At 38.8% G+C, this 72089-nt stretch overlaps 1 protein-coding gene across 1 annotated transcript; it reads right to left on the reverse strand.

The window, feature by feature from the left end:
* Positions 1–5821: 5821 nt before the first annotated feature.
* LOC148301267 (neogenin-like) lies at positions 5822–59006 on the reverse strand. Its single transcript, XM_088273535.1, has 32 exons — positions 58991–59006; positions 57937–58108; positions 55893–56026; positions 54559–54725; positions 52649–52800; positions 51152–51258; positions 50982–51069; positions 50192–50333; positions 48547–48710; positions 46400–46515; positions 44597–45200; positions 43409–43535; positions 42672–42836; positions 42187–42414; positions 41455–41628; positions 37881–38001; positions 36306–36467; positions 35493–35776; positions 34695–34842; positions 34111–34269; positions 31830–32024; positions 29481–29522; positions 27795–27942; positions 26703–26809; positions 24704–24853; positions 23642–23812; positions 21534–21670; positions 20378–20498; positions 19446–19578; positions 14542–14663; positions 11191–11310; positions 5822–10746 (listed from the first exon to the last, which is right to left on the reverse strand). Exons 1-32 carry the CDS (start codon positions 59004–59006, stop codon positions 10604–10606), a joined length of 5019 nt encoding a protein of 1672 aa, XP_088129661.1. The 3' UTR covers positions 5822–10603.
* Positions 59007–72089: the final 13083 nt, after the last annotated feature.

Genomic DNA, 72089 nt, shown 5'->3' on the forward strand with positions numbered 1-72089 from the left:
AACGAAGTTTTTAATAAAGAGCAGGAGCAGGAGCTTGCAAAATACTTGCTACTAAAAAAAACAGAGAAAGAAGAGATAAGAAAGGAGCATGAAACAAGGTTGAAACGGATGAAAACTTAGTAAGTCAAGAAAATATTGGATGGAGGAAAAAGTAGAAGGATCGTTAAAGGAAAAAATAATCATAATACGCAACAGGAATCATCATCAGAAGAGGACGAGTGCTATTGTCTTGTTTGTCTGTCACTGTATTCAGAGAGCAGATCCGGTGAAAAGTGGATACAGTGCACCACTTGTAAACTGTGGACTCAAGAAGACTGCACAAAAGGTGGTCTTAGCTATTTTTGCCACAATTGAGACTCGGAATGATCCCAAAGCTAGATTTTCGCTTGATTTATGACTAATCAAAATGAAAGAAGTGTTTCCTTTTAGTTTATTCACAGATAATTTTCGTTCGATTTGTTTTTTTTTAAATGCCAATGTTTTTAGTCGTTTTTGTTCATTACATATCTGTAGACTGATTAATATTGTCATGCGGTGCCATAATTATTTATAAAACAAAAATAAATAATGAATAAAACGACTTACAATATTAAATACTGATTTATTTGCATGTGTTTCAACTGACCCCAATCACTGTTTCAACTGCCCCTGGTATGGGGACGGTTGAAACAAATCGGATATACTTTTTAAATTTGATCTCCCACTAAAAATAACACACCAGGTACTGAAATAATACTTCCCATTAGTAGACAGAAACACGCTCTTGTATTTAATGCATCTTCATCATCGCTTGACTTGTAAAGAGCAATACTATGGACAAAATAAGCAAAATTGTTTCAACCGTACCCAGTCTACCCTACCTTAAAATAATGTACAATCGCTTAGTCAAATAAATTAACATTTAAAATACATTTTTTTAATTTATTATTATTGTAAATAACTACTTTTCATACCGGCATATTCAAAAGTAATGTATGATACAAATTATTCAATGCGTCATCGCTAACGTGGACAGAATCTGTACGTACAATGTCAAATGTCAAAAATTAAATTATAATATTTTTACAGTCCAACAATATCTTTTGCTGCATATTTATAAAACAAAAAATATTCAAATTATATCAATTATTTTTTAAAAAATTCAGACACTAGATAATTCACCCTACGAATGATACAGGATGACACAAAATTAATCACAATATCGGAAGATGTTGTAATTTATACAAATGGCGTCGTACGCCAATCATATTTGACATATCGCTCACTCCTTTCAACAACGTCATATATCAAAAATTGTCAATTTTCAATTGTGCGTGTTTTCGGAATGCCCAGAAAATGTACTATATCCCAGCAAAAGCGGCATATTTTTAACTTAATATTTACCCGCTACAGGGCAGAAAGTGTTTTTTTTTTGCATTTTGAAGAAAAGGTATTGTTTAATTATTTTTTTAAATATACTAAATATTTTTCAAATGGGGAAAAACATTCAGGTTTTACCTAAAAAGATCTGTTGCACAGTAAAAAGTTCAAAAAGTGGCTTGATATTTATTTCAAATACATTATATTATGGTAATAAATGTAACCCTGAAGAGGGCAACAGGTTGTTGCCGAAACTAGTTGGTTAAATAAAAATGTGAGTGGATCAGAACACAAAGTATTTTTATTTCTCGAAATAATACATTATATTATATTCTTTAACTTTAAAAATGATCTCCTAAAAAATCAAGTGTTTTGATTTATGACGTTGTTGAAAGGACTGAGCGATATTATTCTGACAATCAATTAGATAAATTTGAATTTGTTGACTTTTCGTACTTCAAAGACAATATGTATGTTAAAAATAATAAAAATAATCACTAAATACTTTATATTCACCGATGGTTTCAATTCACTTTTGTGTATTTAAAAAAAAATAAAAAAAAAAAATAGTAAAAATAGTGCTAGGTTTAGTTTCTTATTTTAAATGCGAGGAGAAAACAAATTACACACAAATTAAATATGGCGCGTAGGGCACTCCGTTGGATTGCTGTAGTGCAAAATCGGGGACGTGAAAAATAACAATTTAGAGAAATATTCTTCTTCTAACCCTTTTCTGCACCCGATGGTGCATAGGGCACTGCATCGTATATAAGCAGTGTTTTCTTGATTGTTAAATACACAAAGGATTATTAATCTTTGAGTCGGCTTGTGGTCCCGTGGTTAGTGTCGCGGACTCTTAAGTCAGAGTTTCTCGGTTGGAACCCACTCTACCACAATTTGATACCTATTTCTAATAATGAGCCGCTTAGGTTCACAGAAATAGTAAATTAAAATATTTATGTAAATAATAAAAACACAAATATTTCTCTTTAATTAAAAACAAAGAGTCTGAGTGATGTCGCTGTATTATTTCATAATGATCTTATCATAAGAACGAAGTCTTGTCAATAAGTTTACAATATTTTAATGTAATCCGAGTTATAGCGTTTCAAATGTGTCTCCCGAAATGTAGCCGTTTGTCACTCACACTCTTTGACTGCCAACAGTCCATATGGGGAGTATGTTAAATCTGTCCGAGTGATGTCGCTATATCATTAGAATCCTAACTGTCCATCAAACCTCCTCCCTCTACCTCCTTCCCTAAACTCCCTTTTTCCTTTGCCCTCCTTATTATCATCTATTTTAATTTATGTTTTATATTCAAGCACTATCTACCTTCTGATTGCAAACAGCTATATATGGTACCAAACGTTTTGACAATATCACTAGTCTGTTTTTGGTTGGTTGGAATATATTGCTTCTGAGCAATTATCCCGCCAATGTGCATATTTCTTTTCTGCACATGAAATTTAAATTATTTTATAATAACTATATAGAATGAAGTCTTGTCAATAAGTCAATGTATAATACGCTCACTCCTTTCAACAACGTCATATATCAAAAATCGTCAATTTTCAGTTGTGCACGTTTTCAGAATGCCCAGAAAATGTACTATATCCCAGCAAAAGCGGCATATTTTTAACTTAATATTTACCCGCTACAGGGTAGAAAGTGTTGTTTTTGCATTTTGAAGAAAAGGAATTGTTTAATTATTTTTTAAAATATACTAAATATTTTTCAAATGGAGAAAAAACCTTCAGGTTTTACCTAAAAAGATCTGTTACTCAGTAAAAAGATCAATAAGTGGCTTGATATTTATTTTTAATACATTGTATTATATTTTTAAACTTTAAAAACGTTCTCCTGAAAATCTAGTTTTTTGATATATGACGTTGTTGAAAGGAGTGAGCGATATGTTAATGTACCCGACTACCTGGGTGAGTTATAGCGATTCGAATGTGTCTCTCGAAATGTAGCCGTTTGTAACTCACACTCTTGACTGCCAATAGTCCATATGGGGAGTATGTTAAATCCATTTGAGTGATGTAATACCCTTTTCCAGCCTTTGACTGCCAACAGTCCATATGGAGAGTATGTTGAACCCGTTTGAATGATGTAATACCTTTGTCCGCCTGCATAGTGCACGGTCAGTACGCTCGGCTACCGTTCTGGAGGTCCCGGGTTCGATTCCCAAGGTGGGTCAAATAAATTTAAATGATTTTTTCACTCTTATATTTATTTAATACTACCCTGGACTGGTATCTGAAGCGGTGAGCCGATCACCTTTCCTTCATGTTAACGATTAAGATAACACTGCGTTTATATGATGCAGTGCCCTATGCACCATTGGGGTGCGGATAAGGGTTTTATTATTATTATTTTATTTATTATATGATGCAGAGCCCTATGCACCATTGGGGTGCAGATAAGGGTTTGAATTAAATACCCTTTTAGACGGATGAAATTGTGTGTAATCAATTTTCTCATTCGCAAGTCGTTGATAATGGCAGTAAACGTTTCGATTATAATTAATTTTTTATGGTTGCATATAAAATCTAGGCCGTTAGATCAATTTTATAAAAAGGTGCACGACAATCCGTTAACAGTGAAAACACCAAAATACAAAGTGAGGAGACATTTTTGCTCAGTGCCGTCGATAATACACTGGGACATCAATATATACAGTGGAACCTCTCATAAAGAGAATAATTCGTTATCGGAATCTTACTCGTTAAAGGAAATATTTTTGGTTTAGATTTACGCGGAAGTCTCGGCTCACAAGTGAATGTCGTAAAAAGGGGGCTCGAATGTCGCTTGTTGCTACTTTATCACCTTTTTTTATTATTTTTTAACATCTCATCAAAGATGAAGAAGAATATGGAGGTCTGGGCATTAACGGGGCTGACGACCGTCCTATGACGGTTTAAGCCTATGCTGGTTTAAGTGATCACTTTACACACGTGTAACATTCACCAATTCTACCCATTATTGACAACCACACTACTCAAGTTCTGTATATATGAACCAATTTAGAAACCTTGTTCTTGAATCACTAAAACTTCACTAGTGTCATCTATTGGTGAGATGTAAATATGAAAATAACTCCTGTAATTGGAGATAATCCAGATTTTGTGAACAAGTATTTGGATACACTCAAAATGTTGTACCTTTTTTTTTCGTTATGCGAATTATTTGTTTTAAAAAGTTCTCGTTATAAGAGGTTCCACTGTAAATACAATATATACATATAATTTTGTACATACAATTGAAAATGTGTAAATTTTTGTTTTTTACAAAATATGGCAAGTTTCGTAATTGCCATAGTATAAGTTTTACAATACACAAATAATGTGAAAGGATTATTTACAATTCCGCATAAGATAAAATGAAAACTTACGATATTTAGAGCTTGTCGGAATTTTTGTTTACGAATTCCGGATTCACTTCGGATTTTTCTATTGCTCGTTGAATGGGAATTATGAAGTCCGAGTATTTGCGGGGCTTACGGCCCGTAAAAATGCAATCTCTCTCAAAAACCTCGACTTAGGAATTGGCTACAGTGTATCCAAGGTTCAATTCCTGACTCAGTCAACAAATAAAAAAATCTGTATTGACTGATAATAAGTCATTTTTTAAAATTCGTCATTAGAGAAATTAAAGCACATACATATATTACTAGCAAAAAGCATCAAGTCAAAAAAAATTATAAAAATATTTTATTTACATATATTGTATGTATCCCAACCGAGACATAGCATCTAATCATTTTTATACGAAGGAAGATGGAAGTCTGGCCGTACCAGGGCTTAAGACCTGCCACTTGTGTAACGCTCACCATTCTGCCAGCTATTGATCATCTGTATTGCATTTATTTTTTAACCTTGTATATTTGCAATGGTCTTAGATACCTTTCACATGTGGGTAGTAATTCAATAGATTTGAAAGTACCCATACTACCTATTGTTGAATATCCGTATTGTACAATTTTTTTAAACTTGTTTATACGCAATGGTCTTGGATCCCTTTCACATGTCGCTCACTCCTTTCAAGAACGTCATAAATCAAAAATCGTCAATTTTCATTTGTGCATGTTTTCGGAATGCCCAGAAAATGTACTATATCCCAGCGAAAGCGGCATATTTTTAACTTAATATTTACCCGCTACAGGGCAGAAAGTGTTGTTTTTGCATTTTGAAGAAAAGGTATTGTTTAATTATTTTTTTAAATATACTAAATATTTTTCAAATGGAGAAAAAACAATCAGGTTTTACCTAAAAACATCTGTTGCACAGTAAAAAGTTCAATAAATGACTTGATATTTATTTTTAATGCATTGTATTATATTTTTAAACTTTAAAAACGTTCTCCTGAAAAATCAAGTTTTTTGATTTATGACGTTCTTGAAAGGAGTGAGCGATGTGGGTAGTAATTCAATAGAATTTGAAGGTAAGCATCCTATTGAACATCCATATTGCGTTAATTTTTTAATCTTGTATGTATGTAATGATCTTGGATCCCTTTCACATGTCGGTAGTAATTCAATAGAATTGAAAGCATGGACGATTGTGGCGCCATCAGTCAAAAAAATTGTAAAACATATATATATAGCTTACTCTTCATTTTATTTTCAAAAATGTATATATGCATTGGTTATTGGATTTCTTTCATATGTCAGTTGCAATTTTGATAGATGCAGAATTACGGCTGATGGTGGCGTCCTCAGTCGAGGAATTAGTGAAGTATAAAGCTTAAATTAAACATTTTATTTGATTTTTGATCTTGCCTTTGAATCTTTCGGACTTATTTTTATCACCTTGCCTTTGTGCAATCAATGGCCAAGATAACAGTGCGTCAATACGAAGTAGTGCTCTACGCACCTATAATGTCTCGGGTACAGTTAACTTTGACGTGCTTTTAAAAGACATTTTTTTATTTAAGTACTTTATTTATTACCAGATAAATATTCGCGTAGGTGTTGCAAAAAGTTCATAGAAATGACATCTGTGAGGCGTTCCAGAAAGTTAATTGTGGTCTTACTTTGGTATTACCCAAGGCTCTCACACAAGCTAGCACGAGTGCAGGTATGCAACCCCAAGTCCCCTAGCCATTGGTTCATTTCTACTTTTTTTCTAACTAACTGACCGGGCAAAGAGAATAGACTGTCACGCCACACAACTATAGACAGCTATGCGGACAACCTTCGCCTCTTCCACATTCGAGCATCTCTTTGTAACATACCCGCCGATTGACTCCTGACTTAACTATTTGAAATACTCGATCATGCCAATTTTTCATCGGCCTTTCTCTGCTCCTATTTCTGACAAATTTGTTTTAATAATTTTTCTATTTTTACGCTTTAAAATTTTATTCTCAACATTTTGAACATCGTGAATAAGTATTTGGACACACTCAAAATGTTGTGAGTCACAATTAACTCCGAAATACCGTCACAGATGTCACTTTTTTAAAACATCTTAATAATAATAATAATAAAAATTAAATGCCTTAAGTAAATTTAAATACCCAAGTATAATAAACATAATTAAAAGCTATCAGTCTTATAAAATGTATGGAAAATAATTCGTTTTAAAAATAAATGAGGCCGGGAAGATGCAAATGGTGTTTTAAAATGTGCCGAAAAAAAAAAAATTTTTCACTTATGGAGCCCAAAGATGACCAAAAAACTAAACGTCCTATATAATATTTTAAGAATAATATAGCTATTGAAACACATTTTATAGTTTTAAACATGTCAATTTTTGTGCCCAAAAATGCCCAAATCATAAACGTCACTAAATGTCCAAAGAATAATACGGTTGTTGTAACACATGTGTTAGTACTATAAAGTGTCAATTTTAGTTGTGCCCAAAAATGCTCAAATCATAAACGTCACTAAATGTCCAAAGAATAATACGGTTGTTGTAACACATGTGTTAGTACTATAAAGTGTCAATTTTAGTTGTGCCCAAAAATGCTCAAATCCTAAACGTCATTAAATGTCCAAAGAATAATACGGTTGTTGTAACACATGTGTTTGTGCTATAAAGTGTCAATTTCAGTTGTGCCCAAAAATGCCCAAATTTTAAACGTCCTAAAATATCCAATGAATAATACGGTTGTGTGTAATACATGTGTTTGTGCCATAAACTGTCAATTTTAGTTGTTCCCAAAAATGCCCAAATTCAAAACATCATTAAATGTCCAAAGAATAATATACGGTTGTTGTAACGTGTTTGTGCTATAAAGTGTCAATTTTAGTTGTGCCCAAAAATGCTCAAATCCTAAACGTCATTAAATGTCCAAAGAATAATATGGTTGTTGTAACACACATCAGTGCTACATAAACAGTGTAAATTATTGTGCCCAAAAAAGCCCAAATCCTAAAACGTATCAAAATGCCCAAAGAATAGTATGGCTGTGGTGACACACGTTAGTGCTTTGAACAGTATCAATTTTCTTTGTGCCCAAAAATGCCCAAATCCTAAACTTCTAAAATGACCAAAGAATTAGCATTTATTGTAACATAAATTAAAGCTGTAAACAGTTAAAAAAAATCTGTGCCCAAAAATGCCCAAATCCTAAAACGTCCTAAAATTCCCGTAGAATAATATGGTTGATTCAACGCATGTGAGTGCTTTATAAACAATGTAATTTTTAGTTGTGCCCAAAAATGCCCAAAACCTAAACGTTCCAAATTCCGTCACAAACACACTCACCCTTTGAAACATCCCGGCGTCATATATTATTTAAAGAAACCGGTGGAGAAATTAATATTCAAATTCATGTAAAGAAAAGTTGCTGTAATGACGAGCAACGATGCCACAATTTACTAAATTATCATTTCGATGGCATTCACTTTATACAATATGTGATAAACATGATGCAATACAAATTAAATTAAATTAATACATACTTAAAATTATAAATCGCTTAAACTAATAAAATAAATAATATAGTTGCCTGATATGTTGGTGCGATACGGTGATATTCCGTTCCGTCAATGTTACAAAAATGCTCAAAAGCCAAAGAACCCAAAGAATAATACTGCTGTAGACACACTTTTTATGTGCCCAAAAAGTGCCCAAAACCCTGAACGCTTTAAAGAGCACAAATAATTATATGGCTGTTTTCACACAATTGAGTGTTAAAGATAATAATCAAAAATTGTGCCCAAAAAAGAAATATTTTGGGCACAATTAAATAAAATTTGAAACTGTTTAAATTTTAAAGTTTTAAAATGCCCAAAGAATAATACGGCTGTAAACACACTTCAGAGATTTTACACTCTTTTTAGTGTCAATTTTTTGCGGCGAAAAATACCTGAAACCTTATGTTCCTATAATGCCCAAAGAATAATGCGGCTGTAAACACACTTACGTGCTAAACAGTGTATTTTTGTGCCCAAAAAGAAAAACGTCCTAAAACGCCCAAAGAATAACACGGTCGTTGTAAACACACTGTAGTGTCAAACAGTGTCCATTAAATAGTGTAATTTTTTGTGCCCAAAAAAGCCCAAAACGTCCCTAGACGTCCTAAAAAATGCCCAAATAATTTATTTTCAATTGTCAATATACTTCAGCGGTCGTCAAATATGTCAACTCTTTTAGGCCGAAAATGCCCAAAAAATGTCCAAAATCTGTATATGTATACACAATAAACAAACTTACTTGCTAGATGTACAAAAATGTAAAAAAAAAAATCACAAATGAGGTACATTCATTACACATTAAGATTTTTCAAAAAACGCTGAAATTTCATAAATATTACAAAAAATTTCAAAAATTCGTAAATCGCATTAATTACATACACATTATTGATGATAACAATAAAAAAAATTATCATATTTCATTTTACAAAGATGAAAAAAAATTCGTAAAATTTATCCTAAACGTTGCTATATAATACATTTAGTTTAATTTGCGTACATTCCCGTGTATATATTATCACCAAATTATCGTCAATTTGCACGTACATTTAATATTAATCAATAATAATATATTTATTTACATTTTTAAATAATAATATCAACCGTGAGAACGTTACATCGAATTCGTAAACTACGTATAAATCAGTTATTTTACATTTTTCTTACGATGAAATATCCGCATCGTAACTTAAGTATAATAAATTTTTGACTACTCCACGTGCCGCACTAGGCGCTTTCGGGGTAACCGACATCTGACCTTCAAAGATATACTGTTTGCTTTGAACGTAGATAGCCCCTGTGCGCTTAGCACGGCAGAAATGGGTTTCATCCGTTGGATAACGTGATGAAATCATAATACATATAACTTGCTGCACAAATTTGCATATAATATCAGTACATGGGATATCAAAAAAGCCTAGCATTTCTATCGTAAATTAGGTGCGAATGATTATACTTCATCGGGTGGAGACTTAGTGGTCTAATTGGTCAGCCGGTGATACCGCGATGACGTGAAGTGGTGGAGGCCAAGCACTCAAATCGGTGATGAAGTGGTATGTGGCGATGAAAGCTAATCACTCAGTTTGGTTGGCAGTGATGTAGGCTAATTACTCACTTTTGATGCCAGTGATAAAAGGCTCTCGCGTACTGATGAAGGCCAATTACTCAGTTTGGTCAGCAATGATGTTCTCTTGCAGTCATGGAGGTTGATCAAGTGATTGATAAACTCTACTGAGTAGTTTTTCGTGCAGTGATGAAGGCTAATCACTCAGTTTAGATGCCAGTGATGAAGGCTAATCACTCTGTTTGGGTGCCAGTGATGAAGTCAGCTAATCACTCTGTTTGGGTGCCAGTGATGAAGTCAATCACTCAGTTTGGTTGGCAGTGATGAACTGTTCCCTTGCAGTAATAAAGGCCAATTGCTCAGTTTGTTTGGCAGTGATGAAGTGTCCTCGTGCAGTGATAAAGGCCAATCACTCAATTTGGTTGGCTATGATAAAGTATTTTCGTGCAGAGATGAAGGCCAATCACTCAGTTTGTTTAGCAGTGATGAAGTGTCATCGTGCATTGATGAAGTGTCATCGTGCATTGATGAAGTGTCATCGTGCATTGATGAAGGCCAATCACTCAGTTTAAGTAGCAGTGATGATGTGTTCTCGTACAGTGATGAAGGCCAATCACTTAGTTTGGTTGGCAGTGATGAACTGTTCTTGTGCAGGTAAGAAGGCCAATCACTCGAATTGTTTGGCAGTGATGAGTTCTCATGCAGAGATAATGGCCAATCACTCAGTTTGGTTGGCAGTGAGCAGTGATGGAGGCCTAGCACTCAAACTGGTTAGCGGTGATGGCATTCAAGTCCTTCATCAGCCCCTCGAGGTTGGCCATCTCCTGATGGAGCCTCTCCGTAGAGCATGACGACGCCAGCGGCTCCAGCTCGTCCCCGGTATGTGGCACCGACAAGCCTGGAACCAAAATGCGCCGTTAAATTGTCATTCATACTGCGACTCGCAACGTTAGGTGAGTGAGACTTCTTAGGAGGCAATTCGACAATCGGTAATTGGAATAAGATAGTGTCGAGCACCCATCTCTCCCTCTCTTCCTCATTCTCATCCTTCTCTCTCCCTCACCCTCTCTCCATCTCTCTCCCTCTCCCTCACTCACCCTTCGATCTCCCTCACTCTCTCTCCATCTCTCTCCCTTTCTCTCTCTCCCTCTCTTCCTCCTTCTCTTCCTCCCTCTCTCTCTTCCTCTCTCTCTCACTATCCCCCTCCCTCTACCTAACCAGAGGGTGAGCCCTCTCTCTTACTTTTCATTTCATAAGAAGTTTTTTATTACGTTACAAATGAGTACTTGTCACTCTTGCAGAATTGCACTATTGCAGTGCGCTGCGCGTCACCAACACTTACCTTGCTGTAGCCGGTTGATCATGGCCGCGGTGGCACTGGGGGAGTGGTTGGCCGGGAGGGCCGGCACCAGCGGCTTCTTGTACGGCGATGTGTTGGTCGGTCGGATCGTCACCGACACGGCTGCGAACAAATCACTCGGTTAACACCACAAATATGGAGTAGAACTCCTCTGTTACCTTTGGAACTGCAGATATGGTCGTCATACAAAAAAGTCAGATTTTTATAAAAGATAGAACAATCCTTATATGTGGAAGTCCTCACCAAAACGTGACATTTCCATTATAAATGATTTTAAGCAAAGGAAGACCGAGAAAAACATGGCACGATCAGGTATGCCAAATACTTGAAAGTGGTCAGGTTAGGAGTCGTAACAATCGGCGGGTATGTATGAGGAGATCCATGAACGTGGAAGAGGCGAAGAATGTTTGCAAAGACAGAGTGGTGTGGCGTTCTATTCTCTCTGCCTACCCCTGCGGTGAAGCGGCGTGATGGTTAGTTAGTTTTTTTTTTAGGAATTCTAGTTTGTAAAATTGTCACGTTTTGGTGCGATTGAATGATTTAAAATTGTTTTCCTGAATGTTTTTTGTGTGTGTTCTCCACTTTACGTATGTGTATCGTACGTATCTTCATACTGTTTTTTTGGGTGATTCCATTAGTTGTTATTTGGGGCTGGTATGCAATGAATAATAAAAATAACATTTAGGATTTTTACGGAGCGTGTGGAAGTTTTTTTAGTGAGAGTATTTCAATGTTTTTGAATTAAAATAAACCCTGATGATGCAAAGTTCTTGTCGAAACCGGTAGGTTAAATTGTATAAATAAAAAAGTGGTTATAGCAAAGTTATTTAATTTTATAATGATTTCATATTGGTTTAACATAGGATTGGTAACGTTTTGTCGCAACTTCAACCATTCCCTCCGGTGCTAAAATAAAACACGCATCCCAGAGTTGGGTAGTCATTACACGATCAAAAATTAGCAATTTTAAATCGGAAAAATACAGACATTCATAGCTAATCCCCTTAATTAATTATAAATGAAGTAAAAAATTTAAATAATTTATATTTATTTGCTGAAAATATTAAAAAACCATCTGGCAACGCTCACGGAACAAGCATAGGTCCACTCCTGTCGAAAGCTCAAGAGCTACCTAGCCAGAGAACATTGAGCTTTGAGCTCCTCACGCTTGCACAGTGTAAGTGTGCAAGAGTGAGATGCGAATATAGTGTCGCGGTTCCCGCACACTCTTCACGCGCCGTTTATACACAAATTTGTTCCCAATATTAAAAAAATATCTCCGATGTACCCGATACATTCTGATTATTATTAATATTATTTTTGAATCAATGCGTAAATATGTTATGGAGGAATACCTAAAATCTTAGCATTGTATTTATTATACAGTGAAACCTCTATCCATCGTTTTTAAAGGGACCTATTGAAATTAACTATGAATGCGGGAAAACAATGAAAGCGGCATTAAGAAGTTTATACACAAGGAGATGCTATTGAGTGAAAATACTGTCCTCCCAATCTGAATAACCATTGGTGGTAGGTTCAAATTCTAAGAGGAATACAACGTTTAGATGTAAATAAATGTATTATGGGTTCTAGTTGAACACCAACTTAATTTAACAGAAGGGAAGCAAGATGAAAGCGGATTACTTTTAACACAAATTTATTCAGTTCTAGAAAATTACAATCAAGAAATATTTAAGAATAATCGCGTGATTCTAATGTGAGAACAGTTGAAGGACGTGTCGATCACTGGACGGGCGGTGACGAAATGTAGCGTTCTGGTTCCCGTTCGGTGCGAGCTCGGTTTGGGTGTTCGGTTATGCTCGTTCATTCGATTGTCGAGTTGCCACAGCGTGTTCGATTATGCTCGTTCATTCGATTGTTGTGGGTTGCCACAGTATTTATTTTTAAAAAAATACAAAGTTGAAATACAAAACAGAACCAAAAAATATTAAAATAATCTGTGATCGACATTGTTTTTTTTTTCTGTTTTATTTCCGTAAGTCAACAGTATGTTTTCATCGTTGCAAATATTTTTTTTTTCCATTGAATGTGCGTAGAAGAAAGTTTTCAATCTTTCAAAGAGTGTGCATGCTTCTGAAAATACAAGTACAGGCAGCAGCCCTTCTTCATCAATATCGACCTCTCCTGCTGTATCCGTCAACCTTGCGTCACATGGGCTTTCGATAGTTTCTATCCCACACGTTGGAACATTGTCATCGAATGTAACAACATTGAAGAGAATGTTAAAAAAAAACAGCCAAAATATATCAAATATGCAGCGTAATTCTAACGATGAATGCGGTAAAATGGTGATAGATAAACGATCGATGCGATCTATTTTTGTATGAAGTGAATTCGGGGTAGAAGAAATAAACGACACATCCGGGAAAACGATTATTTGAGGGACGATAGATAGAGGTTTCACTGTATTTACAGAGATGTTATGGTTATTAGAAGCAATGTGTACCAGGTACACAACACCAGCAAGGGAAGGTTAATTAAGATTTCGATAATAAATAATAAATCCCTTACCGCACCCCAATGGTGCATAGGGCACTGCTTCATATAAACGCAGTGTTATCTCGATCGTTTACACATGAAGGAAAGGGGATCAGCCCTCCACTTAAGGTACCAGTCCAGTGTAATATTGAATAAATATTAGAGTGAAAAAATCACTTATATTTATCAAACCCCCCTGGGAATCGAACCCGGGACCTCCAGAACGGTAGCCGAGCATGCTGACCATTACACTACGGAGGCGGACTTTACACTACGGAGGCAACATATAAATTAATATTTATTTTTTTATTATTATCACATTGTTTGCAGGAAACATTTAACCTGTTAACTGGGCAGGACGTATGAATACGTCAAACGTAGACAATATCGGGTACGGGTAGAACATATGAATACATCCTGTAAATATATGTTGCACCCTATATAGGGCGGGACCTTTATTTTGATAGAATACAGTAAACAGAACAGATTTGCGTTCAAAGGATTTTTGTGTGCAATATTCGAAATGTAACTTTTTGTTGAGGACCTCCACATTTATAGTAAAGTAAAACTGGCAGTACACAACGTCTAGAGTCCCAGTACTCACTATAACGTATGTGGAAGTATAGCATGACGTTGGCAAAAGAAGGATAAGAGACTGAATGCAGTCGGAATGCCATCTCTCAGCGCGGTAAAACCATGTATGGTAGATGATCCAATGCTAATATAAGGAAAGGGCACAAGGCTGAGATAAACACCATCCAGCAAATTAACACATTATTGTTTTGGCTCGTTCTTCCAACGACGCCTGGCCGCGTGCTTGCGTGGTCTTACCGTGATGGTGCGGCGTGTGCGGCGCGTCGCTGGGCGGAGGCGCGGGCACGCTGAAACTGCGCAGCGGGTGAACTGGAGCCCGGCTCAAGCTGCCGGCCGTGCCCGCCTCCAAGCTGTCTCGTCTGCAACACATATTATTTATTCATTTATCAAACTTTTTGTACAGGATATATGAAGCTACAAAAACATTGATTATCTCACAAAGCCATGTCAACAGATTCTTCCTTTCCACGAAAATGAATATAAATATACGCACCTACATGCCCCATTTACTATTGTTGTCTCCCGTATATTATTACTACATATATTACAGTATCTACTCAATGAATTAGGGCCACGCAGAATTTCGCGCAATTTCTCAATTCAAACAGGAATAACTCAGAGAAAACCTTGAATAAAACAACATTGAATTTTATTTACACATGAACACTTTATTACGCTTAAATTATGCATATATTTTCATATAAATATAGTTAGTATTTAGTATTTCCACCTTTGGCAGAAATAACTGCCTCAATTCTTTTTGGCATACTTAAAATGCACTGTTTTATCATGTTTTTTGTTTCTTCGTCTTCTGACCAAATTTTTTGAATATTTTTTTTAGACAGTCTACTGTCGGATTTGGAAATGAGTATACCTTATTTTATAACATGCTCCATACGTTTTCTATAGGATTAAGGTCCGGAGAATTTCCAGGCCAGGGGAGCAAAGGCAGATTTTTGTTAGACAAAAATTTTATTATTGATTTAGCCCGGTGGCAAGGTGCCCCATCCTGCATGAAGGTGTATGGACCTTCTGTTGGGTCGAGTGTATGGTAGAAGGGCAATAAAATTCGTTCGAGGACCTGCTTATAGGAATTTTGGTTCATTGTTCCTTCCACGAAAAACAGCGGCCCAGGTAAATTGTTAATAATACATGACCATATCATTGTTGCAGGGGGGTGTTTGATAACTTTTACCACACAGGACTCATTGTAACGTTCCATTAGTGTTCTCCTGACAAATCGACGGCTCTCTGTCACGGCTTCTAACCGGCACTCATCACTAAAGATGACCTGAAAAATAATGAAAATTTAAGTTTAATTCAAATATATAAGTTTATTTACTAAAATGATATGTTGAAAATTCAATTTAAATAAATACCTTTTTCCAATCATCTACCGAGTAATTTCGATGTAGCCTGGACCATTTTAATCGATCCGCTTTCATTCGTGGTGTCAATTTTGGTACTTTTACAGGGCGCCTGCATTTCAGATTTACTTCGTAAAGACGTCGCCTCAGTGTTGATACCGATATATTTATACCCTCTTCTTCCAATTTGATTTTTAATGTTTTTGCTGATGCACTACGGTTTTCTAAGGCACTTTGAACGATTTTTCGATCAGTCCTCGGTGTTGTTTTTCTAATCCTACAACAGTTCTTTCGCCGATTGCTGGTGGCGGGTGACTGATTTTTTATGGATTTTGATATTCTGTCCACTGTTTGACGAGAAACGTTTACTTTTTTTGAAATTTCTCTATTAGATAGTATTTCTAATTTTAGTAGCATTATAACACTAGACTTTTTTTCCTCAGAAATGTCTTTACTTTTTCCCATTTTGTCCTTTTCAAAAAAAACACTTGTGTTTACAAAAAAAAATTATACTTTATGAACTAAAATTAAAAATTAAGTTTTTTTCACAAGACACGATAATTAAATAACCTCTCTGAACAAAACAACAACCAGAACTCAAGAAACTTCACTAATAAATGAGATAGGACTATTTTTCGAACATTCAACTATCTGTCTACCTGTGCTAATTAGGGACCTTTCTCAGAAAAAGGGTTTGAAATTTTGTAAAGGCTTAAATAATCCAGGTATATTTTACATATTATTGAAGGTAATATACATGATATTAGATGTCAATAGAAAACTTAAAGTATTTATGTAAAATAAATATAATAATCCAAAAGATTTCAGAGTATTCTAAAAAATAATGGGTGGCCCTAATTCATTGAGTAGATACTGTATAACTATTACTTACGTACCTAGAATTGTACAGCTATATAAGGACCGTCAGTCCATTTAAGCTATATAAGGACTGCTCTTCCGAAACTAGTGGTGTTACCTTGGTTTTTAACCGGATCCACGCGGCTCGCATAACCATATGTGTTTTCACAAAACATTCCCCGTACGCGGCTGACATAACCGTTAGTGTTTTTAAGTTTCGAACATCAGTTCAACTTGGAGGGATTTTTTCATGGTGTGGAACTTTGGATAAAATAATACGTCAATCCTTGGCCTTATGACATCTGTTGAAATATCTGACTAATAATTTGTAACATCACAAGGATAAATAAAAGAATAGATCCCTGATTTTTCTTGCGGTCGGTAATTAGTCCGCGCCATAATCATGCCCTATATCTGTCTCACTCTCGACGCTACGCATCGCCAGTGGGTAAGAGTGACACACGATGCGTGCTCTGATTTATTTATGTTACGATCTTATTTGTTTACATTACGATATATTTCAAGAATAATGTGACACAAGTGTATTATAGAGTACCAAAAAGGCACAATGAATCCCATTGAACGTTTTTGTTTAGGAAAATAAATCGTTTCTTAACTAAATACATGATAAAAGTAATCATTTTAAAAACGGTGAAATACCGCCGCGTAAGGGCGTCTCTCAGGTACAAAGTTGACGCGGTTAAAAGGTTAATATATAAATTAAAATAAGAGTTCTACAAATTAAACGCCAAATCTACTATAAATATTAATAAAAGTAAAACACTTTATTAATTATTTACAGATTTGGCGATTAATTTGTAGAACTCCATTTTAATTTACGTATTAAATATTAAAATCAAATACTGATTTTTGAGCGTCAACTAAATTCTTCTTCTTCTTCTTCTTGTGCCTTATCAGATCCCCCCGACGTTAGCAATAACTCTGACGAAGGCTTCTCTGTCTTGCGCGACCCGGAACAGTTCCCCCACATGTCTTATCCCGGTCCAATCTCTTATATTGCGCAGCCAAGATGTTTGCCGCTGCCCCTTAATTTTTCTACTAAATTGTATTCTATTATTAAAAACACTTGATTGACATAAAAATTGTGACTAATATAAGAGTTTCTGCTTAGTAAAAAGCTTCTTTACATCTCACCAATAGATGTCTCTAGTGAAGTTCTAGTGATTAAAGAACAAGGTTTCTAAATTGGTTCATATACATAGAACTTCCAAGAATTTGAGTAGTGTGGTTGTCAATAATGAGTAGAATTGGTGAATGTTACACGTGTGTAAAGTGATCACTTGAACCAGCCTATGACGGTCGTCAGCCCCGTAAATGCCCAGACTTCCATATTCTTCTTCATCTTTGATGAGATGTCAAAAAATTATATAAAAATTGTGACAATCGTTTGGCCTAGTTATGGCATTTTCAAACAAATGTGAAGATTAAATGGACTGACGGTCCTATAGCTATGCAATTCTATGTACTTAGGTAATAGTTTAAACATGTGCAGTAATAATTTACGGGAGACAATAATAGTTAATGGGATATGTAGGTACGTATACTTATATAATTTTTATGGAAAGGAAGAATCTATTTACATGTTTTTTTTTGTTGTTGATAAGTCCACATACATGAAAAAAAATATTTTATATATTATAAATATAAAATATATATATTTTGGACACACTCAAAATGTTGTAAATAAATTATCTAGTCAAATTATAAGCTTAATAATAAAAATGAAAATGATATTTTCTGGCGTTTCTCATGTGTGTGATTATAATCCAGGATTCGGATCTCACATACTAATATGAGAGTTTCTGCTTAATAAAAAGCTTCTTTACATCTCACCAATAGATGTCTCTAGTGAAGTTCTAGTGATTCAAGAACAAGGTTTCTAAATTGGTTCATGTATATAGAACTTCCGAGAATTTGAGTAGTGTGGTTGTCAATAATGGGTAGAATTGGTGAATGTTACACGTGTGTAAAGTGATCACTTAAACCAGCCTATGACGGTCGTAAGCCCCGTAAATGCCCAGACTTCCATATTCTTCTTCATCTTTGATGAGATGTCAAAAAATAATATCAAAAAATAATACTCAAATATCTTGCATTTTGAAAAAAAGGTATTGTTTAACTATTTTTTCAAATATACTCAAATATCTTGCATTTTGAAAAAAAGGTATTGTTTAATTATTTTTTCAAATATACTCAATATTTTTCAAATGGAGAAAAAACATCCAGGTTTTACCTTCCGCACAGTAAAAAGTTCAATAAGTGGCTTGATATTTATTTTTAATACATTGTATTATATATAATTTTTGTGTGCTCAGATTAAATAATATTCGAAACGTATATACGCCGCGCTCGCTCTGTTCCTATTGGCGTCACTTTGTTCTTCGCGCCCTTGTGTTTTGTAATTTTTTATATTTGTGTCCGTTAGTTCTTATAACTTTGATTTTTTTATAAATAAACAATTGTCTTTTTGAGTGTGTCCAAATACTTGTTCACATAATCTGGATTGTCTCCAACAACAGGAGCTATTTTCATATTATTTTTTGACATCTCATCAAAGATGAAGAAGAATATGGAAGTCTCATCTCACATCTCACCAATAGATGTCTCTAGTGAAGTTCTAGTGATTCAAGGACAAGATTTCTAAATTGGTTCGTGTATATAGAACTTCCAAGAATTTGAATAGTGTGGTTGTCAATAATGGGTAGAATTGGTGAATGTTACACGTGTGTAAAGTGATCACTTAAACCAGCCGATGACGGTCGTCAGCCCCGTAAATGCCCAGACTTCCATATTCTTCTTCATCTTTAATGAGATGTCAAAAAATAATGAGAAAAATATGGTTAAATTTCAACATTGATAAATGAATAGCCATTAGGGACTGATACGAGTACTCACGGAGGATGCAGGGCTTCGTAGGCCACGTAGTGCCCCTGCTCGCGCTCACGCGCGTCGGCCGGGAAGCCCTCCGAGGCGGGCGACGGGGAGGGGCACGCGGGGGCGCCCGGCGCCACGCACGACATCTGCGAACCTGCCCGCAACCACACACATTAACACGACATCAACAATACGGTGGACTCTCTTTGCAACGATATGCAAATATCTAGGCGCTGTCATCATTGGAGAGAGAGACCATCGTTTAGAGAGAGAGATGACAATATTTGATAAAATTATGATTTTTTGTGTACACGGGTTTTAAATTGCACCTTACTAATCAAATTGGACGTTTAACAAATCAAATGGGAAATTTTACAAAAAAAATTGGATACATATTTAACAAATCGAATTAAACATTTTACAAAACTAATTGGACGTTGAATAAATTAAATTAGACATTTAAGAAATCAAATTGGACTCCTTACAAATAAAAAAATGTTCAATTTGATTGGTAAAATGTCCAATTTGATTTGTTAAGCTTCATATTTGATTTATAAGGCGTCTAATTTGATTTGTAAGGAGTCCAACTTGGTCTGTAAAACGTCCAATTTGAAAAGTAAAATGTATAATTTGATTTGTAAAAATCCATATGTCCTATTTGATTTGTTAAATGTCCAATAGATTATTTATATAATGTCCAATTTGATTTGTTAAATATCCAATTTTATTTGTTAAATGTCCCATTTGATTAGGAAAATCTTCAATTTGGTTTGTTAAACGTCCTATTTGGTTTGTTAAACGTCCAATTTAATTTTTTTAACGTCCAATTTGGTTTGTTAAACGTCCAATTTGGTTTGTAAAATATCCAATTTTAAGTAAAAAACCTACAGAATCGAGAGACTACCGTAATACTCATTGATGGATGCATAATTTTCACATTAAGCTGAACTTACAGGACATGGGGGAGATGCCCATGGCCGGCATGGGGTGGTGGTGGCCCAGCGAGCTGATGGAGGACTGCGAGGGCAGCGTGCCCGACATGGAGCTGCCGCCGCCCGACAGCAGCGGAGTGTTCTGGAAAGGAGACATTTCAACGTTGAACTCAAAGCACTGCTTCTCAAAGTTTTTCACAAAATTTTGATTGCCTGGGCTCAGTTAAGCAGGCATACATTTTGCATTAAACATCATATGTAATAAATTTTTTCGCATTCTATTAATTTTAATAATCAAGCCATTTTCAATAAACTTTGTTTTTATATTTGTCCGCCTCCGTAGTGTAATGATCAGCACGCTCGGCTACCGTTCTGGAGGTCCCGGGTTCGATTCCCAAGGGGGGTAAGAATAAATATAAGTGATTTTTTCACTGTAATATTTATTCAATATTACTATGGACTGGTACCTGAAGCGTAGGGCTGATCACCTTTTCTTCATAAGTAAAACGATCATGATAACACTGCGTTTACAAGACACAGTGCCCTATGCACCATTGGGGTGCGGATAAGGGTTTTATTATTATTTATATTTGGTGTACCTCTAAAATTTCTTGATTTGAAAAAAACTTGTCCGCCTCCGTGGTGTAATGGTTAGCACGTTTAGCTACTGTGCCTGGAGGTTCCGGGTTCGATTCCCAGGGGGGGATAAAAATAAATATAAGTGATTTTACACTGTAATATTTATTTATTATTACCCTGGACTGGTTCCTGAAGCGCAGGAGTGTTCGCCTTTCCTTCTTCATGTGAGTACTCACACTGCATCAATATGATGCAGTGCCCTATGCACCATTAGGTGCGGATTAGAGTTAGAATGTTGAGATATCGAAATGCATTGTCTTAAGGTGGAGACTGACCGGAGCATTTCGTCGTAACATAACGTCGTAACATAACGTCGTAACATCGCTCGCGGCGAGCATCAGCAAGCGTCCGAAACTATGGATGGAGCGCTCGGCTCGCTGTACTGACTGCCTGAATACTCGCATCGTAACGTGTTACGTTACGACAAAATGCTCAGTCAGTCTCGGTCAGTCTCCGCCTTTATAGTCTGTAAAATAGGGTAGCAAACATCCCGACAGGTGACGGAGGTAGTTGTCACGGATGCGGATCGCCACGTCACCTGGTCCATGCCGAGATGGTGGCGCGAGGTCTGCGCCGGGACGGGGTACTGGCTCCGGGGGTACATGGGCCGCATGCCGGGAGGGATGGCGTCCGGGTTGGAGGAGCTGATGCTGCAGGCGTTGATGGACGACATCGCTACAATGCAAACAGAAAATCAGTCACTTTTTTCTTTATTTCAAATTCTTACAAGAAAAAGTTCAAAAACATATATGATAGATATTAACCGGATCCACGCGGCTCGCATAAGCGTATGTGTTTTAACAAGACATGCCCCATACGCGGCTGACATAAGCGTTTGTGTTTTCACTTTGCTTCAAGTTTCGAACCTCAGTTCAACTTGGAGGGATTTTTTCATGGTGTGGAATTTTGGATAAAATAATACGTCAATCCTCGGCCTTATGACATCTGTTGAAATATCTGACTAATAATTTGTAACATCACAAGGATAAATAAAACAACAGATCCCTGATTTTTCTTGCGGTCGGTAATTAGTCCGCGCCATAATCATGCCCTATATCTGTCTCACTCTCGACGCTACGCATCGCCAGTGGGTAAGAGTGACACACGATGCGTGCTTTGATTTATTTATGTTACGATCTAATTTGTTTATATTACGATATATTTCAAGAATAATGTGACACACGTGTATTATAGAGTACCAAAAAGGCACAATGAATCCCATTGAACGTTTTTGTTTAGGAAAATAAATCGTTTCATAACTAAATACATGATAAAAGTAATTATTTAAAAAACGGCGAAATACAGCCGCGCACGAGCGTCTCTTAGGAACAAAGTTAACGCGTTTAAAAGGTTAATACAACAAAAAAATCCCGCAAAGCCTGCACATGGCCTGTGTGTACGTATGCATTTTATTTTAGGTTATAATATATAAATTTATTTTTAAAGTTTCGCGTTTTTATTATTTACGCAAATATTTCAATTTCATACTATTTCTGTGAGCCTAAGCGGCTCATTATTAGAAATGGTTATCGAATTGTGGTAGAGTGGGTTCAAACCGAGAAACTCCCGGGTTCGATTCCCAGACGGGGTCAAATAAATATAGGTGATATTTTCACTCTAATATTTATTAAATATTACCCTGGACTGGTACATGAAGCGGAGGGCTAATCATCTTTCCTTTATGTGTTAACAATCAAGACTGTGTATAAACGCAGTGCCTTATGCACCATTCGGGTGCGGTTAAGGTCGAAAGATAGTGCTTTTTTTCTGTACATGAAGTTTAAATAAATTTCGTTTCATTCGAACCCTTATCCGCACCCTGATGGTGCATAGGGCACTGCATCATATAAACGCAGTGTTATCTTGATTGTTACCACACAAAGGGAAGGTGATCAGCCTTCCGCTTCAGGTGCCAGTCCAGGGTAATATTGAAGAATAAATATTACAGTGAAAAAGTCACCTATATTTATTAGACCCCCCTCTGGGAATCGAACCCGGGACCTCCAGAACGTTAGCCGAGCGCGCTGACCATTACACTACGGAGGCGGACATGAAGTTCAAATAAATAAAATAAAAAATATATAAAAATTCTTGAACCTATTCCAGGGATTCATTATGTACGGATAATCTTGCATTCTGTTTTATCTTTTTCTCTTTCAAAGACCTTAGAATAAACAATATATCGTATCGCTCACTCCTTTCAAGAACGTCATAAATCAAAAATTGTCAATTTACAGTTATGCACGTTTTCGAAATGCCCAAAAAATGTACTATATCCCAGCAAAAGTGGGATATTTTTAACTGAATATTTACCCGCTACAGGGCAGAAAGCGTTGTTTTTTGCATTTTGAAGAAAAGGTATTGTTTAATTATTTTTTTAAACATACTAAATATTTTTCAAGTGGAGAAAAAACCTCCAGGTTTTTCCTAAAAAGATCTGTTGCACAGTAAAAAGTTCAATAAGTGGCTTGATAATTATTTTTAATACATTGTATTATATTTTTAAACTTTAAAAATGATCTCCTGAAAAATCAAGTTATCGATTTATGACGTCCTTGAAAGGAGTGAGCGATATAACATCACATCGGAGCACCCTTCAAGAAAATGTTACTATACAAATCATCCAAAGTTACCATCAGAACTTACAATTGTCCCGGTTATAATGGTCTACGGACAACATGGGTTTCGGCTTGGGCATCACCATCCTGGTGCCCGACTGGCCGCCTGCCGACAGCAGGGCGGAGTTGCGGGACGAGGCCCCGCCCGTGGAGGAGCCGCCGCCCAATGAGGGCTCCCGGCGGGTCGGCGACGAGGATCCTGATTGGTCGACAGAGTGACGGTGGAGCGAAACCAAAAGAGAAAAAGCGGGAGTGAGCCAAAACAAAAAATGTGCGGTGCGGGGGACAAATCATAAGAGTGCAGTAAAAATTTTATGATATTCAACAGTTAGAGTACTGAGAACTAATAAATTTATAAACAAAATGATTAGTATGTACTTGATCATCAATTGTATGAAGACAATATGATTAGTATGTACTTCATCATCAATTGTGTGAAGGCAAAATGTTAAGTATGTACTTGATCATCAATTGTGTGAAGGCAAAATGATTAGTATGTACACCATCATCAATTGTGTGAAGGCAAAATGTTAAGTATGTACTTGATCATCAATTGTGTGAGGGCAAAATGTTAAGTATGTACTTGATCATCAATTGTGTGAGGGCAAAATGTTAAGTATGTACTTGATCATCGATTGTGTGAAGGTAAAATGTTGAGTATGAACTTGATCATCAACTGCGTGAAGGCAAAATGTTAAGTATGTAAGTACATATCAAGTGATCATCAATTGTGTGAGGGCGAAATGATTAGTATGTACTTGATCATCAATTGTGTGAAGGCAAAATGTTGAGTATGAACTTGATCATAAATTGCGTGAAGTTAAAATGTTAAGTATGTACTTGATCATCAATTGTGTGAAGTCAAAATAATAAGTCCTGCGGTCCAGATTTTTGGACACAAGATTGGAGTGCAATGATAAGGGTGAAGGACACAATTGCTGTTTGGGAAAGGAAATGAGGGAAGAGCAGTAGGCAGCAAAGGGAGAATAGCGGCAATGACAAATTACATATGAAATGGTCAAAAAATAAGGCTAGGACAAATTACACATGAGGTGGTTATGAAATAAGGAAGCCCGTGTTGACGACTTACCGACATATGTTGGCACGTAGTGTCGCTTGTCTAGCGAGGAGCACGGCGGGTTGGAGTGCCCCGACGGCAGCGCCGTGTCGTACTCGCAGCTGTCGCGAGACGGGCGCGGCAGCGTCATGGACGACACGCCCGACACGCCGTCGCCCGAACCTGGCGATACCAATCGAAGGTTAACTGAGTTGTGCTTGCTGTCCAGTGTATCATCGCTAGTCGTCAAGGTTGACTTTCTTTATTTTTCACCGTACACTTAACAATATTGTGCCGACACTGAATTATCCCGTGCCGAGGGCACATTTTACAATATTTATTTCACAGATGTTGGAGAGTGTTACTGCTAACGGTACTGGAACACTTGTGACGAGGAAGACGAAAACGCGCAAATGAAGACATTTGTTATATTATTTTTTGACATCTCATCAAAGATGAAGAAGAATATGGAAGTCTGGGCATTTACGGGACAGACGACCGTCATAGGCTGGTTTAAGTGATCACTTTACACACGTGTAACATTCACCAATTCTACCCATTATTGACAACCACACTATTCAAATTCTTAGAAGTTCTATATATATACGAACCAATTTAGAAACCTTGTTCTTGAATCACTAGAACTTCACTAGAGACGTCTATTGGTGAGATGTGAGATGAGACTTCCATATTCTTTTTCATCTTTGATGAGATGTCAAAAAATAATATGAAAATAACTCCTGTAATTGGAGATAATCCAGATTTTGTGAACAAGTATTTGGACACACTCAAAATGTTATAAGACAATTGTTTATTTATAAAAAAAATCAAAGTTATAAGAACAAAGGGACACAAATATAAAAAATTACAAAACACAAGGGCGAGAAGAACAAAGCGACGCCAATAGGAACAGAGCGAGCGCGGCGTATATACGTTTTGAATATTATTTAATCTGAGCACACAAACATTTGTCCGCCACCCCTTATATACGATTTTAAAGGAGTTACATGTCTTCTTCTTCTCCGTCTTATTCCTCATTGCTGAGGGTTGTGACCCTTGCAGAAGCAATGACTCTTCTCCAGTTATCCCTTGACTGCGCTGCACGTAGCGCTCCAACCACTGAGGTGCCTGCTGCTGCCTTAATTTGATCGGTCCATCGTGTGGGGGATCTTCCTCTCCCTCTCTTTCCCTCCAGGCTACCGATCACAACTAGTTGTTCCAGGCTATCCTCGTTGCCACGCGCAACGTGTCCAAAGAACTGGAGAATCCGTCGGGTACAGATATTGGCCAGAGTCAAGCTATCCAAGCGTAGTTCCTGACGAATGGACTCATTGGTGCGAGTCACATGTGGTGGGGACAATATTATAAACAAAATAAAAGTCCATGAACTGCGTCTCCTTGTTCTTCTCGCATACATTTAATAAATAATAAAACCCTTATCCGCACCCCAATGGTGCATAGGGCACTGCGTCATATAAATGCAGTGTTATCTTGATCGTTTACACATGAAGGAAAGGTGATCAGCCCTCCGCTTCAGGTACCAGTCCAGGGTAATATTGAATAAATATGACAGTGAAAAAAATCACTTATATTTATTTTACCCCCCTTGGGAATCGAACCCGGGACCTCCAGAACGGTAGCCGAGCGTGCTGACCATTACACTACGGCAGCGGACATTTATGAATACTATTTTAATACATAAATTATTCTAAAAAATACACAGATTTTGGAAGAAACAGAGAGAATATAGTAAAGCGGAAGTACATTTATCCTGAAGAGGAGAAGGTGGACATGGTTGGGACATGTCCTTAGAATGCCACCTGAGAGCATCAACCCCTCGTGTCTCTTCTTCCAACCCCGAGGATTCCGGCGCCCATTCACCGACTATACTCAGCGGAACTTCCAGACGCCGGACTGACCTGGGAGGAAGCCAAGGAGATGGCGCGTGACAGAGTGGCTCGGAGACGTCTCGTGTTGGCCATGTGCTCCACCTAGGGAGCGAACATGGAAAGAAGAAGAGATATGCCCTTACCTGATGTGCTGTGATGAGATTTGTCCATCTGCTTGAGCTCCATCTGGTCGTGGTGGATCCACAGGTCGGGAGGCTTGATATTGGAAGCACTGGACTTCTGGTATGTGCTGGAACGTTCAACAAAATTATTGAAGGGGAACTATTGGAGCTCCCTGCGGTACACCACCGGTAATCATTCATTATACCTTGCAGTGTGCCTCAAGGACTTCTCTTGTACCTTTTAAAACACCTAACAATCAGTTTTTCCAAGGCAAATAATGCCTAGTATATTTTTTTAAATTGTGATGTCGGTATTACAAATAATTATACTAAAACTTGAAGTAAGATAATTGTACAATACAAAAACTTCAAGTGAGATCATTTTACTAAATCTCAAGTAAGATAATTGTACAATACTGAAACTTCAAGTAAGATCATTGTACTAAATCTCAAGTAAGATAATTGTAATTGTAGTATTGACTAAACCTTCAAGTAAGATCATTGTACTTAATCTCATTGTAGTAAGATCATTGTACTCAAGTAAGATAATTGTACAATACTAAAACTTCAAGTAAGATCATTGTACTAAATCTCAAGTAAGATAACTGTGTAATACTAAAACTACAAGTGAGATTATTGTACTAAATCTCAAGTAAGATAATTGTACAAAACTAAAACTTCAAGTAAGATCATTGTACTAAATCTCAAGTAAGATAATTGTACAAAACTAAAACTTCAAGTAAGATCATTGTACTAGATCCCAAGTAAGATAATGTATTGGGTAATTGCTTAAGTAAAGAGTTTTTATAGTACTTTTATTTTTTTAAATTAAGGTGTGTTCACTTTTTTTTATCAAAAATATATTTTCCTTTCCTTTCGATTATGGTTTTTGTCTATTTGGTAGACTGGGTAATTGTACTTAATCTCAAGTGAGATAACTGAACTAAATTTCACATAAGATCATTGCGCTAAATCTCAAGTAAGTAAATTGTACAATACTGAAATTTCAAGTAAAATAATTGTACTAAAACTTCGCATAAGATAGTTGTACTACAAATCAAGTAAGACACTTGCACTGAAACTTCAAGCAAGACAGTCGAAGAAACGCCTCACCTTTTGGCTCTGGTCTCCGGGCTGGGAGTGGGCTCAGAGCCGCTCCTCCTGCAGCAGAAGATGGTGCCCACGAGCACCGCGCCGGCCACCAGCACCACCATCGCGCCCACCGCGATGTACACGTACATCGAGAAGCCCGACCGACTCTCTGCAATGCAACAAGGAACGCTTGCTCAAAGGGTGTTGTGTTCGGGTAAGGTGCTGCATTGTGATGTTGTCTTTGGGTAAGGTGCTGCATTGTAATGTTGTTTTTGGGTAAGGTGCTGCATTGTAATGTTGTTTTTGGGTAAGGTGCTGCATTGTGATGTTGTCTTTGGGTAAGGTGCTGCATTGTGATGTTGTCTTTGGGTAAGGTGCTGCATTGTGATGTTGTCTTTGGGTAAGGTGCTGCATTGTGATGTTGTCTTTGGGTAAGGTGCTGCATTGTGATGTTGTCTTTGGGTAAGGTGTTGCATTGTGATATTGTCTATCTGTGTCGTAATTAGGACTTGGTGCCAGTTTTTTTTTTAGTTGGGAAATGCATTTATTATTTACTTTGCTTATTATGTACAAGGTTTATAGATCATTAAGTGGATTTTTGTTTCTTCTAGCTAATTCAATATGTTTTTATTTGAATCTGTGTTGGGAACAGGAGGGATAATCTAGTGTGTGCTAGTCAGGAACTTGTCAGCATTTGCTCATTGCTGGGAGGAAACCACGTTGCACTCCTCGGGAGAAGCCGGACTGCTGACTGTTCTCAACAGGCCTTCCGTTCCACTAGAAGAGGGTTGGGCATTTTGTGTCCTAGCTTGGTTTATGGTAGCAATGTCCTTCGCTATTTTAATCATGTATGATACCACCTCTCGTCAGTTTGTGCTAGGTTGTGAGAAAGGGTTGAATTTTTTCTGTCCATGTTTTTTTAGGATTGTGATAGGCTCGTGTCAAGGGTATGTATGACTAGGAATGAGGACATCAACAGCCCCTCGTACTACCTCATACGTCATGCCAAATTTCATGCAATAGGTCACTACTTACAGTCAGACTTCAAAATCACAGTAAATATTATAGATACAGTAAACATATTATTGGCACACAGTGTGTGCCAGCTTGGATACTGCACACTGCGCTTTAGCACAGAGTTTGCGCCAGCTCGGAATGTGCCAATTATGCGTTTGGCACACAGTTTCTGCCAGGATAGATAGTGCCCAAGCGCTTTGGCACACAGTTTGTGCCAGGTCAGAATGTACTAATTATTCATCTGGCACATAGCATCTGCCAGCTCAGAATGTGCCCATTATGCGTTTGGCACACAGTTTGTGCCAGGTCAGAATGTACTAATTATGCGTCTGGCACATAGTATCTGCCAGCTCAGAATGTTCCCATTAAGCGTTTGGCACACAGTTTGTGCCAGCTCGGAATGTACTTATTATGCGTTTGGCACACAGTTTGTGCCAGCTTGAATATTCCCATTATGCGTTTGGCACATAATGCCAGCTTGGAACGTGCCCATTATGCGTTCGGCACACAGTTTGTGCCTTTAACAAGATAGCAAGAGTTTGCCAAGGCCTGAATTAATTAATACTCATATTAAATGAAATTATGGTAACTTTGATCATGAAGCCTGATTAGGGACACGATAAGCGGTGTTGCATAAGCCGTACCTAAATTTCAGAGCTAGTATTACTAAGATAAAAAAGGAAAAATTACCTTTTCCATAGGAAATGGTGTCTGCTTCTTCCAAACCATTACCTATATGAAAAGGAAAAAATATATAAAATACCAAAAAACAACATAAAACAGTCTAAAGGGAGACTGACCGGAGCGTTTCGTCGTAACATAACGTGGTAACATCGCTCGCGGCGAGCATCAGCGAGCGTCCGAAACTAAGGATGGAGCTGGGCTCGCTGTACTGACTATACGAATGGTCGCTTCGTAACGTGTTACGTTACCACCGAATGGCTCCGGTCAGTCTCCACGTTAAGTAGTACGATAAGCATACGACCCAATAAATACGGGTAAATTTGAACAAAGCCAAAGTATGTACAGGTTTTTCACTTCGAATCGGAACAAACGTCGAATTTGTTTTGTAAGGCGTCCAATTTGATTTGTAAAATGTTCAATTTGATTTGTACAATTCCAATTCGGTTGGTAAAATGTTCAATTTGGAACGTTAAAAGTCCATTTTGGTCAAATGTCCAATTTGATTTGTCAAATTACCAATGTGGTGTGTAAGGGGTACAATTCGATTTGTAAGATGTCCAATTTGGTTTGTTAAATGTCCAATTTGATTTGGCAAATTACCAATGTGGTGTGTAAGGGGTACAATTCGATTTGTAAGATGTCCAATTTGGTTTGTTAAATGTCCAATTTGATTTGTCAAATTACCAATGTGGTGTGTAAGGGGTACAATTCGATTTGTAAGATGTCCAATTTGGTTTGTTAAATGTCCAATTTGATTTGGCAAATTACCAATGTGGTGTGTAAGGGGTACAATTCGATTTGTAAGATGTCCAATTTGGTTTGTTAAATGTCCAATTTGATTTGTCAAATTACCAATGTGGTGTGTAAGGGGTACAATTCGATTTGTAAGACGTCCAATTTGGTTTGTTAAATGTCCAATTTGATTTGTAAAATGTCCAAATTTCTATAAAATTATACCATGCTTACCAAATACACGATGAATATGAAACAAAGCATGCAATGTGCATTCTAAACATGTATTTAAATGATATTTCAATGTATTACTTTCCGAAACTAGTAGTACATACAATGAACACAAATGGTCATAATGAAGTGTCTAAAGTTAAAACCGGTTGAATAATATATATGGCACAAATGTGAGGTTAAAGTGACGAATGTGTTTATCACTCGGTTAAAGTGACCAATGTGTCTCTCGCTGGAGGTAGAGTAGTGTTTAAAGTAACCAATGTGTTCCTGACGGGTAGCAGAGTGGTGTTGAATTGACCAATGTGTTCCCAACGGGTAGCAGAGTGGTGTTGAAGTGACTTAAGTGTTCTTAATGGGTAGCAGAGTGGTGTCAAAGTGACCAATGTGGAGATAGAGTGGAGTTCATTAAAGTTATGTGCTTCTCACTGGTGTAGAGCAGTGTAGTAATGGGTAGCAGAGTGGTTTTGAAGTAACTAGTGTGTTCCTAAGGGTAGCGGAGTGGTGTTGAAGTGACCAATGTGTTCCTAATGGGTTGCAGAGTGGTGTCGAAATGAACAATGTGTTATTAATGTGTAGCAGAGTGGTGTCGAAGTGACCAGTGTGTTTCTCATTGATAAAGAGTAGTATTATTTTTTGACATCTCATCAAAGATGAAGAAGAATATGGAAGTCTGGGCATTTACGGGGCTGACGACCGTCATAGGCTGGTTTAAGTGATCACTTTACACACGTGTAACATTCACCAATTCTACCCATTATTGACAACCACACTACTCAAATTCTTGGAAGTTCTATATATATGAACCAATTTAGAAACCTTGTTCATGAATCACTAGAACTTCACTAGAGACATCTATTGGTGAGATGTAAAGAAGCTTTTTATTAAGCAGAAACTCTTATATTAGTATGTGAGATCCGAATCCTGGATTATAATCACACACATGAGAAACGCCAGAAATACCATTTTCATTTGTATTATTAAGCTTATAATTTGACCAGATAATTTATTTACAACATTTTGAGTGTGTCCAAATACTTGTTCACAAAATCTGGATTATCTCCAATTACAGGAGTTATTTATCCCCGTAAATGCCCAGACTTCCATATTCTTCTTCATCTTTGATGAGATGTCAAAAAATAATATGAAAATAACTCCTGTAATTGGAGATAATCCAGATTTTGTGAACAAGTATTTGGACACAATCAAAATGTTGTAAGTAAAGAGTAGTGTTAGTTAAAATAACCAATATGTTTCTGGCTGGCATACAGAGGTGTTGTTAGTCAAAGTAACCAATGTGTCCTTTTTGGTAGCAGAGTAGTGTTAAAGTGAACAATGTGTTATTGATGTGTAGCAGAGTGGTGTGGAAGTGACCGACAGGTGGTCTCTCACCTGGCGGCGTGGTGTAGGGCACGTCGTGGCTGAAGGGCCCGTAGCCCAGGGCGTTGCGCGCCTGCACCTTGAAGTAGTGCAGCGTGGCGGCGCGCAGCACGCGCACGCCCGCCGAGGTGCCGCTGCCCAGCACGCCCTGCACCACCCAGTCGCGGTCGCGCCGGCTGCGGTCCGTCGTGTACAGGATCACGTAGCCTGCGGGAAGCGAGGAAACATCACCATACACCCAGACAGCGGTCGCGATAACATTCGCTATCCAACCCATCCGCCTACTTGCCGCCAAACGTGATTGAATTTATTGTTATGGTATTCACTTTGTGGTAAGACATGATCACTCCTGCGCTTGAGGGACCAGTTCAGGGTAATATTGAATATACATAATAAACCCTTATCCGCACCCCAATGGTGCATAGGGCACTGTGTCATATAAACGCAGTGTTATCTTGATCGTTTACACATGAAGGAAAGGTGATCAGCCCTCCGCTTCAGGTATCAGTCCATGTTAATATTGAATAAATATTGCAGTGAAAAAATCACTTATATTTATTTTACCCCCCTTGGGAATCGAACCCGGGACCTCCAGAACGGTAGCCGAGCGTGCTGACCATTACACTACGGAGGCGGACGAATATACATAAGCGTGTAAAATCACAAATATTTATTTCTACCCCCCCCCCCCCATTCCCTGGGAATCGAACCGGGGACATCCAGCACGGTAGCAGTGTGTGCTGATCTTTTTTGTGTGCTGAGCTGAAATACTTACATGTTAATACAATTTTTTATTTATTATTATTTGCTTTTTTTAATTATTAGATTACATACATTACTTACAATAGATACAATAACAATTTACAGCATAAAGGTTTTACAATAAAATAATTACACCTGGACTTTTTAAAATCACTTTCTACCTTGTCCCTTCCAACGAGAAGCAACCATCGACGGACACTGTTCTTAACCCATCGGCCTATCTGCACCAAACGTTGGCGGTAGGTATGTTTTTACATTTGCAAATCAGCCGCAGTTTAAGCCACGCCCCCATCCGTGGTAGTTCATATTATAAAGATACTTTCGTGTGATATTTATGTACTAATCAGTAAAGAAAGCTTTTTGTAATGCATTATTCCTTATAATTTTCATACAAATTTATTGACGACACCTGACCAAAGATGTCCCTGTAAGGATAGAATTATCTTTTTGATTGAAATACCAACTAAAATCAGTTAGAAATAAAAACTTTACATCCCAGGAGTAATGTTTTATCGAGTTATTTTTTCAAGTTTTCATGTTAATTTATCACATTTCTGATGTAGACACACATTAAAATACGTGCATAATAGTTATATGTACCATATTTATTGGTAAAACAGTAAAAGTTATAATTTTATGCGATAGTTTATTTTTATAACTCGGTTGAATTTGAACGCCGTTGACGCCTCAAACACGCGAGCGTTGTGATTGGTCGGCTTCCACAAACATCAGTCTGTTTAGTGCGCGGTACATTTTTCTGCATTTAAAGATTATTTCTATGTTTGTTCTCGTTTTATCAGGTGCAAAATATTAGCGCCTCGTTGTTTGACAAACCGTAACACCTCCCCTCCGGGCGGGGCAACTTTCTTTCTTGCAGGGATACATTCAATTAGTGTCTTTATATACATGTTTTGAAAAAAAACTGATATGCGGATGGGTTAAACACAAGAGTGTTACAAGGAAACTAGCTCATGGGGTATGTTTTGGGATTTTTTTAATCGTAATAACTTAAGGGAAAAGGAATCAACCCTCCGCTTCAGGCACCAGTCCAGGGTAATATTGAATAAATATTTGGGTGAAAAAATCACTTATATTTATCTGACCCCCCTGGGAATCGAACCCGGGACCTCCAGTACCGTAGCCGAGCGTGCTGACCATTACACTACGGAGCCTATGTGTTAACGATCAAGGTAACTCTGCGTTTATATGATGCAGTGCCCTATGCACCATTGGGATGCGGATAAGGGTTACACTACGGAGGCGGACAATCAATCAATTTTACGTCATATTAATTTTTAAGGACCTACTCACGAAACGTCATTATCAAATTAAAGAATACAGCATCCTTCTAAAAGATTGCTGATTTGACCTTGAATGGGAGTGATGTGAATTTGTCATGGATCAGCGGACAATGTTGTACAGGGCACATGTTGCATAGGGCACAGTTATCTGTAAGTCCTTTTCAGGACCATTTATAAAAATTCACCTTTCAACGGTGCACGGGGCAATTTAGTATCAACAGACCCCCTACCTGTGATGGCCCCGTTGGCCTTGGTGGGCGGCAGCCAGTGCAGCGTGACCGAGGAGGGCGTGGGGCCCTGCGCCACGCGCACCTCCCGGGGGGCGGAGCCCGGCACCGCCTCCAGGGTGCTGTTCACCACGACCATCGACCACGGCGACTCGCGATTACCTGTCGTTTAGTTTGAAACTGGTAAGTTTGGAAAAGTTCTCATTTCAAAGTGTTATTTTCAGTGTAAAGTTCTCACTTCACAGTGGTATTTTTTTAATAGGCAAGCATACATTTATACATTCATACTTAAATATGGTATTAAAAAAAGGTTCTTATTTTAAAGTGATATTTTCAAAAGAGTAATTCTTACTTCAAAGTGACATTTTCAAAGGAAAATTTCACATCTAAAGTGGTATCATGGAAGGGAAAAGTTCTTACTGCAAAGTGGAATTTTCAAGCAAAAGTTCTCATTTCAAAACGGTGTTTTCAAAAGAAAAATTCTCACTTCAAAGTAGTTTTAATAAAGGAAAAAAGTTAGATACAAAGTGGTATCATTTAAAGGAAAAGTTCTCACTTTAAAGTGGTAAGTAAAAGACCAAACTGACCTTTCACGACCTTGACGGTGAATTCGTACTGAGTGAAGGGGCGCAGGTCGTCCAGCATGCAGTTGAGATGCGTCGTGTTGAAGTACTTCTGTCGCTGGGAGCCGACCGCGTTGTAGCGCACGATGTAGAACCTCTGGTCAGTCACCATCTGCGGGGTAACAAGTACACAGTTAGGGCCATTTCCGGCAAAACAAGTACTTAGTGTTAGAGCCATCTGTGGCAATAGCCATAGTGATCGCCAATTACGGGGAGACAAGACACACTAAGAAGAATAACTCAAGTTATGGCCAGTCCGTACGTGCGACTGGCAACCTGGCAACCTGGTGGGGTTGGTTATTTGTTTGGGAAGTCATCAAACCGTAGGGCATAGGGCATAGATTGAGTCGAGATATCGCTCACTCCTTTCAAAAACGTCATAAATCAAAAAACTTGATTTTTCTGGAGAACGTTTGTAAAGTTTAAAAATATAATACAATGTGTTAAAAATAAAGATAGAGCCACTTATTGTACTTTTTACTGTGCAACAGATCTCTTTAGGTAAAACCTGAAGGTTTTTTCTCCATTTGAAAAATATTTAGTATATTTAAAAAAATAATTAAACAATACCTTTTCTTAGAAATGAAAAAACGACACTTTCTGCCCTGCAGCGGGTAAATATTATGTTAAAAATATGCCGCTTTTGCTGGGATATACTACATTTTCTGGGCATTCCGAAAACATGCACAACTGAAAATTGACGGTTTTTGATTTATGACGTTCTTGAAAGGAGTGAGCGATATGTCTCCATTCCGTCCGTACCTGCGACTTGGTGAGCGTGGTGTCGGTCCAGTACACGACGGCCGTGGTGCCGCTGAGCACGTCGGCCTTGACGCCCACCGGGGGCACCAGGCCGGGCGCGCGCCCCCGCCCCGCGCCGCCCTGCGCGCCCTCCTCCTCCTCCTCGCCCTCCTCCGCCTCGCCGCCCGCCTCCAGGTCCCCGTCGGCCTCGCTGGGGTCCTTGCTGCGCACCGTGGCGTACACGGGCGGCCCCTCGCCCACCTGGTTGCTGGCGCGCAGCGTGATCACGTATTCCGAGTTCGGCTCTGCAAATTTACAATATTCTGCAATGACAACTCCGAATTCAGCTCTGCAAATTAACAATATTCTACAATGATAACTCTGAATTCGGCTCTGCAAATTGACAATATTCTACAATGATAACTCTGAATTCGGCTCTGCAAATTAACAATATTCTACAATGATAACTCCGAATTCGGCTCTGCAAATTAACGATATTCTGCAATGACAACTCCGAGTTTGGCTCTGCAAATTGACAATATTCTGCAATGACAACTCTGAGTGCGGGTCTGCAAATTAACAAGGTAAGCCAATTCAGACAGAAGCGAGAGCTGTTGCTGGCGCAGATGGTGATCACGTACTCCGAGTTCGGCTCTGCAAATTAACGAGGTAAGCCTACAAAAGATGGACTCCTAAGATCTTGAGATGGAGACCTTGGGAGAACAAAAAGGGCATCGGAAGACGTAAAAGATAGTCTGACGACAGTTTACAAAGACGACAAGTTTGAATGGAGCCAGGAAGAAGAAGAAAGAGCGGTTTATCGAGTATCCTTACCCAGCCCGGAGATGGTGAAGTGCCGCACTTGCTCCCCGAGGCTCTTGAAGTACACATCCGGGATGCCCTTGCCCCAGGTGAGGATGTAGCCGCTGACCCGCGTGTTCTGGTTCCGGAGGGGAGGGCCCCACGACACATATATAGAGTCCGATCCGGCTTCCGCTGCAAGAAGAGCTCAAATGAGGGGAGAAAAAGAGGAATAAGAGAGAAATCCATCTTGTTGATGAATTCAGAGGCAAGCATTGGGTTATTCACCCTACGGATGATATATCAAGATATATTTATATCATACGTGTCTCAACTGAGCCTAAGGATCTAGAAATTACTTACTTATAACCCTTATCCGCACCCAATGGTGCATAGGGCACTGCATCGAATTGACGCAGTGTTATCTTGATCATTACTCACATGAAGGCAAGGTGATCACTCTTGCGCTTCAGGAACCAGTCCAGGGTGATATTAAATAAATATTACAGCGTAAAATCACTAATATTTATTTTCACCCCCCTGGGAATCAAACCCGGGACCTCCAGCACGGTAGCTAAACACGCTGACCATTATATTAAAAGCATTGATAACTTAATAATTATATTTTGATTTGAATAATTTTAATGTAGTAATTTTATTTTAATTTTAATGACCTGATAGAATAATTTTCCAAAAACCGGTAGTCGCAAATAAGTGTTTAAAAAAAGTGGTATTACACAAAGTGAACAATGGATGGTAAGGAGAGTGATGTATTTTATTGTTATGGAATTCACTTTGTGGTAAGACATGATCACTCCTGCGCTTCAGGGACCAGTCCAGGGTAATATTGAATATACATTAGAGCAGGGGTTCCCAATCTTTTTCAGCCCGTGGCGCACTTACAAGTTTAGTATTTTGTCACGGCGCCCTACTTTAGTAAGCTATTTGGAATAGATAATGTGACTATATATGTTGTGGTTTCTAGTTGAATACCACTTTAATTTATCAGAAGGGAAGCAAGATGAAAGCGGATTACTTTTAACACAAATTTATTCAGTTCTATAAAATTACAATCAAGAAAATACTTAAGAATAATCGCGTGATTCTAATATGAGAACAGTTGAAATACGTGTCGATCTGAGGACGGGCGGCGGCGAAGTGTAACGGGCTCGTTTCCGTTCGTTGCGGGCTTCGTGTAGGGTGTTCGTTATTTCACTCGATTTGGGTTGCCATGGTAGAGTGGGTTGCCACAATGTATATATATATATATATTACAGTCGTAAGAAATAGGTACCTACAATAATAGTAGCTGGGTAGAAAGATGCTAGCTCTCAAAATAGAAATCGTAGCTTTATAGGTACCCGAGAATATTTGTGGTTTTAGATAATGGTAGAGAATCGACCCACTGCGCCCCTCTTGACTGGCGCACACTTTGGGAACCCCTGCATTAGAGTGTAAAATCACAAAAAAAATTTTTACCCCCCCTCACTCCCTGGGAATCGAACCGTTGACATCCAACACGGTAGCCGTGTGTGCTGATCATTACACTACAGAAGTGGACAAAACGGACAAAACTTATGTAGATAGTAAAAAGGATGGAAGGCTCACTTTTCAAAGGGCTAGGTTCTGCCGGAACCTGGCTCTCATCCAGGTCATTCTGCAGGGTCTCCACCGACAGCCATTCCGTGAACGGTCCCGTTCCGTTCACATTGAAAGCACACACGCGAACCTGTGAAAAAATATATGTTACGTATAAACAAGTTTTTGGTGCGTCGGATTCCTTGTTCGCATATCTGGATCTCTCCATATGTATAATATTGAAGAAAAGTGTCATTCTTTCAAAACTTAGCATAAATTTTAGCAGCGTTTTGTTAAATATTTGGCCTGTTCAATTTCAATTTACCCTTCAAGACCGGTCTAGTGTTTTCGCGGGTTTATAAGTAGTCTAACTCAATGACATCTTTTGAGTAAATCAAATTTCATTCGAAAATAAATTCACGCTACTTAAAAAGGTTTGTTTCATGGCTACGCGTTGATTTCATGAACGTTTGTATCTACTACTACTGCTACTATCACGCCATTTCACTGCAGGAGTAGGCAGAAAGGATGGGACGCCCTCTTCTGTCCTGACATACACTCCTCGCTTCCTTCACATCCGTACATCTAGTCGTACACACCCTCCGATTATGCAGACTTTTGACGCCACCAGATTTTAGGTTCTGATTGATCTGATCGTGCCAAGTCTTTTTCGTTCATCCTCGTTCTGTTTCCCCGCTCACATTCGCCACATATATTTTTTTATTCATTCTCTTGTTATCCATTCGCTCCACATGTCCATACCACCGCAAAGAACTCTTCCTTATCATTTCAATTATTCCTCGTTCAGCCTTACATTCCTTCCTTACATATCTTCGTTTTTAATTCTGTCATACAATGATTTTCCACACGTTCGTCTGAGGGAACGCATTTCAACAGCATTAACTGTGCTTTCATCCTTCTTTTGCCAGTTCCATGTTTCGCTCACATACATTACGGCTGTCCTAACTTAAAACACAATCTTTTCAATTATTCCTTGTTCAGCCATGCATATCTTCGTTTTTAATTCTGTCATACAATGAATTTCCACACATTCTTCTGAGGGAGCACATTTTAACAGTAAAAAGGACCATTTTTACAATTGCTGACTGCTGTGGTTGCAGTATTTGTATGAACACAAGAGCTGTGTTCAACGCGTGGCTGCAACCTTGCATGGGCACGAAGCTGTGTTTGATAGTTACCTAAGACAGCGTCAGCATAGATTGTTTCCCATTCCTATACGCAGGAGCAACCTGCCGATGGTTATGCCTGTAGGAAGATATGCTGAACAATACCTGTTCCATGTGCCTGAGGGGGTATTCCTAAGTATTCTTCTACATCTTTTACAAGAGCATTCACGCTAATTTAAATTTTTTTGTTAACGTTTGTGTCACTGTTTAAATTTTAGTTTGTAACGTGTGTTAATTATAAACAATTAACAACATTTTGAGTGTGTCCAAATACTTGTTCACAAAATCTGGATTATCTCCAATTACAGGAGTTATTTTCATATTATTTTTGACATCTCATCAAAGATGAAGAAGAATATGGAAGTCTGGGCATTTACGGGGCTGACGACCGTCTTTACATCTCACTAATAGATGTCGCTAGTGAAGTTCTAGTGATTCAAGAACAAGGTTTCTAAATTGGTTCATATATACAGAACTTCCGAGAATTTGAGTAGTGTGGTTGTCAATAATGGGTAGAATTGGTGAATGTTACACGTGTGTAAAGTGATCACTCAAACCAGCCTATGACGGTCGTCAGCCCCGTAAATGCCCAGACTTCCATATTCTTCTTCATCTTTGATGAGATGTCAAAAAATATATAAACAATTAAATTGAAATTGAATTGAATTGCTACACAGAGCGAGTGAAGTATATACGAGGAACGTTCTGAAATGATAGAATGAAGAGTCTCCGGAAAGAATGGCACTGTGAGAGGGAACGGGAGCGTGGCTGCAACGCTTGCATGTATATGATATACTTTCATTAATTGATTCGGCAGTCACTTTGTGGTAAAATCTATCCAGTTTTAATTAATGTTTTACTTAGTAAATACCACTATTTTTTAAATTAATAAATAAATAAAAGAAATAGCTACTACCCCCTCTTCAACCTTAGCCGGATCCACGCGGCTCGCATAACCGTATGTGTTTTCACAAAACATTCCCTGTACGCGGCTGACATAACTGTTTGTGTTTTTACTTTACTCCAAGTTTCGAACCTCAGTTCAACTTGGAGGGATTTTTTCATGGTGTGGAACTTTGGATAAAATAATACATCAATCCTTGGCCTTATGACATCTGTTGAAATATCTGACTAATAATTTGTAACATCACAAGGATAAATAAAAGAACAGATCCCTTATTTTTCTTGCGGTCGGTAATTAGTCCGCGCCATAATCATGCCCTATATCTGTCTCACTCTCGACGCTACGCATCGCCAGTGGGTAAGAGTGACACACGATGTGTGCTTTGATTTATTTATGTTACGATCTTATTTGTTTATATTACGATATATTTCAAGAATAATGTGACACAAGTGTATTATAGAGTACCAAAAAGGCACAATGAATCCCAACGTTTGAACGTTTTTGCTTAGGAAAATAAATCGTTTCTTAACTAAATACATGATAAAAGTAATCATTTAAAAAATGGCGAAATACCGCCGCGCACGGGCGTCTCTCAGGAACAAAGTGAACGCGGTTAAAAGGTTAAACGTCCCAAGGACCCAACTCTAAAATTTAGAATTAGCTTCACATACGGTGTTTGAAAATGATGCGGAATGCATCGAAACACGTGTCACAGTAGATTTTAAGAAATGGTCTTCTTCTTCTTCTTCTTCTTCTTCTTATTATAGGATTATTATCGGCCCATCTCTTTGGTGGTCTGCCCGGGAGTCGTCTACCATGGGGTTGGCCGTACAATGCGATGTGGGGGAGTCTGGATGGTTCCATTCTCCTCACATGTACCATTCCATTGTCCCCTTCGTTGCCTTCCCCACCTAACGACATCTTGGATCTCGCATATTTCCCTGATCTTGGCATTTCTCAATCTATCTCGAAGACTCTTGCCTGTTATGCTTCTCAGAGTCTTCATTTCTGACACTCTAAGCGCGTTTTTTGTGGCAGCGGTGTCCGCTCTACTTTCGATTCCATACGTCATGATGGGTCGGTGTTATTTACTAAGTAAAACATAAATTAAAAATACAGGATATACATTGGAAACAATGAAATGCAGAGTTTCCGGAAGGATGGCATTGGGAGAGGACATGTGAGCCATGATCTTGCAACATTAGCATGGACACAGAAGGCGTGTTGGATACACACATTGAGTTACACAGATACAAGGAGCATTCTTAAATGATAGAATGAAAAGTTTCTATAAGGATTGGCAATGGGAGAGAGCATGGGAGCGCGGCTGCGACACTTGCAAGGACAAAGAGCTGTATTTTGATATACTGGGGAGTGTTCCAGAATGAAGAGGAGTGTGGTTGCAACAGTAGCACGGATACAGAAGGCGCGTTGGACACACACAGTGAGTTACAGATATTACTAGATAATACTGGACGGTGTTCCGGGGGGACTGGTGCCTGGGGCCCGGTACCTGGTAGGTGGCCTGGCGGAGCAGGTCCTTGAGCAGCACGCTGCGCACGTCGGCGGGCGTGGTGAGCAGCGCGGCGCGCGCGCGACCCGAGTGCGGGCGGTAGCGCACCTTGTAGCCCGTCAGGTCCCCGTGGCGGCCCTCCGCCGGCGGCGCCTCCCAGCTCACCATCACGCTCTGCAAACAGACACCACATTATTATGCACATCGTCACACACATGTGTGTGTGTTGTGTGTGTGTGTGCGTGTGTGTCTGACTGTGTCTGTGTGTGTAAGTGCGTGATTGTATGTGTGTGTGTGTCTGTCTGTCTGTGCATGCGTGTGCATGTGCATACATATGCGTGCGTGTGCGAATGTGTGCGTGAGTATGGATGTGTGCGTGTGAGTGAGTGAGTGTGAGTGTGTATATATATATATATACAAATGACAAAGAAGAGAAGAAGACATATTAAGTATCTCAACAACGAAACGAAGAATCATTTTTTCAATAGGAAACTGGGAGTCTGGGCATTCACGGGGCTTATGACATGTCTTTAGCTGGCTTAAATAATTAGCTCATTATTAAACACCCATATTCCAGAAATTCTTAAACATTCCATATATGCAATATCTTGACAACCGTATCTGCATCTCAGTCGCAACTGCCATCTGTTGAAAGCTTCGTGAACCAAACAGCTTTCCCATTCTGACCATAGGTGAAGATATCGATAGACACAATTTAGTCTCTGGACTCACGGAGCTGGTGTAGGGCAGCAGCGTCAGGTTGAGCGGCGGCAGCGAGGGCGCGGCGCCCGGCGTGCGCGCCTCCACGCGCTCCGAGGGCGGGCCGGCGCCCGCCGCACCCCCCGCGTCCCCCGCGGCCAGCGCCACCACGCGCAGCGCGTACAGCGTGAAGGGGCGCAGCTCCCCGAGCCGGGCTCCGTGCTCCGCCGTCAGCAGCGAGCGCTCCTCGCTGGAGTCACCCTGGGGGGGAAAAGAAAGATTGTCAAATTTGGTGCCAACCAAACCTGATGATGGAATAACTTTCCGAAACCGGTAGTCACAAATAAGTGTTTTAAAAAAGTGGTATTGCACAAAGTTAACAATGGATTATGATGTTCCAGTGGGGGGTCTAAAGGTTAATATATACTTGATTGAAAAAGTTCAAGCCTATTTTGTGTGATTTTAGCGTTAAGTTAGCGGAATTTTCCGGAACGCAGAGAGGAAAGGGGGCATCTTACCTCGGTCCAGAGCAGCTGGTACTGCGCCACGGTGACCCGGGAGCCCGGGATGGGCAGCGGGGGCTGCCAGGACACGGAGAGCTCCTCGGGCCCCGCCGCCACCACCCGCAGGTCCCGCGGGGGCCCCAGGGACATCTCCTCGGAGCCCGTGCTGATCTCCAGCACCTGGACACATACAGATTGCAAGGTAAGGGTCTAGTCTACAGCGTAACATAATTTACAGACAGAGACAAACTTTATTACTACAAAAAAAATTTCTCCAAAATTCAGGTACTACTATACCCAAAGGTATACATTTCAATTCAAACCCTTATCCGCAACCCAATGGTGCATAGGGCTCTGCATTATATAAACGCAGTGTTATCTTGATCGTTAACACACGAAGGAAAGGTGATCAGTCGTCCGCTCAAGGTACCAGTCCAGGGTAATATTGAATAAATATTAGAGTGAAAAATCATTTATATTTATTTGACCCCCCCTGGGAATCGAACCCGGGACCTCCATAATGGTAGTTGAGCTTACTGACCATTACACTATGGAGGCGGACAAAGGTATACACAAAATTAATATTAAAATGCCCAGTGTTTGATTTTAAATTGTAATGCAAAGCTCTTTGGGCCAAACTTGGTATATGCTTGGTTTTATTTGACATCTTCCATGTACGTTTTCATATTATTTTTTGTATGTTTTTAGGGTTTAAATAATTGATTTGGAAATAATGGCAAGAGTACACGAACCTGCGTGCTGGCTCCCGCGCCGTTCTTGTTGTACGCCACGGCCCTGAAGAGGTAGGCAGTGTTGGGCACGAGCGAGGGCACGTTCATCTTGTGGACGTCGCCCCGCGTGGTGTTGACGATGCGCTCCCTGCAAAACCGTGACGACGTTGAGAAGTGCATCCAGACGGACATCGACCACATGAGTTCAAATGGTTTGAGGGAGAGCAAGCTTTGGATATTGATCTGTTCCATGCGTCTGAAGGAGTTTGAAGCGGGATTCTTCTACACCTTTAGCAATAGTTCTTGCATATTTTTGATTTTTGTATGTATTCAATATATACGCTTTCAATCTTTTAGTTTGTAATGTATATCATAGTCATACAGGAGAAAGTGACCAACTAACAAAACGCAAAATGTTCAGGAGGGCCATTTAAGTCTCTTTTGCTTGGCAAGAAAATAAACATCAATGCAGTTAGTCATTTTTAACAAGTCAACATATTATACTTCCAAGTTTCAAATCCTTTGGGATTTTTTCAGGGCAATATTAATCTAGTAAGATATCAAATGGTCAATGATCACGTTTTTGTAAAACAATGCACTTGGTCACTTTCTCCTGTATGACTACGATATGAGTCATGTAGCTCACAACCTGTCTTGGCGGTGAGAGTTTCACCTTCTCGGAGTCCAGTAGGGGTCCTCCGCTTGCGAGCGAGTGTGTGCGGTATGTCAATTAAAATTGAGTTGAAATTGATGGCGTCAAGTTTTCCTTGGTCTTCCTGTGCCAACAAGATAATACTGCGATAATACAATGCAGTGCCCTATGCACCACTGGGTGCGGATGAGTATAGTAAAGAGAAGTTTTTATGTACAAAATATAGGAAATGTTAATTGAAATTGATGGCGTCAAGTTTTCATTGGTCTTCCTGCGCTATCAAGATAATACAACGCAGTACCCTATGCACCATTGGGTACGGATGAGTATAAAAAGAGAAGTTTTTATGTACAAAACATGAATTACATGAAATTATAGTCACTTTAAACATAAAGAGTAAATCCACTCACGAGTAGGCATAGGCTATGAATCTTATAAAGTTGAAGCCTGAGTAGGGACATGATAAACGGAGTCACTTGGACGTTAGGTAATTTAAAAAAAAAAATACAAAATATAGCAAAAGATGTGAATTTTTTTTTAGTTGACAAACAGCTCACCTGACGAATCCTTTCACCTTGTAGATGACGGAGTACGACACGATTTCTCCGTTCTTCGTCAGAGGCTCGTTCCAACTCAGCGTCACGAACCTGGCCTTGACTATCAGCGCCGCGAGATCCAGCGGCTCCGAGGGCGTCTTCCCCGCGTCCGGGGACTCCTCGCCGCCACCTAGGGGACGAGGAACGTCCGGGGAATCGGAGGAAGTCGGATAGTCATGGTCTGCGAAGCTCACCACGCTGCCGGGCGTGGAGGTATACACTAGGGACACCTTCCCCAACACATCGCTCTCCGTCAGATCATCCGAGATCGAGGAGTCGGAGTCCACGGACATGTCTCGCTTCCCGTTTATCTTGGCCATGAACGGATTGCCCAAGCTGGCGTCGCTGCTCTTCAGCGAGGTCAGAATCGACTTTGCGTCAAACGGATTCTGATGGAGCGCTTTGTGAACGCCTTCGAAGTTTCTTTTGGCGATCTTATCGCTCAAAGGCACGTCCGGATTGTCCGAATAAAAGTGATTTTCGTAAGATTCAGACGGCGGATACGTTTTCCGCTTGTGGCTCTTGTGACTTTTTATGTTTTTCGGCTTTTTGACCGCGCTTTCGACTTGACGTATAAATAATTAAAAATAAAATGGAAATAAATTCAAATAAAACACAACACGACACCGAAAGGAGGGAACGGGACGACGGGATTATGAAGAATTGAGGGAGATAAGAAAAAAAAAATAAAACAAAAATAAAAATAAAATAATAAAATAAAACATAAACATATAAAAAAGTAAACATCGCTTATTTCGAACAAAAGAACTCGTGATTATTGTTTGAAAATAAAATAACCCTAAACGTCTGCTCTCAGCTGGACCACTACTCTGGTTGAACCGACCATGCTACTGTTTAAACGTAGGCTTGCCAGATTTCCGGAATGTTCACCCGGGACACCGGAATGCCTACAGTACAGTCAAATAAATGACTGTACTGTAATTCGAACTCTCCATATCATTCATCGTTCACATTGTGTAATACCACTTTTATAAACACTTTTTCGTGACTACCGGTTTCGGAATAATCATTCCATCATCAGGTCATTAAAATAAAATTATTACGGTTTGAAATTTGTACAAAAATTAAATATTGATTTTTTATATTTTTGTACAAATCGCTCACTCCTTTCAATAACGTCATAAATAAAAAATCGACATTTTTCAGTTGTGCATGTTTTCGGAATGCCCAGAAAATGTACTATATCCCAGCAAAAGAGGCATATTTTTAACTTAATATTTACCCGCTACAGGGCAGAAAGTGCAGCTTTTGCATTTTGAAGAAAATGTATCGTTTAATTATTTTTTTAAATTTACTAATTATTTTTCAAATGGAGAATAAACCTTCAGGTTTTACCTAAAAAGATCTGTTGCACAGAAAAAAGTTCAGTTAATGGCTTGAAATTTATTTTTAATACATTGTATTATATTTTTAAACTTTCTCCTGAAACTGACGTTCTTGAAAGGAGTGAGTGAAATGTCTACCCCCCTTGGGAATCGAACCCGGGACCTCCAGAACGGTAGCCGAGCGTGCTGACCATTACACTACGGAGGCGGACATATTACCCAACAATTAATAGTTTATTCTAACAGGTCCCTTTAAAAACGATAGGTAGAGGTTTCACTGTATAAGTGAACCGGTTTTATATAAACTAGCCTTCTTCCTAAACACAGGTACTAATACCTAATGAGGGTTTATCTATTTATAATAATGATTGATATGAAAAATTAATTAATTATATAGTTCTCATATGTTTTCACATACCCGCAGTGAGAACGGTGAGTTGGGCCGAGGTCTGAATGTTCCCGGCCGGATTGGACGCAACACACTGGAACATTCCCTCATCCACAGCCATCAATCCCTGAATACGGAGATTGTACCTGTAAAAAATTCATGATTCCGTCAATATCCCCATGTTTGAACATTTAATCATGAACATGAATTTAAGAGATTTTGGAACAGGTAGATGATTTCGTGTATTTGGGTAGTATGTTTTCTAGGGATGGAAAGATTGATAAAGACATAGAAAGGAGAGTGAATGCTGGGAACAAAGTGAATGGTGCACTGAAATCAGTTATAGCAAATAAAAACCTATCAGCGGAAGCTAAACTGGCAGTGCACAACGGAGTCCTGGTTCCAACTCTAATGTATGGAAGTCAAACATGGAGTTGGCAAAAGAAGGATGAAAGTAGACTGAATGCAGTCAAAATGCGATCTCTCAGAAGAATGTGTAACAAAACGATGTATGATAGATGTGCGAATAGTGAAATAAGGAAGGAATGCAAAGCTGAGATAAGCATTATCGATAAAATTAAGAAAGGTGTGTTGAGATGGTTTGGACATGTAGAACGAATGAGTGAGGAAAGAACGGTAAAACAAATTTATGAGGCGAATGTTAGCGGGAAAAGAAGCAGAGGAAGACCGAGAAAAACATGGCACGATCAGGTATGCCAAATACTTGAAAGTGGTCAGGAAGCGGCGTGATGGTTAGTTAGTTAGTTTTTTTAGTTAGTTAATTCATCAGTTAATTCTTCAACCATGTATGATACCATCTCACGAGAGGTGGTATCATACATGGTAAAACTAGTGAAGGGCATTGGTGCCATAAACCAAGCTAGGACACAAAATGCCGGAGCCTCTTCCAGTGGAACGGAAGGCCTGTTGAGGACAGTCAGCAGTCCGGCTTCTCCTGAGGAGCGCAACATGGTTTCCTCCCAGCAATGAGCAAATGCTGACAAGTTCCCGATTGGCCCACACTAGATTATCCCTCCTGTTCACAGATTCAAATGAAACTATTTTTTTAAACCGGTTAACTGCCGGCAGGTATGTATGTATGGCGGTATCCAGCACGCTGCGAATTTTACGACAAAAATAAAACCTTCCAAACATATCGTTATAGAAAGTGGAATAACATTTATTTGATAAAACTTACCAAATAAATGAAGAGTGCGCCAGTCGTGCAGTCATTTATCCATAGTCATAAAATTAATTGTTCATGGTGCAGGGTTGTCACAAAATATGTCATTGAAAATATGAAAGCTAAATTATATGTCAAAAGTAATTGTTTATGTTAGTTTAATATTAAAAGTATACACACACACAAACTATGATTCAATAGATAATAATAATAAAACCCTTATCCGCACCCCAATGGTGCATAGGGCACTGCGTCATATAAACGCAGTGTTATCTTGATCGTTTACACATGAAGGAAAGGTGATCAGCCCTCCGCTTCAAGTACCAGTCCTGGGTAATATTGAATAAATATTACAGTGAAAAAATCACTCATATTTATTCTTACCCCCCCTGGGAATCGAACCCGGGTCCTCCAGAACGGTAGCCGAGCGTGCTGACCATTACACTACGGAGGCGGATAAAATTTTTTTTTTTTATTTAAAAAAAAATAAAAATAAAAAATCATCAGAATCGACACTAAAATCACTGTCATCAGATTCGGCAGTGACGGCAACTCGGGGATTATTGGACAACCCTGAGCACCATCAGTTGTTCCGGCGACAAAGCTCTCTTTCCTCAAAGCTCTGTTCCAATTCTAAGTATGCAAAGATATTCTCAATAGATGTCACTATGCGTTCAATATATTTGTACATTTTAAATAATTGATTTTCTTTAGTAAAAGCCCATTTAAAACGGCGCATCTTAAGACTTAATTTTTGTATGAGCGGCGCTCCGTTCACAGAAAATTATGCGTCTTAAGACGCTTTTGGCAGTTAACCGGTTAAAGTTAGAAGTAGGGAACAAAAACCTACCAAATGACCTATAAACCTCGTACATAAATAATAAATGCAATTCCCATCCGAAAAAGAAAACAGGAGAATCCTTTTATCTGTATGAGTTCTATATATTTGTCTTCTATATTCTATAGGGGAGTATTCTGTCTTTAGTATTCTTACCCGCCGACCAGCGCCATGTCATGGTTGTTGGGCGTGATGAGCTCCCCGTTCTTGAGCCAGCGCACGAGGGGCTCGGGGCGCCCGTACACCTCGCAGGGCAGCTCCACGTCCTGGCGCTCCGCGGCCGCCGTGTCCGCCGGGCGCTTCACGAACCGCGGGGGCACCTGACAAACCACCATTTACAAATTAGTACTTTCCACACAGGACAACAATCAAATACGAGCTCAGAACTCATATCACTCAAATATTTTGAGTGTTTTGTATATTCAACACATTGTTTTCGAGCAGCTTTGTTCATCAACCCCAACCCTATAATTATACTCTGGCAGTCTGCCGCCCGACCCTCAGTATACTAACCACAAGTAGCCGCAACACCCAATTCCCATCTGTACAATGTTTGCAGGCGTCTCTCGCGCTCTACCTAAAGTAAGCAAATAGAACGCTCGCAAGCGTCTCCCGCTCTCTACCAACAGTATGGAAAAGGACCCTAATTATACTCTGGCAGTCTGCCGCCCGACCCTCAGTATACTAATCACAAGTAGCCGCAACACCCAATTCCCATCTGTACAATGTTTGCAGGCGTCTCTCGCGCTCTACCTAAAGTAAGCAAATAGAACGCTCGCAAGCGTCTCCCGCTCTCTACCAACAGTATGGAAAAGGACCCTAATTATACTCTGGCAGTCTGCCGCCCGACCCTCAGTATACTAATCACAAGTAGCCGCAACACCCAATTCCCATATATACAATGTTTACACGACTGTAGTTTGTAGTTTTTTTCTTTAATTATTACGACTGTAGTCCACCTCCATAGTGCAATGGTCAGCACACTCGGCTACCGTACTGGTGGTCCTGGGTTTGATTCCCAGGGGGGGGTTAAATAAATAAAAAATTTTAAAAAGTGATTTTTCACTACAATATTTATTCAATATTACCCTAGACTGAGTATCTGAAGTTTGTAAAAGACACTTTTAAGCATTTCCCGCAAACAGTGTGTTAAGTTTGTGTGGTATGGTAATATAACACTTTGTGTATTCATTCATTCATTCATTCAAAACCTTATCCACACCCCAATGGTGCATAGGGCACTGCATTATATAAACGCAGTGTTATTTTGATTGTTAACACAAGAAGGAAAGGTGATCAGCCCTCCGCTTCAGGTAACCAATCCAGGGTAATATTGAATAAATATTAGAGTGAAAAAATCACTTACATTTATTTGGCCCACCCTGGGAATCGAACTCGGGATATCCAGGGCGGTAGCCGAGCATGCTGACCATTACACTACGGAGGCGGAATTTGTGTATTACCGCTTAAAAACTCTACTTAAAGACTTCCGGTTTCGGAATAACAATTCTATAATTCGATCATTCTCTTATATTTTTTTAAAATAATATAACCGAACGTCTCCTGACAGGCTATGCTTAGTGAGGTATTCATCAAAAAATATGTATAATATATTAAAAAATTATATTACAGTATTGTATAAAGTAATGTTAAAAAAATAATAATGAATAAATTTAAAAAAATAAAAAATCAGGTCCCATCAATGTGATATCCATCCATTTTCAATTCAAACTTTACTTGGTAAATACCGCCATTCAGATCTCTGCATTTACATCTCAAGAAACTTGTCTGATTGAGTTACCTGAACGTCTAAGATGGCCGTAGCGTCCAGGGAGTCCTCGCGGTTGTCAGCCCGGCATTGGTAGGTGCCGGCGTCACTCTCTGCCACCGCGCTGATGTACAGCACCCCGCTGCCCAGCAGCTTGAAGCGGCTGTCCAGGTGGCTGCAATGGGAGACGTGCCGTGTGTACACTCGCTCAGGTGCAGAGAGGAATCAGGGAAACATTACTGATCCTTCTCTGCCCCGAGTGAGTGTACTGTGTGTACACTCACTCAGGGCAGAGAGGGATCAGGGAAACATTACTGTGTGTATACTCACTCCGGAGCAGAGAGGAATCAGTGGAACATTACTGTTTGTACACTCACTCAGATGCAGAGGGGGATCAGGGAAACATTACCAAAAGAAAGAATTGAATATTTGAACAAAGAAAATATCCCGTTACCATCTCAACATAGACCAGGTGATGTGACCACCCAGGGCGTTCTGCATCCGTGACAACTATTTATTTTATCCGTCCGGATGTTGCTACCGTATTTGATTTGAAAAATTGCCACCAAAATTCAGGTACATATGTCTCACACTTGATATTAATGTAAAATTATCCAGTGTTTCTTATAAAATATGGAAAGTATTATACTCAAATACGGAAAGTATTATAAGAAGGATCAAACAAAAATTATAAAATTTATTAACTTCTATAGTGAATAGTTGTTTTAGGTGGATTTCAAATACATAACTCTTTTGGTCTGGGTAGGTAAGAAGGTGGGGAAATGATGCCATTATATTTCTTTTTAGAGAGAGGATAACTCACCTTAGATCTATGGCAACACCGTTGTTGAGCCAAATGATATCCGGGCGAGGGTTGCCAGAGGCCGCACAATCCATCGCAACGGGCGACCCTGTAAGATATTCATTAATTCAACTGTGACACCAAGTAAAAGATGGTAATGATTTGTCTGAAAGGTGTTGTTGACCCCTTACCCTCAATGACGGTGTGAGAGAGCGGTTCCGCTATGAACTTGGGAGGCGTTACCGTTTCCGCAAGGGAAAGATCCGAGTTGATGGTCAGCTGCGCTTTGTTGCTGAGTCTGGAAACACAAAAAATACTAATTTATTTAGTATTTACTCCATTTGTCCGCCTCTGAAGCGTAATGGTCAGCACGCTCGGCTACCGTTCTGGAACTCCCGGGTACGATTCCTAGGGGAAGGGAGTTCAAATAAACACGAGTGATTTTTCACTTGAATATTTATTAAATATTACCCTGGACTGGTCCCTGAAGCAGAAGGCTGATCACCTTTCCTTCACAAGTTAATGATCGAGATAACACTGCATTTGTATGATTCAGCGCCCTATGCACCATTGGCGTGCGAATAAGGGTTTGAGGTATTTGTGCTAATTTATATATACAAACTTTGCAGGAAATTTGTCTGAGTGATCGCATTTCAGTCTTCGTTCATCCTTCTTTTGCCAACTCCACGCATCATTTCCATTCAGTGACATTGATACCAGCACTCCGTCGTGCACAGTGGTGACAACAACATCCCGCAACCATTTGAAAACCCACGTTATCCGGCATGTGTCATTCTAGAATAATCTCTCCTTAGAAGCAGTGACTCGTTCATATACAGCATAAACCAAAATCAAAGAATTAGGAATCTGTTACTGTTCACCTTTCATAACCTGAACCCAAAAGAGCTTAACCCGTAGGCCTACCTGCCGCCAAACGTTGGCGGTAGGTATGTTTTTACATTCGAATAACAGCAGCAGTTTAAGCCACACCCACATCCGTGGTAGTTCATATTATAAAGATACTTTCGTGTGATATCTACAATTCAGTAAAGAAAGCTTTTTGTAATGCATTATTCCTTATAATTTTTATACAAATTTATTGACGACACTTGACCAAAGATGTCCCTGTAAGGATAGAATTATCCTTTTGATTGAAATATAATTTAAAGTCAGTTTGAAATCAAAACTTAACATCCCAGGTATAATGTTTTATTGATTTATTTTCTCAAGTTTTCTTGTTAATTTATCACATTTCTGATCTAGACACACGATAAAATACCATATCTATTGGTAAAACAGTAAAAATTATAATTTTATGATACAGTTCATTTTTATAAGTCGGTTGAATTTGAACGCCTTTCACGCTTCAAACACGCGAGCGTTATGATTGGTCGGACTGATTTGTGGTAGCAAAAATCAATCTGTAGTGCGTGATACCTTTTTCTGCATTTAAAGATTATTTCTATGTTTGTTCTCGTTTTATCGGGTGCAAAATATTAGCCCCTCATTGTTTGACAAACCATATCACATCCCCTCCGGGCGGGGCAACTTTCTTACTTGCGGGGATACATTTCATTAGTGTCTTTGTATACATGTTTTAAAAATAAACTGATATGCGGATGGGTTAAAATTATAAATTGTTATTATGCTACATCGACCTGTGACTATTGTTATCATGGTGTACCGACCTGTAACCGGTGCCCCCGTGGCGCGACACGTTGCACCGGTAGGCCCCGCTGTCTTGCGGCACGACGGGGTCTATCTCCAGGGCCCCCGAGGGCAGCACAGTCATCCGAGTCGCGTCCAATCGGATGGGAGCCTCGTTCTTCAGCCACTGGATCTGGAATCATTCAAAAAATTAATTTATTTTTATTTGATTTATTTGGGATTTTTACAGCCACTACAAAACAATATACAACAGTAATTAGCAAATCTACAGCCAATTACAAAAATCCACCAATAAATTCTTATGAAAGTAACGTTAGTTGGGGTGAGTGTATGTGTGTGTGTGTTTAGAAAAGATGACGAGTTTGAAAGTGTAACAGTCTCCATTTTATTTATTTTTTTAATACAGTAGAATCTCGGTATACGTCTGCTTCAAATAAGTCCAACTCGGTATACATATCGCTCACTCCTTTCAAGAACGTCATAAATCAAAAGTCGTCAATTTTCAGTTGTGCATGTTTTCGGAATGCCCAGCAAATGTACTATATCCCAGCAAAAGCGGCATACTTTTAACTTAATATTTACCAGCTACAGGGCAGAAGTGTTGTTTTTGCATTTTGAAGAAAAGGTATTGTTAAATTATTTTTTTTAAATATACTAAATATTTTTCAAATGGATAAAAAACCTTCAGGTTTTACCTTAAAAGATCTGTTGCACAGTAAAAAGATCGATGATATATAAAGAGGCTTGATATTTATTTTTAATACATTGTATTATATTTTTAAACTTTAAAAACGTTCTCCTGAATAATTGTGTTTTTTGATTTATGACTTTTTTGAAAGGAGTAAGCGATATATAATAGCCACTTATAGGATTATATATACGTTATGGGAAAGAGGCAAGAGCAAATTCGACCAATAACCACTTTTGGGACTGAGGCAAGAGCAGCTACTTCCAGAACAAAATCTTCGCTACCGTTCTGGAGGTCCCAGGTTCGATTCCCAGGCGGTTCAAATAGATATAAGTGACTTTTTTCCACTTTAATGTTTATTGAATATCACCCTGAACTGGTACCTGAAGCGGAGGGCTGATCACCTTTCCTTCATGTGTTTACGATCAAGATAACACTGCGTTTATATGATGCAGTGCCCTATGCACCATTGGGGTGCGAATAAGGGTTAGAGAGATGTTATGTAATTTTTGTTGAAATTTATCATTGTTTTAATCCTAATTCCATATTTATCTATTTTAGTACTAAATAGTGTTTAAATTATTTTATACAACCACGTCAATGTAAAATATATTATTTTTTGACATCTCATCAAAGATGAAGAAGAACATGGAGGTCTGGACATTTACAGGGCTGACGACCGTCATAGGCTGAATAAGTAAGTATAGACAAGTGATCACTTTACACACGTGTAACATTCACCAAATCTACCCATTATTGACAACCACACTACTCAAATTCGAAGCCCCATTAATGCCCAGGCTTCCATATTCTTCTTCATCTTTGATGATATGTCAAAAAATAATATGAAAGTAACTCCTGTAATTGGACATAATCCAGATTTTGTGAACAAGTATTTGGACACACTCAAAATGTTGTAATGTATAATATATCATGCAAAAAAAATTTTTTTTTTTGTGGGAACGGATCAATCATTTTCCCTTTATATGCTGGGTACGGCCATATTATTACCTTCCGGCATTGAAAGGGTTAACAGCAGTTTTGGTTGGTTGGAAGATATTTGCTTTTTAGCAATAAGCCCGCCAATGTCTTATTTATTTTTTGTACATGAAATTTAAATAAAATAAATAAATAAAAATGAAAGGGTATAATACCGTTTCTTGGTGATCGAGCCTTCGCTGTTGCGTGCCACTGGCGTGGAACACTCTTCTACCGATAGCTAAAAGTTTCCGAAACTCTCACCTTGATGTCCAGCGGCCCCGGGGAGTGTCCAGCAGAGTGATGTTGCCTCGCCACGGCCATGGGCTTGGTGTAGGTGGGCACGCGGGACCTCACGGAGCAGGCCAAGAAGGCGGACTCCCGGGGGTAGACCGTGAGGTCGTGCGGCTCCGCATCGAAGACCGGCAGACCTGTAATGGAGACATTACGTCATCACTTACAGTGGATCAAATGAGGAAGCTATATATGAACAGGCGGCTCACACATCGTTGTTTTCACTAACTATAAGGAATGTGTGTATGTTGGTGACAACAACATAATCTGGCGAGCGTTATTCTAGATTTGTTTCTCCAAGAGGTCAGTCACTCACTTAGAGGTTCCTACAAACTTATATACAGAATCAACTTAAGTCAAAGAACAAGTAATCTTTCACCATCTTACCACACAAAACTAACTAGCCACCACGCTGCTTCTTCGCAGGGGTAGGCAGAGAGAATAGAACACCAGACTATTCTGTCTTTGCAAACATCCTTCGCATCTCCTCTTACATACCTGCTGAGTATTTTGACTCCTGACCTGACCACTTTCAAGTATTTGACATACCTGATCATGGGTGTTTGTGATGTATTTTTCACATTCACCTTCCCTTCTTCTTACTATCCTACCTTCAAACAAGCCTCTTAAAGTAGACGTTTTGCGGCTGATTAAATTTTTTTAATGCCAAGTTTTCCTTGGTCTTCCTCGGCTCCTTTTTCCAACTACATTCGCCTCATAAATTTCTTCTTTCTTCATTCATTGATTCCACGTGCCCAAACTATCTCAACACACCTTTCTTTATTTCATCAAAAATGCTTATCTCTTATGCCTTGCATTCTTTCTTTATTTCACCATTCGAACATCTATCAAACATCGTTTTGCCGCACATAATAAAATAAAATAATAATATAATCCAGATTTGTGAACAAGCATTTGGATACACTCAAAATCTTCTTCCTGGCTATATCCCAACTTATCGTTTATCGTTTTATTTATTGTTTCGGCATTCACTTTGTGATAAGACATGATGAAATTGTAATAGAAAAACACTTGTTTTTTTTTACCACTTGAGTTTATTTTATTATAACAACTAATTTCGGAAGCTATGCTTCCATCTTCAGGTCTAAATGTAAACAACATTTATAATTTTATGGTCTTTGTAGACTGCTGGGGTCAGCTCTCCTCGTCCTCAGGTTGTAGGTCCTTGTGTCATGGACAACGTCACCTAGACCATGCCTTCGAACAATGTTTTCTGTTTGCAGCATCCATGAACACAGTCAAAGTGTTGTATCTCATTAGATTACGGCAGAGTTGGAACTCACCCGGCAGCTGTACGGTGGCCACCCTGGACACGATGGTCCCGGCTCCGTCGGCGCTCAGCAGGCACTGGTAGCCCCCGGCCGGCGCCCCCGTGCCCAGCTGCTCCAGCTGCAGGCTCCCGTTGGGCAGCATCACTCTGTAAGCAAAGGAAGGTCTTGAGAAATGCATCAAGTCGGAGTATTATATGGGCATCAAAGTTCATAGATCATAGTTCTACTCATGCATACATTTAAAAAAAAAAGTTAAATAAAGAGAAATATGTGTTTTTAGAAGAGAAATATCTTTTTCTTCTTCTTCTTCTTCTTATTATGGGCCTTGCGGCCTGTTTTTAAGAGGGATTAGCCTCCTGCGACGTCGATTCCCAGCTATCGACCCATCTCTTTGGTGGTCTGCCCGGGAGTTGTCTACCATGCGGTCGGCCGTACAGTGCGATGTGGGGGAGTCTGGATGGTTCCATTCTCCTCACACGCGCATACCATTGTCTCCTTCGTTGCCTTCCCCACCTAACGACATCTTCGATCTCGCATATTTCCCTGGCCCTTGCATTTCTGATTCTATCTTGAAGACTCTTGCCTGATATGCTTCTCAGAGTCTTCATTTCTGACACTCGCGTTTGACAAGCGCGTTTTTTGTGGCAGCGGTGTCTGCTCTACTTTGGATTCCATATGTCATGATGGGTCGGACACAAGTTTTGTAGATCTTAACAAGAGAAATATATGTTCATGTATTCATTGAGAGTTTCAAGTACTTGGGAGTGTACGCGACTGAAAATGGCAGCCTTCAAAAGGAACTGGGAGTGCGATTAGGACTCGCTGGGTCCGCATTTAACAGTATGAAGGCTGTCTGGAGATCGGATTTATACTCGGTGAAAACCAAATGCCGCCTATACAATGCCTGCATTGCTCCTGTTCTCTTATACGGCTGTGAAACATGGCACCTTACAAAGGCCCAGAGCAGCCGCGTACTAAGCTTTGAGAACAGGTGTTTGCGGAGAATCTTAGGCGTGCGGTGGTTTGACTTTGTGAGGAATGAAGAGATAAGGCGTAGGACGCAGCAAATCTTGGTCACAACTGTCGTCAAAAAAAGGCGTTTCAGTTGGCTTGGCCATGTACCCGCATGCCTCCTGAGAGCCTTAATCAAGCTTGCCTCTTTTACAAGGCATCAGGTTCGCGCCGCCCAGGACGACCACTGTGGACTCCATATGCTCCACCTAGGGAGCGGATATGGTTATTAAGTTGTATTATATCAACAAAAATACATAAAAAATTAATATTGTGACAATTGTTTCGCCTTGTTAGGGCATTATCAACGTTTGAAATTTATTTTTATTTTGTTCAAATCGAGCGCTTGTTTAAGGCGCTTTTCTAAATGAACTCATGTAGATGTACTCACGTACATAGAATATAGGTAGATGTACACATGTGGATGAACTTTTGTAGATGTAATGTGGATGTACTTATGTAGATAGAATGTAGATGTACTCACGTATATAAAATATAGGTGGAAGTACACATTTGGATGTACTTATTTGTAGATAGAAAGTAGATGTAATATATGTAGATTTATTTTTGTAGATAGAATGTAGATATGCTTACATAGATACAAGTATATATAATATTTATGTACTTATGTAGATATAATACATGTAAGGAAAAATGGATATAATTTAGATGTAAATTGTAGATCTAAGGTACATAGGTACATATGTAGATAGAACGCAGATGTAATACATGTAGATTAAAGTATACATAATGTAGGTGTACTTATGTAGATAGACTGTATATGTAATACATGTAAAGTGTTTATAATGTAGGTGTACTTTTGTAGATATAATGTAGATGTAATACGTGTATGTAAAGTGTTTATAATGTAGGTGTACTTTTGTAGATATAGTGTTGATGTACTTATGTAGATGCAGCTATAACGTAGACGTACTAACGTACTAACGTAGACGTCACGCAGATAGAGCGCGTTACCTGAATGGAATTTAGATGTACTTATGTAGATATAGTGTTGATATACTTATGTAGATACAGCTATAGTTACCTGTATGGGTCCCTGGCATCGAGGGGCGGCGCCTCGTCGAGCGGCGGCGCGGGCGCCCAGCGCCAGCGCGCCCGCGCCCCGGGCTCCGCGGGGGCGCAGTGCAGCGCCAGCGCGCCGCCCGCTGCGGCCGCCGCGTCTGCCGGCTCCGCCGCGAACCGGAGCGCCGCGGCGCCTGCGGACAAACAGGGGGTTAAAAACAATACAAATAATATTTTATTAAAATTAAACACTTGAATATTTTGCACTTATAATCAAACACTTTAAACCTTTATACTGTAAATTATTATTGTATCTTCTGTATGTAACGTATATAATCTAATAAAAAAAAATAAAAAAACAAATAAAATTTAAAAAAATTTAAAATTAAAAAAATATATAAAAATTGTATTAACATGTTAGTATTCGGCTCAACACAGGCCATGCCTAAAGAGCCGTAATACATATAGTAAATGTATCTATGAAATAAATATGTATCTGTGAATGTATCTATGTACATATTTATAAAATAAATAAAATAAAATAAAATAAAATAAATAAACAAATATACTACTTTAATGAGTTTTATTTATATTTACGACTAGTTTCGAAAACGACGGATGTTTTCATCTTCTGGTACAAATTAAAACTAATTTAGTTTTAATTTGTAACAGAAGATGAAAACATCTGTCGTTTTCGAAACTAGTCGTAAATATAAATAAAACTCATTAAAGTAGTATAACTAACTTCTCCGCAGGGGTAGGCAGAGAGAATAGAACGCCACACCACTCTGTCTTCGCAAACATTCTTCGCCTCTTCCGCGTTCATGCATCTCCTCATACATACCCGCCGATTATTACGACGTTGTAAATTAATGCCAGATCGATCAATAAAACAACATCAACTAAAAACGGTCAATCTTCGGCGCACAGTCAGTCAATAGTCGGGCAAATAGACGATAAGGTCATTATCGTCTATCGTGTCGGTACGTGCAGTTCCGGGCAATATCGGGCGTGACGTCACGGCGCCGGAAGTGGGAGGGTAGGGGGGGGTTCTCCTCAGTCTGGGTGCAAAGTACACAGCGACGACTCCATAAACGGGTCGGGCTATAGCAGGGATGGCAATGATAGTTACACGATAAAGAAAAATCATTATTTAAGCTTTTTACGAGGTTTGGCTGAGTTTTTAAGAGATGAAGAGGTCTTTTGTGGCCACTTTATAGACCTACAAGAGATCGTTAAAGGCAGGAGCCTTCATAGACTAACAAGAGGTCATTGAAGGCTCCGCCGTAGACATACAATAGGTTATAAAAGGCTCCGTCGTAAAATTACCAGAAGTCTTTAAGAGGTTCTTTAAGACCTCTTAAAGACTTCTGAGACATAGACCATAGACCAACAAGAGGTCGTTGAAGGCTCATTTGCAGACCTACAAGAGGGTGTCAAAGGCTATATCGTAGACCTACAAGAGATCATTTTAGGGCCCTTCATAGACCAACAAGAGGTCGTTGAAGGCTCATTTGCAGACCTACAAGAGGGTGTCAAAGGCTATATCGTAGACCTACAAGAGATCATTTTAGGGCCCTTCATAGACCAGCAAGAGGTCGTTGAAGGCTCATTTGCAGACCTACAAGAGGGTGTCAAAGGCTATATCGTAGACCTACAAGAGATCATTTTAGGGCCCTTCATAGACCAACAAGAGGTCGTTGAAGGCTCATTTGCAGACCTACAAGAGGGTGTCAAAGGCTATATCGTAGACCTACAAGAGATCATTTTAGGGCCCTTCATAGACCAGCAAGAGGTCGTTGAAGGCTCATTTGCAGACCTACAAGAGGGTGTCAAAGGCTATATCGTAGACCTACAAGAGATCATTTTAGGGCCCTTTATAGACCAACAAGAGATCGTTCAAGGCTTTTTTGAAAATGTACAGGAGGTTTTTGAAAGCTCCGTCGTACACACACAAGAGGTCTTTTAAGGCTCCTTAATAGTCCAATAAGAGGTCTTTTAAAACTTCTTCGTAGACCTAAAAGAGTTATTTAAAGACTTATTTGTAGGCCAAAAAGAGGTCTTTAAAGGCGTCTATATAAATTTATCTCGGGTCTTAAAATGTCGCTTCGTAGACTTACAAAAGGTCTTTGAAGCCATTTCTTAGACCTAAAAGAGGTCTTTAAAGGCTACTTCTTTAACCTATAAGGGATCTTTAAAGGCTCCTACATAGATTTATAAAAGGTCTTTAAAGGCTCCTTCATAGACTTACAAGAGGTCTTTAAAGGCATTACTTACACCTCCCATAGGTCTTTACAGGCTCCTACATAGATACATAAAAGGTCTTTAAAGAGACCTTCGTAGATCTACAAGAGGTCTTTAAAGAGTCCTTCGTTGACCAACAAGATGTATTTAAAGGTTCCTTTATAGATCTATAAAAGGTCTTTGAAAGTATTCAAAGTCTAATTCGGTTTTTTAATTCGATCGACCGTGTCTAATTCAAACACTAAACAAGCCTAAATTACAAGCTTTTTTCTTGTCTAGATATGCATCCTCATAATACCATCGATGACCACCTCTCAAAAGCAATTTTAAAACGCCTTTTTAGGCGCACAGCAAAAATTACGTAAAAACGCATTAAAAACGCAAAAAAGCATTACGCAAACGGCTCCTTTTCGCATTCGAAACGCCAGACGCTCCCGAGGGCTGCCATTATGCATTACCGCGTCACGCGGAGACGCGGGCCGTGCTGGCGCGCGGCCAGGAATCGCCGGCACAACAGACAGCGGCGGCGATAGCAAAACCAAAAAAAAGGAGCAAAATGGAGATGTGTGCACTCGATTCTGTGCGCGAGCCAAACTATAGGGTGTTTTTTAGAGCAGGGTTCCGCAAACATTTTCTATTCAAGGTGCACCTACCAAATTAAGACATTTTACCATACTATGGTAACATATTTAACATATCGCTCACTCCTTTCAATAACGTCATAAATCAAAAAACTTGATTTTTGAGGAGAACGTTTTTAAAGTTTAAAAAAATAATACAATGCATCAAAAATGAATATCAAGCCACTTATTGAACTTTTTACTGTGCAACAGATCTTTTTAGGTAAAACCTGAATGTTTTTTCACCATATGAAAGATATTTAGTATATTTGAAAAAATAATTAAACAATACATTTTCTTCAAAATGCAAAAACAACACATTCCGCCCTGTAGCGGGTAAATATTAAGTTAAAAATATGCCTCTTTTGCTGGGATATAGTACATTTTCTGGGCATTCTGAAAACATGCACAACTGAAAATTGACGATTTTTTTTATTTATGACGTTCTTGTTTTATTCAATATTACCTGAAGCGGAGGGCTGATCACCTTTCCTTCATGTGTAAACGATCAAGATAACACTGCGTTTATATGACGCAGTGCCCTATGCACCATTGGGTGCGGATAAGGGTTTAAATGACGTTCTTGAAAGGAGTGAGCGATAATATGTTTAATGCGAAATGAGAGCCTACTCAACTGAGCACAGGCAATCAAAATTTTGAGCAATCGTGTTATTTTCACAAAACTAGACGTTTTTTCCACGGCACACCAACCAATCACCAATGGGTATGTCAACGAGCAGAATTGCCGAATTCGGAGTGGAGAAAACCCAGAAGCCTTTGTCGAGACGCCCTTACATCCGTTCATAGTCACTGTTTGGTGTGCTTTATGGGCAGGCGGAATCATTGGCCCATATTTTTTTTAAGACGATGCCGGCCAGAATGTTACGGTCAATGGAGAGCGCTACAGAACCATGATTACTGACTTCTTCGTGCCTCAGTTGGATGGTATTGACATCATGACAGAGCTGTGGTTTCAACAAGATGGCGCAACATGCCACACGGCGGGCGCCACCATTGATTTATTGCGGGATATTTAAATTTGTTTACCTCTAAAAAAACCTACGCTACCCAATGGAGAGCGCTACAGAACCATGATTACTGACTTCTTCGTGCCTCAGTTGGATGGCATTGATGTGATAGAGCTGTGGTTTCAACAAGATGGCGCAACATGCCACACGGCGGGCGCCACCATCGATTTATTGCGGGAAATTTAAATTTGTTTACCTCTAAAACAAGCTATGCTACCCAATGGAGAGCGCTACAGAACCATGATTACTGACTTCTTCGTGCCTCAGTTGATGTGACAGACCTGTGGTTTCAACAAGATGGCGCAATTTATGTATTAATTTTAAATCAAACACAGATTTTTTGTGTATACTAAGTTGTATTTCGTTTCAAAATGCCATAACTAGGCGAAACAACTGTCACAATAAAAAAAATTATGTGTTTTTGTTAATAAAATACAATTCAGTAGACTCAAAAAATCTGTGTTTTATTTGAAATTAATATATAAATTAAAATGGAGTTCTACAAATTAAACGCCAAATCAATAAACAAAATGGCGCAACATGCCACACGGCGGGCGCCGCCATCGACTTATTGCGGGAAATTTGAATTTGTATACCTCTAAAAGAACACCCTATACTCCCAGCTGGAATCGGCTTTCGCCCGCATTACGCGCGCTCGTCAAACACTGTTCGGCGGGGTTTAACCGTCACTTAAACCCGACCCGCGTTTAACCCTCAATCGGACAAGCGAAAAAAAACATCTGCCTGATTCGAACCGGGGTAAAAAGTAAAATTGACTTATTTTCGTCACTTGTGGATCGAATAAAGTAGACTGCTGGTTGCAGTCGAGATGCGATCTCTCAGACGAACGTGCGGCAAAACGTGGTATGCTCATCTGGTTCCGAACTCTTATGTATGGGAGTGAAGCGTGGAGTTGGCAAAAGAAGGAAGAAAGTAGACTGGGTGCAGTCGGAGTGCGATCTCTCAGACGAATGTGCGGTAAAACGTTGTATGCTCATCTGGTTCCGAACTCTTATGTATGGAAGTGAAGCGTGGAGTCGGCAAAAGAAGGAAGAAAGTAGACTGGGTGCAGTCGGAGTGCGATCTCTCAGACTAATGTGCGGCAAAACGATTTATGTAAAACTGATTATAAAGTGTTTATTTTTATTATTTACAAAAAAGAATTCAATTTCATAATGTTTCTGTGAGCCTAAGCGGCTCATTATTAGAAATAGGTATCAAATTGTGGTAGAGTGGGTCGAACCGAGAAGACGGGACCACGAACCCAACACGCGTATTGTTGTATTTCTTTTGAGATGCTCTTTCTTTGTCTCTCGCATTGAATGTCTCTTTTTTTCTACATCATCATTAGCAGACGGGAGGAAAATCTAATTTAACACACTCAACCTATAAAGGATTGTATATTAGACTCGTGAAGTGTTTATAACAGCCGATATAATCAATATTTTCATTCATCATTTTCTTTTGGAAAATTCACCTTCGTAAAAACGTTGTTTTCGTAAGTTGGTAATGAATGACGTCATAGAAACGATAGACTTATTTTAGTATTGGTAACATTGCTAAATTATTGGCGGCTCTATTTGTTGGTGTCTATGGTCCACCCTTCCACCATATTTGTATAACACAAATGGTAGTGTAGTGGTACACAAACTGTCCACACTACTACTATTACAGCTCTATAAAGCAGATACGTAAAGGGATACGCCCCATAACACACCCGATGACGTATACGGACGTCCGATTTTCGTTTTATTCAAATATCCAAAGTTTAAACCTTCATATCTCCTTTAGTTCCCTACAGATTTCAATAAGAATGCTACGGATAGTCTTGTGATTTTTCATATTAATATATTAGCCAATAAGAGCACATCATGAAATTCACCCATCGCAATTCTATCAGCATCTCTCCATACAACAGTCACCGCACGGTTAAGGCAGGCAGGCGCTCAACAGCTACCGAAGGATTGACCCGTACATTTCGGCTGGACGTAATCCGAGTTTAAGTTCAAACCCCGACTCGACGAGCGATTGAATCTAATGGGGTTTCTGAACCAAGAGCGTCAGTTGACATTTCATGGGACAGTCGTAAAAGCGAATAACGCAACTTTTTCGGTAATTCATTTCTTTATTACGATATAAGACATATCGCTCACTCCTTTCAACAACGTCATATATCAAAAATCGACAATTTTCGGTTGTGCATGTTTTCGAAACGCCCAGAAAATGTACTGTATCCCAGCAAAAGCGGCATATTTTTAACTTAATATTTACCCGCTACAGGGCAGAAAGTGTTGTTTTTGCATTATGAAGAAAAGGTATTGTTTAATTTTTGTATTTAATTTACTAAATATTTGTCAAATGGAGAAAAAACCTTCAGGTTTTACCTAAAAAGATCTGTTGCATAGTAAAAAGTTAAATGAGTGGCTTGATATTTATTTTTAATACATTTCATTTTAATCTTAAACTTTTAAAACGATCTCCTTAAAATCAAGTTTTTTTTTATTTCTGACGTTGTTGAAAGGAGTGATCGATATATGGACGCAACGGCGGGGTCTGGACGCTGCATGGTCACATTAGACATAGGTTTTTCCATTCTCTTTCGACATATTATTTTTTGACATCTCATCAAAGACGAAGAAGACCAGTCTGATGATGTCGGTAACGACGAAACCCGGTCGCTGGTCAAATAAAAAAGTGGAAAAGCTAAAAATATTGGTTTTAATCTAATAATAAATGAAGAAGAATATGTAAGTATGGGCATTTACGGGGCTTGCGACCGTCATAGGCTAGTTTGACATTCTACAAAAAAATTATCCGAATAAGTATATGTATTTTATAATAAATAAAAATGTGCGTGGAGACACGTTTGACCTCTAGCGCGGCCGCTCGCGTTCTGAATTCAAACGACCGCGATTTCAACCCTAACGCAAATCCCATATTCGCTCTCGACAGCAGTCTCCGATGGGGTTTTGTCTCGCCTGGAGGGGCACTCTCCATCCCATTGTCAACACGCAGTTCGCATATTTCCCATGGGCGCCCTTAGACGGTCATGGGGACGATAATGGTGTCGCGAGAGCAATCAGAGACCGGCCCCCATGGACCCAGTAAGGGTGGTCAGCCGACAGCCTACCCAAAGACAAACTGCTGGCTCAAAACCGTCTTCTTTTAAACGTATAACTCATATAGTACATATTTGCTTTTTTTTATTTTCATCTTTTTGATTTTTTGTTCTCGGTTAAAATCAAATATTAGTGAATAATCAAAATGTAACTTTGTTTTAAAATCACTATAAATATTTTATTATAACTTAATTATAATGTCTACCGGTTTCGAAGCTAACCGCTTCTTTATCAAGACTGATTAATACTAAAACACTATCTACTAAACAATATTATAGCGTTTTAGTATTAATCAGTCTTGATAAAGAAGCGGTTAGCTTGGAAACCGGTAGACATTATAATTAAGTTATAATAAAATATTTATAGTGATTTTAAAACAAAGCTACATTTTAATTATAGAAACTCACAAAATTAGTGCTTCAAATATAAATTACAAATATTTGTGGTTTATATTAGCAATTTTAATCTAATTTTATTACTGAAATCTATTGCATTCTTGCCAGTGCCCTTTACTATAACCTAAAATATAATGTATACACACACAGGCCATGCCTTTGTGGCATCTTTTTTTGTATTCAAAACGCAAAAAAACGTACCACAAAAAATGTCCCTTACTGTGTTTTGAGTTTTGAAAGCCGATTAGTGTCGGTACCAGCACGCCGCTGTGAACAGCTAGCTTGGCTTCCATGGACATATTATCTTCACTCACTCTGTTCAAAGCACCATTACATAGTTTAATTTAATAAATCTGCCATTGTAGCGAGCTTCCGTCGGAGCTGAGCTACACAGTTCGGAAAGTTGACCCGCGATTCGACATATCGTGTTTATCCTATACGACTCGAAGTAAATTGAGTTTGGAAGTACCCAGACTTGCACGCGACAGTATAAAACACAGCGCGTACGGCGAAACCTCAGTATTCGTACTGGTCGAATAGCGAACCGCACGAATATCTCAAATATCTCGTAAAAAAATATTGCAATATTGTGTAAAAGAATATCTGGCAAGACGGCTGTCCAAACTCAAAACACAGTAAGGGACATTTTTTTTCTAGTACGTTTTTTTTTGCATTTTTGGACTAAGTAGATTCTACTTAGTCCAAAAATTAAAAAAAAACGTACTACAAAAAAAGTCCCTTACTGTGTTTTAAGTTTGGACAGCCGAAGAGTCTAAGTGGGCTTGTTCACTACACGTAAGTTTACTGTCCGGCAGTCCGGTTAGCATGATAAAACGGATGATTGGCTTATGCTTTTGGGCGTTTGTCCACTACACGGGATTTCACCGTCAGGCAGTCCGGTTTTGAAAAATGAAAGCGACTGCGACAGTTTAGCGTGATGGAATTTACGCGCAACGTGTTCACGCACCGATCAAGAGCTCCGATCCGAAGAAAGATGGACAAAAGCACAAGCCAATCGTCGTTTTAAAACGCTAACTGACATGTCGGACGGTAAAATTCCGTGTAATTCCGGGCAGTGGACAAACGCTCTAAGACAGCGGTTCTTAACCGGTGCTACGCGAAATTATAAAGGCGAAAATTCAATGTTGGCACATTAACTGTGCGATTTGAGTTGCAAATATAATGCCTAGATGGCAGCACCCTGGCAAAGAGAAGTTGTATGAGTTCACCTCATAACAGCGGTTACGATATCTTTGATTCTATATCGTAGTCGTACAGGAGAAAGTGACCAACTAACAATATGTAAAATGTCCAGGAGGGCCATCTAAGTCACTTTTGCTTGCAAAATAAAAATCAACGCAGTTAGTCATTTTTAAAAAGACAATATATTATGCTTCAAAGTTTAAAATCCTTTGGGATTTTTTTCAGGGCAATGTTAAGCTAGTAAGATATCAAATAGTCAATGATCACGTTTTTGTTAAAAATGCACTTGGTCACTTTCTCCTGAATGACTACGATGTCATCTTACTTACAGCAATTGAAATTATCATGGGAATGTGTAGAAATTTGTACAGACGGTGCTCCATCAATGGTAGGTTCATTGAAAGTATTTGTGACCCTTGATTTGTGTACCTTAGCAGTTTGGAGGAAGAAATGAGAGTAGCTCTATCAAATAAATCTCACCAATAGATGTCTCTAGTAAAGTTCTTGTGATTCAAAAACAAGGTTTCTAAATTGGTTCATATATATAGAACTTCCAAGAATTTGAGTAGTGTGGTTGTCAATAATGGGTAGAATTGGTGAATGTTCCACATGTGTAAACTGATCACATAAACCAGCCTATGACGGTAGTCAGCCTCGTAAATGCCCAGACTTCCTTGATTCTTCTTCATCTTTGATGAGATGTCAAAAAATAATATGAAAATGACTCCTGTATTTGTACACAGTCAAAATGGTGTGAATATCAAAATAAATATAAGACCTAATACCACTGAAATTTATATTATATTAAGCTGATAAGCTCAGGTGTCACATTAAATCACTTTCGCCGCATAAAGTTTCGTTGGAGTACTTAATAATAATAATAAAACCCTTATCCGCACCCAAATGGTGCATAGGGCACTGTCATATAAACGCAGTGTTATCTTGATCGTTTATACATGAAGGAAAGGTGATCAGCCCTCCGCTTCAGGTACCAGTCCATGGTAATTTTGAATAAATATTACAGTGAAAAATCACATATATTTATTTTACCCCCCTTGGGAATCGAACCCGGAACCACCAGAACGGTATCCGAGCGTGCTGACCATTACACTACGGAGGCGGAGAACTTATGTTTATTTTATTTTTAATTAATGTTATGTCAACAAATAAAAAAAAAAAACGACGAATATCGCGTCACGCGAATAGCGAAACTCCACCGTGAACGTTCGACTCACATGACTATTACTTTTCCGACTAATGCCTCGGTCCTCGGGCAAACACGAATGGGGAAATATTTACCTAACCCTTCGTTAGGCGGGCCGAAATAAAGCGGTCCATTTCGAGGACTGTTTGCGACAGATACATTTGGTTTGAGAGATTGCCACATCGACGGTGGAGAGCGGAAAAGGCGTAAGGCCAATTTGCGAGCGTCGCGCAAGGAGATGTATGTGTTTCATCAATTTCGCAAATAGTGTGAGGGAAGATGAAAGAATAAGGAAGATAGCGAAGGAAAAAATGTAAAATACGGGGAAATTTTCAGAAAACAAAATCGCGAATGCTAGCAATTCTAATTATGACATTTTGAATGTGTTCAAATTGTGATTCACGAATCTCACTTAGGAGTAACATACTCCATATTTCCATTTCGCAAAGGAGTCCTGGTTCCGACCCTAATGTGTGGAAGTGACGCATGGAGTTGGCAAAAGAAGGATGAACGTAGACTGATTGCAGTCGAAATGCCATCTGTCAGAAGAATGTGCGACAAAACGATGTATGATAGATGTTCGAATAGTGAAATAAGGAAGGAATGCAAAGCTGAGATAAGCATTATCGATAAAATTAAGAAAGGCGTGTTGAAATGGTTTGGACATGTAGAACGAATGGGTGACGAAAGAACGGTAAAACAAATTTATGAGGCGAATGTAATTGGAAAAAGGAGCAGAGGAAGACCGAGAAAAACTTGGCTTGATCAGGTATGCCAAATACTTGAAAGCGGTCAGGTTAGGAGTCGAAACAATCGGCGGGTATGTATGAGGAGATACAAGAAGCGAAGAATGTTTGCAAGGACAGAGTGATGTGGCGTTCTATTCTCTCTGCCCACCCCTGCGGGGAAGCGGCGTGATGGTTATTTATATCCATTTTTTATTAAAATTTTACTTAAATATTTATTTTAATATATATATATATATATATATATATATATATATATATATATATATATATATATATATATATATATATATATATATATGTGTGTGTGTGTGTGTGTGTGTGTGTGTGTTCAACAGATCTTTTTAGGTAAAACCTGAATGTTTTTTCTCCATTTGAAAAATATTTAGTATATTTAAAAAAAAACAATTAAACAATACCTTTTCTTCAAAATACAAAAACAACACTTTCTGCCCTGTAGCGGGTAAATATTAAGTTGAAAATATGCCGCTTGTGCTGGGATATAGTACATTTTCTGGGCATTCCGGAAACGTGCACAACTGAAAACTGACTATTTTTTATATACGACGTTGTTGAAAGGAAGCGATATGTATGGTATATACATACTCGTACATATAAAAAGTTTGATAGAGTAAGTTCGCTCGAACTTCGCGCTCAACTTGCAGACAGTTCGATTGGCAGCGAATTAGCGAACTTGCAAAGGCATAAAACTCGCCCCAATAATGTAGGAAAAACACCAAATAATCCAATTTCGTCATCGTTCGCTTAGTTCAACGTTTTCTTTTCTTTTAAATATTTAAAAACCATGTGTATGGATAGCGAGAGAATGACTTAGAAAATATATGTGGCGAATGCGAGAGGGAAAACAGGACGAGGACGACCGAAAAAGACTTGGCACGATCAGATCAATCAGAACCTAAAATCTGGCGGTGTCGAAAGTCTGCGTAATCCAAGGGCACGTATGACTAAATGTATGGATGTGAAGGAGGCGAGGAGTGTTTGTCAGGACAGAAGAGTGTGGCGTTCCATCCTCTCTGCCTAATCCTGCGGGGAAACGGGAAAATAATGATGGTAGTAGTAGTAGAAAGAGTAAAAATACTATTAAAGCTCAAAATAAAATGTGTTTGCCTGACGTGGCGTGTGGTGTGGTGTGTTCGGCTGTCCAAATTTAAAACACAGTAAGAGACATTTTTTTGTGGTACGTTTTTTTTTGCATTTATGGACCAAGTAGACTCTACTTGGTCCGAAAATGCAAAAAAAACGTACTACAAAAAAAAATGTCCCTTACTGTGTTTTAAATTTGGACAGCCGTGTTGTATTAGTGTATTTTTTGTTAGAGTTGAGAGTGTGCACGGCCTAGAGTTATATATTATTTCGAGAGATAAAAATACTTTGTGTTCTGATCCACTCACATTTTTATTAACCGACTAGTTTCGGCAACAACCTGTTGCCCTCTTCAGGGTTTAATTTATTACTTTAAACCCTGAAGAGGGCAACAGGTTGTTGCCGAAACGATCCACTCAAATTTTTATTAACCAACTAGTTTCGGCAACAAACTGTTGCCCTATTCAGGGTTTCATTTATTACTTTAAACCCTGAAGAGGGCAACAGGTTGTTGCCGAAACGATCCACTCACATTTTTATTAACCAACTAGTTTCGGCAACAACCTGTTGCCCTGTTCAGGGTTTAATTTATTACTTTAAACCCTGAAGAGGGCAACAGGTTGTTGCCGAAACTAGTTGGTTAATAAAAATGTGAGTGGATCAGAACACAAAGTATTTTTATTTCTCGAAATAATATACCAATATGATCCACTAAGTCAATGCTTTCAATAATCAAAACCTAGAGTTGTAGTTTTTAAATTGTATATTTCGTTTTGTTTATTCGCGATGAGGAATTAGCGATAATCGCGATACGTCAAAATTTGAACACGATGACAGAAAAAAGTACACACACGACAGGATGTGTGAATAACGAAACTGCCGATGGAATTTGGCCATACCGGGAAGTGAACCGAAAGCGTGCAAACATCGCACTGTTTACTATATCGCTCACTCCTTTCAAGAACGTCATAAATCAAAAAACTTGATTTCTCAGGAGAACGTTTTTAAAGTTTAAAAATGTAATACAATGTATTAAAAATAAATATCAAGCCACTTATTGAACTTTGTACTGTGCAACAGATCTTTTTAGGTAAACCTGAAGGTTTTTTTTCCATTTGAAAAATATTTAGTTTATTTAAAAAAATTATTAAACAATACCTTTTCTTCAAAATGCAAAAACAACACTTTCTGCCCTGTAGCGGGTAAATATTGAGTTAAAAATATGCCTCTTTTGCTGGGATATAGTACATTTTCTGGGCATTCCGAAAACATGAACAACCGAAAATTGACGATTTTTGATTTATGACGTTCTTGAAAGGAGTGAGCGATATTGTCGCCTGTCCCCACTGGCCAAACAAACTATGCTCTCCAAACCAAATATATTTTCAAATATTCAACATGTATATCCGCCTCCGTAGTGTAATGGTCAGGACGCTCGGCTACCGTTCTGGAGGTCCCGGGTTCGATTCCCAAGGGGGGTAAAATAAATATTAGTGATTTTTTCACTGTAATATTTATTCAATATTACCCTAGACTGGTACCTGAAGCGGAGGGCTGATCACCTTTCCTTCGTGTGTTAACGATCAAGATAACACTGCGTTAATATGACACAGTGCCCTATGCACCATTGGGGTGCGGATAAGGGCTCTAAAAATATATATATATATATATATATATATATATATATATATATATATATATATATATATATATATATATATATATATATATATATATATATATATATATATATATATATATATATATATATATATATATATATATATATATATATATATATATATGTACACGCAAAAAGGGAAATTTTAAAACATCTTCAACCGAAACCATCTTTCCAATCATTTATTTATTTAAATTTCATACACAGAAAAGAAATATGCACATTGGAGGGCTTATTGCTGAAAAGCAATATCTTCCAACCAACCAAAAACAGACGAAGTGACATTTATCAAAACGTTTGATATCGCTCACTCCTTTGAAGAACGTCATAAATCAAAAAACTTGATTTTTCAGGAGAATATTTTTAAAGTTTAAAACTATAATACATAATGATATACCCTTATCCGCATCCCAATGGTGCATAGGGCACTGCGTCATATAAACGCAGTGTTATCTTGATCGTTTACACATGAAGGAAAGGTGATCAGCCCTCCGCTTCAGTTACCAGTCCAGGGTAATATTGAATAAATATTACAGTGAAAAAATCACTAATATTTATTTGACCCCCCTAGGAATCGAACCCGGGACCTCCAGAACGGTAGCTGAGAAACTATAATACAATGTATTAAAAATAAATATCAAGCTACTTATCGAACTTTTTTTCTGTGCAACAGATCTTTTTAGGTAAAACCTGAAGGTTTTTTTTCCATTTGAAAAATATTTAGTTTATTTAAAAAATAATTAAATAATACATTTTATTCAACATGCGAAAACAACACGTTATGCCCTGTAGCGGGTAAATATTAAGTTAAAAAAATGCCTCTTTTGCTGG

Source organism: Brachycentrus maculatus, unplaced genomic scaffold, assembly GCF_059751285.1.
Source record: "Brachycentrus maculatus isolate JH-2025_06_01 unplaced genomic scaffold, ASM5975128v1 h1tg000587l, whole genome shotgun sequence".
Taxonomy (NCBI): Eukaryota; Metazoa; Arthropoda; class Insecta; order Trichoptera; family Brachycentridae; genus Brachycentrus; species Brachycentrus maculatus.

Coding starts and splice junctions, on each gene's coding strand:
- LOC148301267 (XM_088273535.1), bottom strand. Junction 35,777..36,305: donor CTTCACCATCTCCGGGCTGG/GTAAGGATACTC, acceptor GTAAATTTGCAG/AGCCGAACTCGGAATACGTG. Junction 34,843..35,492: donor CCACGCTCACCAAGTCGCAG/GTACGGACGGAA, acceptor GTTACCCCGCAG/ATGGTGACTGACCAGAGGTT.